General features: G+C 37.0%; 4 protein-coding genes, 1 long non-coding RNA gene and 5 pseudogenes across 7 annotated transcripts; 4 read left to right on the top strand and 6 right to left on the bottom strand.

Moving 5' to 3' along the window:
* Window positions 1-3,377: 3,377 nt before the first annotated feature.
* LOC143577173 (putative WRKY transcription factor 29) lies at window positions 3,378-4,945 on the top strand. Its single transcript, XM_077061084.1, has 3 exons — window positions 3,378-3,939; window positions 4,092-4,214; window positions 4,586-4,945. Exons 1-3 carry the CDS (start codon window positions 3,494-3,496, stop codon window positions 4,923-4,925), a joined length of 909 nt encoding a protein of 302 aa, XP_076917199.1. The 5' UTR covers window positions 3,378-3,493; the 3' UTR covers window positions 4,926-4,945.
* Window positions 4,946-13,045: 8,100 nt separating this feature from the next.
* On the top strand, window positions 13,046-16,229 carry LOC143577171 (cytochrome P450 736A117-like; annotated as a pseudogene). Its single transcript, XR_013143072.1, has 3 exons — window positions 13,046-13,534; window positions 14,335-14,727; window positions 15,605-16,229. The product of XR_013143072.1 is annotated as a cytochrome P450 736A117-like (transcript).
* A 1,777-nt stretch (window positions 16,230-18,006) lies between these two features.
* LOC143577170 (uncharacterized) lies at window positions 18,007-21,080 on the top strand. Its single transcript, XM_077061083.1, has 6 exons — window positions 18,007-18,284; window positions 19,962-20,027; window positions 20,135-20,209; window positions 20,287-20,416; window positions 20,512-20,634; window positions 20,726-21,080. Exons 1-6 carry the CDS (start codon window positions 18,124-18,126, stop codon window positions 20,864-20,866), a joined length of 696 nt encoding a protein of 231 aa, XP_076917198.1. The 5' UTR covers window positions 18,007-18,123; the 3' UTR covers window positions 20,867-21,080.
* A 3,387-nt stretch (window positions 21,081-24,467) lies between these two features.
* LOC143577163 (spermidine hydroxycinnamoyl transferase pseudogene) lies at window positions 24,468-25,334 on the bottom strand (annotated as a pseudogene).
* Window positions 25,335-25,346: 12 nt separating this feature from the next.
* LOC143577162 (hydroxycinnamoyl-CoA:piscidic acid hydroxycinnamoyltransferase pseudogene) lies at window positions 25,347-25,832 on the bottom strand (annotated as a pseudogene).
* A 1,356-nt stretch (window positions 25,833-27,188) lies between these two features.
* On the bottom strand, window positions 27,189-27,996 carry LOC143577169 (uncharacterized). Its single transcript, XR_013143071.1, has 4 exons — window positions 27,850-27,996; window positions 27,484-27,752; window positions 27,324-27,411; window positions 27,189-27,246 (listed from the first exon to the last, which is right to left on the bottom strand). It is a non-coding gene; the product is annotated as an uncharacterized LOC143577169 (long non-coding RNA).
* Window positions 27,997-32,629: 4,633 nt separating this feature from the next.
* Window positions 32,630-34,827, top strand: LOC143577168 (uncharacterized). Its single transcript, XM_077061082.1, has 3 exons — window positions 32,630-32,814; window positions 33,877-34,009; window positions 34,470-34,827. The coding sequence occupies exons 1-3, from the start codon at window positions 32,654-32,656 to the stop codon at window positions 34,524-34,526; spliced, it is 351 nt and encodes a 116-aa protein (XP_076917197.1). The 5' UTR covers window positions 32,630-32,653; the 3' UTR covers window positions 34,527-34,827.
* A 346-nt stretch (window positions 34,828-35,173) lies between these two features.
* Window positions 35,174-36,678, bottom strand: LOC143577155 (hydroquinone glucosyltransferase pseudogene; annotated as a pseudogene).
* Window positions 36,212-36,652, bottom strand: LOC143577160 (hydroquinone glucosyltransferase pseudogene; annotated as a pseudogene).
* Window positions 36,679-44,743: 8,065 nt separating the features above from the next.
* Window positions 44,744-63,976, bottom strand: LOC143577154 (jasmonoyl--L-amino acid synthetase JAR6-like). 2 transcript variants are annotated; one of them, XM_077061074.1, is made up of 5 exons: window positions 63,909-63,976; window positions 47,031-47,338; window positions 46,822-46,923; window positions 45,443-46,269; window positions 44,744-45,350 (listed from the first exon to the last, which is right to left on the bottom strand). In XM_077061074.1, the coding sequence occupies exons 4-5, from the start codon at window positions 45,885-45,887 to the stop codon at window positions 44,809-44,811; spliced, it is 987 nt and encodes a 328-aa protein (XP_076917189.1). In that variant the 5' UTR covers window positions 45,888-46,269; window positions 46,822-46,923; window positions 47,031-47,338; window positions 63,909-63,976; the 3' UTR covers window positions 44,744-44,808. The 2 variants fall into 2 exon arrangements, with proteins under 2 accessions (XP_076917189.1, XP_076917191.1); XM_077061076.1 differs by lacking the exon at window positions 44,744-45,350 and having other exon boundaries at window positions 45,886-46,269.
* Between the last annotated feature and the right edge of the window lie 8,113 nt (window positions 63,977-72,089).

Below are 72,089 nucleotides of genomic sequence, written 5' to 3'. Positions count from 1 at the left end.
ACCCACGACGGCGATGATAGGGAGTGGCGGTGGTGATGGTTGAATGTAGAAGAAAGAGTGTGAGAGAGAAAGGGAGTATTATATATATATAATTATTAATTAAAATACTTTTTAAATTAAATTGATGAAATGACTAATTTGCCCTCATGTGCGAATCACATGACCTAACTTAACGAGAAAAACTAACTGTGTTAGGCCAAAAGGACAAACGGTGTAAAAAACTGAAATGTAAAATACAAATTATGTTACTTTTGAAAAATGACAACCATTGAAATTCAGTGCAAACATAAAGGACAATTTCTGTAATTCTGTCTTATATTCGGGCAAGACTGATATAATTGACCAACTTGGTGCAAGATCTTGTAACAGTGTAATCGTAAGATTGTTTTATCTAACATTGCGTTGTAAGGGTGATAGACTTTAGAACGAAAATGATTGGATGAAAAATGACTAGTTTAGGAGTCGATAACCATACATTTCCATGTGAAAAGTATTTGGAGTGTCATTCCAAAAAAAAAGGAAAGAAGTTGACTAGTAGATAAGAAAAGGCCCTTCATGAATGACTGGAGATATTTTCTAGTATGAAAATGACCACAAGATGATTAATGGATGGGAAAATTCTGAAAACAGTCCAAAATAAGAGAGATAAACTGAAAATAGTTCAAAGTAGGTTTCATTATGAAAATAGTCCTCCCAAATCTATTTCCCACGTGAGATTGGGATTCGTGACGTGAGATTTGGGTATCTTATCACAAACTGACACGTGTCCTTTCACAGATAAAGTTTCATAGAAATTTCACTTGGCCGATAGTTTTCAAGTGAAAATAGTTTTCTGAAAAACCATAGGTTTGGAATAAAAGTTGTCCGTCACGTGAGGTTTCAAAGTCATCGTTATCCGCGTTTTTTTGAAATGCATCTCCTCGGACGCATTCCAAATGAATTATCTCTCTTATTTTGGACTATTTTCAGAATTTTCCCTTAATGGATTTGTCATTGATGCATATTCATACATAAGTAAATATTTTTTAGCATTTGAACATGAAACAAATAAAAGAACTCAGTTGAAATCGGATTAAAACTTGAGAACTTACACTCTTATAGCCTCATCTCAAATCTCCACTTCCCCTCAAAAGCTACCAATCGAGCTAAAACTCTTCATGTTTTTAGATTTCTTAAACATTTTAGTCTCCTGACTTTTAGTTGTTTCAAATATGGCTTAAAACTTTGCAATCCATTTTTGTTCTGCGAAATAAGAATGTTGCATTTTTAGTGAGACACCGAGACAATTCAAAGAGATTGATAACGAGTGAAAAGTTAATAATGGAAAGTTTTTGAAAATAAAAATGCTGCATTTTTAATTGAACAAGTCCAAATGAAGAGTGTGACATTTATCGATAGAGAGTGATGAATGGTTAAAAAAGAAACCTCTCTACGATTGTTATTCTTCATGATTAGCAGTTTTATGCTTTATCGTCTAATTATAACATATTTTGTTAAGTTGTAAACTTTTATCAAACTTTTTGGTATCGTCGGGACAAAGGCTCTTTGGTAACTGACCTACCCTCTAGTTTCACACATAGTTTTATTTTCCTATATAAGAAAAATAAGAAATCAAGCTTACATATCGAATTAACTTCAAGCAATCAATGTTATGAAAATTATCAAAAGATATATTACCAAAAATAATTTATGTTTATCTATGGTGGCATTCTTACAAAAAGATTCATACTCTTTTATGATCGAAGAAAACAATTAATATTAAATAAAGAGTGAATTACATGTTTTTTTTCTTTATTTTTAACCAATACCAATATTTAGGCTACGTCATTTAACTAAAGTATTTAGAATGATTGTACGTTATGTGTTGACGATAATTGTACCACTTTGAACCAATTTAACTCACACAAGTCGTATGTAGTTTCTAAGTTGATGCTTAACAAGCATTAGATGGTATTTACCTTCAATAGGCAACAAGATCGTAACTATTCAATAGATTCTTTGTGACTTATCATTCATATTTATTTTCTTACATTGTTCAAGAACGACGGTAATAGAATAACACAAAAGGAAAACTTAGCAAGACACTAGCATGAGTACAAGTAACAACATGGAAGATAAATGAGAAAACAAACTATATCTCTTATCTCTATACTGATTTGAACGAATAAAGTTTGATTTCCTCCGTCTTCAAATGGGAGCAAAGCTTCTAGCCTTTTGGTGATATGTCGGCTTGTTATGACTATAGTGAAACCAATGTGACGTTAAGTAAGAGATAAGATCCACAATGTTAACATGGCGTGTGTAAAAGCAGTTCAAAGAACATAACAAAATCCAATAGCGCCCGATAACTCACAACTAAGAAGGTGTGATATACCTCCTCCAAATCACAGGTGCAACAAGTAGAATATGAAACTAAAACGCCTCAAGTCCTAAGATTCACTGAAAGTGAAATCTTTTTTTGCGTCATTGGCACGTAAAGTAATTAATGTTGGACATAACCTAATGAATCCATTTAAAAAAGACAAGACCGACTCGTAGATTGCTTAACGTAATGGTTTTCATCAGTAAATGCATTGAGAATGTTCATACGTCATATCTAATCCTAATCCACGAGTCAATTTGATAAGGTAATGTGATGACGTATTCCAGTCCTTGTTCAAATATCAACCTCTTTAATGACATCCCTTTTCGGCCCATGCGTCCGGCTCCATGATATTCGCAACCCTAATTCCTCATCATCTTTGGTAAAAACCCTTTGAGAAACCAAAAAACTTTTTATCGAGTAATAGCATCTAGTCCGATACGCTTATCCTTAAGTGTCACATTGTACCTATCTACTATGATTGCATATATATTATAAAAATTTGATAAATACAGTTATTTTAGATAAAATTCGTATCAAATTCTCAAAGAACTTACATAAGATTCTATTTTTGAACGACCATCAAAATTTTATTCATAGCACTAGCAAGATACTCCACCAACTCCACCCGTACAATAAGAAATTACAACTACATACCCCCCTCCCCAAGTTCCGCTTAATTACACTCGTAATTATGATTATACATTAAACGCACACCACCTTTCTCACGTTAAATCCGACCATTTAGACCAATTTCCCCCCCACAAATAGCTTAAAGTCTTTACCTCAGTGATCACACTCCTTAAACTAGACGGTTTTCTTTCAAACATCAAATGATACATTAAAACTTACATACGATTCTAAGATAATTATATTATAACAAATATTAAATGTAATGTTTAAAACTTGTAACATTCTTAAAAAAGCATAAAAAAACATTGGGCTGACTTAGCATAAAATATTAAAAAAGATAAAGCCTATGGATATGTTGCCAGCTGTCCTTTTCTAGTTTTCTCTCTCTAAAAATATTATAAAACCATTCCCTTTTCCATTTCAACCCCAAAACATCTTCACCTAAAAAAGTCAACTCCTTGGTTTCTCTCTCTAAAACATACCAACAAGAGTCAACCCATGGATGTTGACTGGGATTTACATGCAGTGGTCAGACCCTTTTGTCCCACCACTTCTTCATCCTCTTCCACCGCCGCCGCCGCCACCACCACCACAACAATCACAGCCACCACCGCCGCCGGAGCATCTTTTTCATGGTCAAAAAATGAAAATATTATTGGGGTTGACTTTTTCCCAAATCCATTACCAACAAGAAATTATAATAGTATTGATTCTATTCAACATTGTTTGAATGCTCTAAACAAACCCATAGAGTTTCCAAAGTTACAAAAACCACCTCAATATTCACAAAATTTGCCATTCTCACCCCTTTCTGTTATTGGAGGCTTACAAGATCCACCTCTCATGAACCACCATCATCCAAAACAATTTCTGGGAAAACAACAGTCTTTTGGTGTGTCTAGATGTACAACTTCTAATGCACAAAGTGCAAGGTCCAAAAAAAGGTATAATAAATTAATAAGTAGTAAAAATATCATTTCTATATTCTTTTTTCTTTCTGGGTTTTTGTTATAAACATTTAATTTATTTATTAAAAATGTTTTTAATTAATTAATTAAAGTATTTTAATTAATATATTTGATTTATTATTTTACAGAAAGAATCAAATGAAAATGAAAAAGAAAAAGGTTTGTCAAGTGCCTGCCGATAAACTATCATCTGATGTATGGTCATGGAGAAAATATGGCCAAAAACCCATTAAAGGATCTCCATACCCAAGGTTTGTAATTTCATACATTTTATTTATTTTTAATTGAAAGATTATATTATGTTGTTTAATAAAAGGTCAAAATGTATAGTTTTTTTCATTTATCACACTATGTTATAAATCATTATTATTTTATAATACAGAGACGATAAATTAATATCTAGACTTTAACAGAAGTCAATACATGGTATATAATATTTAATAGGGAGAGAGGTTGGTGAAACCAGTATTAGTTGACATAAAAAACTAAAATTATAACACGTGTCCTATGTTATTATTTATTTACTGGTCTAGTAAATAAAAAAATTAATGATTGTTAAGAATATCTTAAATTTTTTTTCTTCGCTTAATAATATATATATTTTTTTATTGTTGATGAATAGAGGATACTACAAATGTAGCACATTAAAAGAGTGTATGGCCCGAAAACAAGTGGAGCGAAACAGATCCGACCCGAATATGTTCATCGTCACTTACACCGGCGAACACAACCACCAGGCTCCATCTTACCGGAACTCTTCAGCCGGAAGTGCCCGAACCAAAGCCACCTCATCTCCGGCGACCAGTCACCAGTCTCCGGCGGTTTCTCCGGCGACCGAAAAGACCACCGAAGACAACGACACCGAAGACGACACCTTTGATTCCAAAATTGATGATGACTTTTTTGAAGGGTTGGATGAACTTGAAAGTCCGGTGACCGGAGGTGTTTTTCCGGTGGCCTGAGGAAGTTGACTTTTTTATATGACGTAATCATGATGGAAGATGTGCGTCACTTGTTGCTGACTTTTGATAGTTTGTTTTTTTTTACTTTTTTAGGATGAGAGAGAAAATAGAGTAAAAATAGAAAGAAAAAAAAGAATGTTGTCCCTTGTGAATTAAAAGTTGTACATGAAAGACAATTTTTATTTTTTTTTAATAAAGACAACTTTCTTTAAACCGCTAGCGAGATTGATCCAGGAGCATCCAGTTCATTAAGTCAGTCTGGGTCGGCCCTAATGTCTTTTTTTATATATAAATATGATTTTTAGGTCTTTTGTTTAAGGAATTTTTGATTGATTTTAATCGAATAGAACTTTGTTCTTAGAACATTCGGTTCGGTTTATGGTATTTGTTAATCATGAGTCTCTCGAGTCATTGATCACTTCCAAAACTTTTGCAGAGATGTTAGGAAAAAACGCAAACCCTGAAGAAAAAGCTAGATTTAGAAAAAACTGACACTGATCATGTCATATATGAAATGCTAATAAAACGAGAGTGGTTATTATCCAAAGTTACTAAAAAGACTTAATGTTGTTCAAAGTTTTGTTTATGTTCATCGTTTTGTTTTCAAAGATGACTTTATATTTTAATTTCCAAATACACAAACAAGCCATGAGGACCTGTTAAAATGTCTTTTTCTTCCGATGTCCAAGATTGCTAGACTCGTGCACCATAAGAAGGTTCCACGACGAGAAAGCAATGATTGAGAGAACTTGCTTATGAATTGCCAAATCAAAGTGACATGATGACACGAGACTTAGAGATGCTTGCTCGATTCTTCTTCTCCGTGTAACTTACTAACCACTTGGCCTACATTCAATTTTCTTTGGTTAAGCAAACGGGTATCAAACTCCTTTGTGGGATGAGGAATATTGTCCAATAACAATGAACTTGTGTACATAGTAGAAGAGTATAATTCCCCATTATAATAGAAGAGTCTTGAACAAAAAGATTTTGATTGATTCCTTTATTCAAGAAGCATGTATTATAATATTATATAACTTCTTTTATCTATATCATAGTTATTTGTATATAATAGTATTCTAGTGCTTATTTATGTATACTATGATGAGACTGTCCGCATCAATTTGGTGCAATTATTTACACAAACAGCCTAGTTAGCATGTCACGTCAGCTTTTCATTCATTCTTTCTACACACACTTTTTACCTACAACACTAATATATAACTTCTTTTATCTATATCATAGTTATTTGTATATAATAGTATTCTAGTGCTTATTTATGTATGCTATGATGAGACTGTCCGCATCAATTTGGTGCAATTATTTACACAAACAGCTTAGTTAGCATGTCACGTCAGCTTTTCATTCATTCTTTCTACACACGCTTTTTACCTACAACACTAACATATTCATTCATTTCACAAACAACCTCAAATTTTTCACATCACCAACATTGGAGACCCACCAACCACCATTCTTCACCATCCTTGATGAAGGATGCTCAAGGATGGATGGTCTCCACCTCAACCTTCACAATAGTTGTCTTTCTCATCATTCTCACAAATATCCTCCACATAAGCCATGGATGGCCCTGATGTGGAAGGTCTGATTGTATTGCATAAAATAGGCGTAGAAAAGACCTTCTTTGGGGCCTTTGCTATGATCTATTATCTATTCTTGTCATGATGACTTTTATTCGTATTTATTGAATTGAATTTGTATTTCACATAAATATATCTTATTAGTTATTAATTTCACAAGAAAAAAATATACTACTAGACAACGTACTGGTATTTAGGTCATTTCACATAAACTTAACTGATAAAATGAACGGTCATCCATCTTAAGGAGCGTCCATGCTACGGAGCATCATTGACTCATTGTTATAGTTTGCAAACAGTTAGAGACCATATTGAAATTTTAGATATAGGGAGTAGACCGCAATCTATGTAACCACATGGAATCATCCGAGTAATTAACTCATTATTTTATGCATATAAGCTTAGAAAAATGTAATAAGCTTCGTGAAGCTTTAAGGTGTGATATACAAAAGTGAATTTTGTAAGAAATTAAGTGGTTTTCTTTGTATGGTGGATAGATAAACATGCATATTATTTTACTACACCAAAGATTTGCACGTTTAGTCGTTTACCAGTGAGAAATCAGTATATTACCCTGCTACACAAAACATTTCTAGCGTGAAAATACATATTTACACCTTTATAATCAACACTTCAAAAATATTGACACTGACTCGTGTCGAAACCTATAACCATAAATGTAAATACCGATAACAATGTCAATGTTGCTCTGTCTAATCGATTCGGTGTGGTACTTTTACTCAGTACAAAAAATTAGCCATGCTTTACGATACAAAACTCACGTATTCTAAATTACTAAATACAATTCCGTTTTCAATAATCACTTTAGAGTTTTTTTAAATACAAATAAAATTAACAACTTTAAAGTAATTACCTAAAAATATTATTTAGCAAACAAAAGCCTAAGATACAACAAAAATATATTTAGTATTCATCGTCTTTTGAATAGTCGAAGTGTGTAACTATATTCTTGCGAAGTTACCGGTGCAGGCATGTGCCAAAAAAAATATTTACGGCAGAGATCATGTGATTAGGTCGTTACCGAAAATACTGAAACTGATGTTAGAACTATATCCTGCTGCATAAAATAATAACATATCACATGGGCATATCCTTTTATTCCCTATACCCCTTCACATTCAAGTTTCATTTAACACAATTAATTCTTATTCTTTGAGATAGATCATCATGTAACCTTTGTTCACATAATCTCGTTAATCATACCTTTTTAATTTATACAGATTTTATCTGAATTCCATGCCAACATGCCCGCACTATAGCATTTCAGCACGCACAACACTTGATGATCATTATGTATGATCACAAGTAGGGTTGACAAACGAACCTAAACCGACCGAGAAACCAGAAACCCAAAGCCTTTGTGACGTGTAATGGGGTATGTATGGGAGCGAGTATGTATAAGATTAATTTCAAAATTTTTCACAGGCATGAGATAGGTTTGGTAAAAGGTGATACCCGAAACCTATGATGCTTGTTCTTTGCTTGTATTTTAGTGAAGTGCACATGTTTATGGTGTCATATGTGGCTTTGACTAATTCAATTAACTTTAGTATCCAAGGCCAGAGACAGAAGGATCACATACTTTGCAAGAGTCATGTTGGTCAACTTGATACTCCCGTGAAAGACTATTTCATTGTTGCAACTAGACCTAACCCTCAAGGTTCATATGATTATGGTAACCCAAAAGCTTCATTGATTTTTATAACCATTCAGTTTTGATGGTTCAGGCGTTTGGACAATTAGGTAAGCTTCTTTTGTAGTCTTTTTTTTTTCTTCCAAAAAGTTGAACTTGATAACACATTTTAAAGGTGAATTGGTTTTAAATAATCTTAAGTATGTCCTATTGATAAATAGCAGTCTTAACTTTACATTTGGCTATTGACAATCCAAATTAAAGGTATATTTGTTTACAACGGTATGCGACTAACAAAACGCTAATGCCGTTAGTTGCAAGTCAGCAGAAATACATTTTAGGACGGACAAATCATATTTTTCGCCAGAATACTCAATCTTTTGGACCAAAACCTCTTTCTAACCTTAGATCGGACATTTATGAACATTTTTCTAGTAAAGTCTCAGTTATTGAGGTTTGCTGGAACCCTAGAACCACTGTCGGAGTCAATTGGTGGTGGCTATGTTCAAGTTGAGTTTTCCAATGGGAAAATGTGAGTTTTCCAGCCAAAAACCTTTTTCCGACGATATGCAACTAACGTCGTTAGGGTTCTGTTAGTCATGGAGCGTTGTAAACAAATACACCTTTAGTTTGGATCGCCATCAGTCAAGTATAAAGTTGGGCTTGATATTTGCCAATATGACATAGTTGAGATTATGTAAAACCAATTTTCGAATTTTAAATTGTAGGTGTGTGGATGAGTAACCACAATCTAAGTTGTAGAACCCAAAATAATCGTGACGTAAGCACTTGATCTTGTTCTTTTCTGGTTGCTGAATCTTAATGGAAGTTTTTTCGGTATGATAAGAACTCATGGCGATGATAATAATGAATGAGACAGTAAATGAGGAGAATCTTGTAAAGTGTTTTTGTATTCAATGCGATATGCTAAAAACGGTATGCCCTCCGAAATGTTACTCATCATGGCATGTGAAGGTATTTGACTAAGTTTAGGGTTTTTCCTTCGAGATATCCTTTTATTAGTAGGTTCCTCTTTATTTATCCGGTCGCCCTCCTGACGAGAGTTTCTTTAATCATATCCTCACATTAATGACGATATCTTGTCATTAATGCTAAAGAATGTTTCTCTTTCACGGAAGTCTTGATGAAAACATAGTGTGTGCATGTTCCCTTAGTATCAGTCAGAGCATTAAGTGCTCCTTAATTTATCCGGTTTAGTTTGAACCTAATTGTCATCGCAGGTTCATCTTGGTGATCATTTTTATTTGGGGGTGGTGGTTGGGGGGGGGGGGGGTTGTCTCAGTTTTGAATTCAACAAGTGTATATGTCATTAAAAGGGTGAGCAAATCACCGTTAGGCTCGTCACTATGGAGGGGCTTTAAAGCCCCCCATAGGGCTTTAAAGGGGCTTTAAAGCCCCTCCACGTCATCGACACGTAAGAAACGAGGCATCTATAACGCCCTGTTGTGGTTTAAAGCCTCTCTAGCTCTAAGCGCCCATAATATATATACATATATATGTATGTGTGTGTATGACAGAGAGAGAGAGAGAATAACTACATGGCCCCGCCACCACTTTCCCCTTAGGCGCCGGTCGTCATGAGCCCCCCCCCCCCCCCACCTTATTGCCCCTCCAATAGCGCTCCCATGCTGTATTTCCTTCCAATATCGCCCCAAAAAAACCACAATAGCGCCCATAACGTGTAGTCTTATGGATCAAACTTGAGTAGTGAAAAATTGACAAGTGTTATGATTCTTTGGAAGAGACACCGTTGTTCGCTGACACCAAGCTAAAGTCGTTCAAGAAGAAATTCAAACCTAATTGATGCATGGTCTCGTTCTTTGTGGATTATTCAGCCCAGTGTTTTAAAAACCGGTTCAAACCCGCCGGTTGAACCGGATTTCGCACAGCAGACCGTAATTTTGAGCCCGGTATTTTAGTCCGGTTTGCTAGAACATCGTACAGGCGGCTTTCTTCTAAAATACTGGTTTTTTTCCGGAAAACCGGTTTTATGTCGGAGAAATTTTGATATTTGCGGCCCATATTTTGTCAAAATTACTTTTAACCCAACAATTTGCATTCAAACGTGTTAACGTTAGGACTATTGTTTAAAAATTGAGTGCATTTGTATTAGTTTTTTTAATATTGATTAACTTTTGAATTATTTTTTGTTATGAAATCATTTACTTTTACGTTATATTTGGAGTTGAAGTTACATATATAGAAAACTATAAAGTAAACTATTCAATCGTTTGAAACCTCTCGGTGTAACCAGATTCAACCGGTTGTTCATTTTTTAGTCCAATCCGATACGAGTAAAAAACCGGTTTTTAAAACATTGATTCGGCCTCTTTCGACTAGGCTTCCTATATAGAGAATGTATTATTATTATTTATTTATTTTTTTATTTTTAGGTGGTTTCGAGGGTGTAACTGTGTTAACATGGAAAGAACTTGATTTTCATAGTGTTTAAATTTATTTTTATTAATAATAATACCTTATTCTTTTAATTTCACTAACTATAAATGCTTGAAAAGATGTTTTTTTTTCTATGGGTTCATTTATGTAACGTGCAAATATATTTTTTATTGGATCGAGTGATACAGGATGGAGTGAGTTGGACCTTTTATTTAAAAGCAATAAGATAAAACCCATTTTGGTTAGGCCCATAAGAGCCCAACATATATATACCGTTTTATCAGCTTTCATAATACATTTTGTATTTAAATCACAGTTACAAATTATAAAAAGAAGAATGTAACTTATGTTATACCTTTGTTGAATCAAGCCAGGAATGTTTATTTAAAATCTGTTTCAGGGAGAATGGTTGATGAGTTTATACCTAGAAAGTTGAGAGAAAGTCCATTTATCACGGGGGGATAGATTGAATGCTATTCGAGTCTTGAGAGAACTCGATTTGATATCTCCATCCGACAGTCGAAAATTGTGCTTTTATATATAGCACGTCTCTGACTCGAGCTTGCTCGTAGCTTGGCATTTTGGCACATTTATTTTGATAACTTTGTTTGTTTCTTTTTATGAAAGTATCAAATTATACAAAATCAAACTGCCAGTTAGGGATATAAATGGGACAAACACTAGTAATCTCAATTTCATATTTGATTGTAAAAGCGTATACCATACACAAAGGTAATCCGTTAATTATTACCTTTCAGGATCATGTACGCGTATAAATATGTTAAAAGTTACATGTTGAAATTCCCAACATTCCATGTGATTGAAATATTGAATGGGTATTAGATGGACCGACAAAAGAAGTTAAAAGAAACAAAGAGTAAGAACATTCTCATTAGATCCTCTATGAGTGAGTTTTCTATATTATATAGAGTAATTGTAAGTGGTAAATTTTGTTGATGAGTAAATTTAGAGAAACAATGTTCATCATTTATAATTTTTTAATGATTTTTCAAAAGTGACTATAAGTAGAGAAGAACAAAACTGTAATAATAAAAGTATAAGAAAAATATTATTTAATTAAAAATAAGAGAAATATAATGTTTTTTTAATATAATTATAGAGATAGGTATAGAGATAATGACGGTTGATCAAAATAAAAAGACAAAAAGAGAAAATAAAAAAAGAAAATGGACCGGAGTGGACCCCGTGATATTTGTACCGGAGTGGACCCCGTGATACTTTAAAGATGAAATTTTAATTTGTCTTCATAAGTTTCAAGAATAATTCAATTAAGTTACTTATGTTGTAAATTTTGTGTAAATCAAGTTATTAAATTTTCAAATTTAGTCTCACTGGATTTTTTATGCGTTAAGAACCAATAGAGGAGAAAATATGAGAGTTGGATTTGAAATATAAGTATTTATATGTAGAAAGTTTAGAAAAACTTCAATTATATTAAAAATTAAAAATAAAATTCACGTTACCGCCTCATATAAACATAAAAAAAGATAAAGTGATTTCCTCATTTAAACAAAAAAAGAATATAAAACATGTTAAAACCTATAATTTAAATAAAATGTGAATGTTGAGTATATCAATAGGAATACTTTTAGTGACTTAATTGAAACAATTTTAAAACTTAGTTGTTATTTTACAAAGTTACCATTTTACGGTTTATATTATTATTATTATTAATGGTTATTGTTGTTGGTAATTTCAGTGTTATCAACAATATTTTAGTATATTGGATTAACTTGTCGGTCGAAAAAATAAGATTAGGGATTAAACAAGTTATGTGACGCGAGAGTGCGAGCTCGTTTAACACTAATATTATTTGGGCCTTATTATTGGGTTTTATGCTTTGGTTTGAGTAATAGTTTATTTGTGCTTAAATGTTATGTTAATTTGGCTTTAATTGGATCAGAAATGATGTATCCGTTTTATTTTTGTCCGATGCTTCTTATATTTCGGCCAACAGTTCCTTCTCTGGCTCTCTCTCGATCGTAGTACACATACAAATAGATGGTTACGGAAGACCATCAACGAATACTCAAATTCTTCATTATTCAATACCATCTACAAAAATTCGTTTCTTGGTTTTAGACTACAAATATACAACATAGCTTACTTTAAAAATAAATTTGTAAATACAAGTATTCACTTAAAATTATCAATGTAACATTCAAGTTAAATATAGTTGCGTTACATAAACAACCATCGCTTGGTGGACCGTGCTTTTGTTGCACAAATGCTTTAAGGCGTTGGCACATGTATACCTGCCAAATATCAACCATTAAAAAAGTTAACATTTAAAATATATAAGTCGCATTCATAGCTATCTTTTCATCATCAAACATTGCACTAACTTTCACAATGAATCTTATCTTTTATGTTTCACTTGTAACATTATAAGTAACATTAAAACCATAGAAACTAAATAATCAATCATGGTTCCATTAGTGTATGTTCTCTTGTTACTACCCTTATTCTTATTTCTTGTCCACTTTATTATTAATCCAACTCCCACCAACAAAAACCTACCACCTTCGCCACCAAAACTACCGGTGATCGGCAACCTCCACCAGATTGGTCGACTCCTGCACCACTCGCTCCATTCGTTATCCCAAAACCATGGTGGGCCACTCATGCTCATTCACCTGGGCTCTGTCCCAACCTTGATCGTCTCATCAGCCGATGCAGCCCGTGAGATAATGAAAACTAATGATCTCATATTTGCTAATAGACCCGATGTTAAGGTGTGGCACCAACTCCTTTGCGACTTGAAAGTAGTCTCGGTGGCACCTTATGGTGAATATTGGCGGCAAGTCAAGAGTATTATGGTTCTCCATTTGTTAAGCAATAAAAAGATCGAAGCACATCGTGAGATTAGAAGAGAAGAGATCTCCAATGTTGTTGACAAAATCAAGAAATCAGAGGTATAATGATATTTAAATAAAAAACAAACCAACATGTTTTCTATTTATCTTAAGAAAGTATCTTTAATAACATTTTACATATTAGACAAGTCCTGAACTTTATTGTTGTTGGTTTGCCACTTATATTTTAAAAAAAGTTAACAAAATCAATTGTTTGCAATCCAAAGCCACAAACCGTTCGACACATCAACCAACTTTACAATCAGTTCACCTATTAGTTTATTATTAAACAAAACCACATGTTCATATCTCATTTGTTTTTATTATTTTCTTTTTTTATTCTAACATGTATTTACTAATAATTTATTTTTGTTTGGTAATTTGTAATAGTTTAACTTTTTAAAAAAATATAAATATACAATTTCGCTTAACTTTTTATTGTGAACAATCCGATATAAATTTTATAAAAAACATTATTACTTCAAATTTATTTTTTTAATATGGGTTCGTTTGATGAATATATATAATTTTTAAAATATTTCTAAATTAAATATATATTGTTTCTTTTGAAATATAGAAATTATTTTTTATATTTCTATACACTTTTTATAGAAAACAACGATTAGTTTTATTTATTTAATAAAAATAGTGAAGTTTGGGTCGTTAATAAGTGTGGAAAGTTTGGATTGGGTTAGGTAGGCGGAAGATAGAGATATTAGTTTTATAATAAAGATTAGGTTAAGTTGATTTTTTAATATGAATGATCTTAAAGTGATATGACAAAAATTTTGAATCATATTTCTAACTATGAAGAAACAATTATGATAACAATGTAACTAATATATTGCATATGACAACAGGTGGTGGATTTGAGTGATTTGTTTGTAAGGTTTACAAATGACGTGGCATGCCGGGTGACGTTTGTGAAGAAGTATAGCGACGGGGAGAGTGGGAGGAAGTTTAGGAAGATGTTGGACGAGTTTTTTGAGGTACTCGGTGGTTTTAACTTGGAGGATCTTGTTCCTTGGCTTGCATGGGTGGACCGATTAAGAGGGTTTCATGCTAAAGTCGAGAGGGTTGCTAGAGAGATGGATAAGTTCTTGGATGGTGTCGTGGAGGAGCGGCTGACAGGTCAATTGCCATCGAGTGGCGAGGGTGGTGGAGAAGACTTCATTGATACATTGATAAGGATCCAAAAAGAAGACAAGATAGGAGTGGCTCTTGACAAGCTTGCCATCAAAGTACTCCTCTTGGTAACAAATTTTGTCTATAGTAGTAGTGAATAGTGATACATGGTAACAAATTATAATCTGGCTTATAATTTTTAAATGATTTGATATGGTTGGCTACTTGGCTCTCCATTATAGGCTACCAATACCAAGAGGAGTCTTGGATTCTTTTTTTTCCACTCACAAATTTAACTCTTTCACATTTAAAAAATTAAAGTCAAATAAGTATAAATTTTAATGTTTTAAAAAGTCAAATACAACCAATGCAAAAATGTTACAAACTTAAATGACAAAAAAAATTTAACACTCTTTCACATTTAAAAAATCAAAGTCAAATATGTATAAATTCTAATGTTTTTAAAAGTCAAATACAACCAATGAAAAATGTTACAAACTTAAATGACGAAATGTCTAATTTACTCTTTATTTTTTCATAATTCATCCTTAAACTAAGACTATAAAAATGTAAATCCCCCCCCCCCCCCCCCCCCCCAACTCAACGATTTGGATTATACGTGTAACTTGGTAGTTCGAGATTTTTAGAATTATACACTCATATTATTTAAAAATACCTTTAAAAAAATCAAAAGTATGTTAACAAATAAAAAGAATAGTACTCAAATTCGAGGTCTTTTCCAAAAGTTTAATTTTTTCTATGCTTTAGTACTTTTTGAAACGTTTTATAAAACACTATAAAAGAGTACTAAGAAGAAAAACAAATAATAAAAAGTTGTAATATCGTTTTCATTACACATATGGGAATGATTTGTGCCACATGATGTGAAATGGGGTAAATAAAATAACATGGGTAAGGGTGTTGGTTTATTACATGGGCAAATAATGTAAAATTTTAAGTTTTAAAGTAGTTTGACAATATGTATAATATATAATGTTATTGTAGAATGCCTATACTGCTGGAACAGATACAACAACTACCGTATTAGAATGGACATTTAGTGAACTTCTAAAACATCCTATGGCTTTAAAGAAAACACAATGTGAAGTGAGGATGGTTCTCAAGGGTAAGCACCAAATAGACCAAGAAGACATAGATAACATGAAGTACTTAAAAGCCGTGTTCAAAGAAACTCTTCGTCTTCATCCACCCATCCCAACTCTAGTCCCTCGTGTAGCGAGTCAAGATGTCAAGGTCATGGGATATGACGTTATAAAAGGAACTCGGGTTATCATTAATGCATGGACCAATGCAAGAGGCCCTAAAGTGTGGGATGACCCTAATGAATTCAGGCCCGAGAGATTTTTAGATTGCAATATTGATTTCAAAGGGCTTGATTTTGATTTGATTTGATTCCATTTGGTGCCGGGAGGAGGGGATGCCCGGGGATTGCTTTTGCAATGGCGACAAACGAGAATTTGTTGGCGAACCTTTTGCACAAATTCGATTGGGAGCTACCTAATGGTGGGACTGAAGAATATCTTGACATGAGTGAACGGCCTGGTCTTACGATTCGTAAAAAGGTTCCACTTTTGGCTGCTGCGACACCATTTTCTTCTTAAATATTGTATGTTCGTAAGTAAATATGGTTAAAACTGCTCAGTGTTCGTATTTAAGTTTGTCACATTAATAACGTGTCAACACTGCTTATCACTTTCGTATAATTAAATCACTTTGAAGTCTTTTAGCATATATATATTTGGTCGAATAATGCAAAACAATGCTTGTCTTTATTTTATGCTAATTTGTTTATGTAAATTTAGCAAAATGAATTACATATCAATCTTCATGTATGTAAAATTTGGTGTATTTTTAAAGTCTTGGCAAAATTTTTTGCTTCTCAATCACCAAATTTAATAAAGTAACTAGCCCTAATCAAACTGCTTCTATAAAATGAAGCAAATGTTAGATAAAGTTCTATACTTCTATAGCTCTATTACATAAGAAAGGCTTAATTATGCTAAAGATTCAAATATGAACTAGTTGGTGTGTAAGGGGGATTTGGAAGGTCTATGCAATTGTGTAAACAGAAGCTCCCTGATGTTTAGGAAACTTCTCTGTCGTGTTCATGAGTTTCACTTAAGAAAAGAAAGGAAATGAAAAGGATGAAAAGAAGGAACATTTATTAATATTTATCTATGTGATGGACCAAATGTTTTGTGATAATAGTTTTGTGGGTGAAAATGGTCATAGACCAAATGTTTAAAAGAAAGATGTAACACGTTTGCATTCAATCAAAATTGTTTTCATGTCGCTTTTAGATTGTGTGTATCTGCCATTTAGTTATGGCGCACGGGAATAAGTTAAGCAAAGCTGTGTCTTGGACGAAAGTTATTAGGAATTCTTTTAAGCGTTTCTTATTAATGGTTAAAGTTGTTTTTAACCAGGTTGAGAACCCCTAAAAGTTTACGGGAATGGGGCGAGGGCAAGTAAAACAAAACGAGTCCCATAAATTAAAATAGCAATGTCATTTATTAGATTTGAACATAGAAGCCAATGAGCTTGCGATGATGAGAGACTAGGTGAATAGGTGACGTTCACTAGTTATATTCTTGAACTGAACAAGTTTTACCTCACCGCACTGTCGTGTATTCGAGAGAGTGTTCACGAGCATTGGACTTAGGTGAGAATTTCCCCCGATCAAAAGACGAGTGTATTACGATATAATGAATTTAGCTAGTAGCCAATATAGATGTTTCAATAGCCTTTTTTTAAAGGAGAATTTTAATAATGAATATTAGATGTGCACAAAAAAACCCCAAACCCGAAAAAAATATATTTGGAACCGGTTTTTTAATACCCGGGGTTTTAATACCTGAACCCGTAACCGACCCTACCCGTTGAGTATGGATAATGTATGCATTTCAGTACCAAAACCCGTACCCAGAACCGGACCCGATTTATACCTGGTAATACCCGAAAACCGGAATCGGTTCCATACCCGGAACTAGATTTTTCCAATACCCGATCTATACCCGAAATTACCCGAAAAATATCTTAAAAATATCCGAAAATACCCCTTAAAAATACAATCTATACCCGAAAAATACCCTAAAAAAGCCAAAAAAAAACAAGAAGATAGGTTTTTTCAATACCCGAAAATACGGTATTCAAATACCCGGTTCCATACCCGACCCGAACCTGATGCATAGGGTATGGTTTTAAGAAAAATAACAATACCCGAACCCGACCCGCTTATTGTCAATACCCGATTTTCCAATCCCCGGTCATACCCGAACCCGGTTTCATCCCCGGTATTTGAAAAACTCGATTTGTGCACCTCTATTTAGTATAGAAGGCCAAAATTTGTTTAACCCACATAACATAAAGCCCAAACTTGATTTGAATAACGGGCCGAACTTTTCGCCCAAATTCTAAAACCCTCAATACCTTCTTCTTCATCATCTTCTGGATCAAAACTCTGCAATTGATTCGTGAAATCGATCAATTAAACAACCGCAGCTATGCATAGATCATGTACAGCCTTATCACGGCTTCTCGCATCAAACCGAGTGTTTTCCACATCCACAAAAGATGAAAAGATCGTAGCGTCAGTGCTCTTCGAGCGGCTTCCAGTCATTATCCCCCAAGTCGATCCCGTTGTTTACGCGTTTCAAGAGTTCTCGTTAGTCATTTCTATTATTATTATTATTATTATTATTATTATTATTATTATTATTATTATTATGTACAAAATGAGTTAGAAATTAGGGATTTATTTTGGCTTCTAGGGTTTAGCTGAAATGAGCTGTAAGACATGTTTAATAAATGAACGAACATGAACAGAGCACCCGTTAGTTCAATTAGGGGTGTGCGTGGTGCGGTTTTCGGCTAAAAATAAACCGAAAACCAAAACTTTGGTTTTGGAGTTTTGAAAACCGTTTGGTTTCGGTTTTCATTTTGGTTTCCATTCGGTTTTGGTTTTTCCGGTTTTTATCATTTGAACTTGAAACGTTTAGGCCGAAAAAAAAAGTTGGCAAAAAATAATGAATTTAGGTATAAATAGTTTTGTTAATTGTAAAATAATAGACTATTATACATTTAACCAAAAATATATGAGTTACATATTTATTAAATTCTTATAAATTACTTAATATAAAATATAAAAAAATAAAAATTTAGGAATTTGGTTGAGTTCGTTTTTTTGGTATTTAATAAATGCAAATGCAAAACCAAAACCGAACCGTTAGTTCGGTTTTTACGAAAATATAAAACCAAACCGTCGGTTTTTGTTTTGGTTCAGTTTTTTTAGGTTTGGATTTTTCGGTTTTTTCGGTTCCGGATTGGTTTTTTCGGTTTCTTGCACACCACTACGTTCAATTGTGTACATGAACATTCGGTAATGTGTTCACGAACGTTCGTTCATGCTCGATTGTATATGTTGTTGATGAAAGTTTTTTGAACATGTATTTATTTCATCTAAATATTTTAAATTCTTTAAGGTATTACTCATAACATAAAATAGGAAACCATATTCTCGTTCGGTAAGTGTTCGTGAACCATTCATGAACACATTATTTCCGTAACAAACGAACATGAACAAAGCCATGTTAGTGTCCGTTCGGCTCGTTTGCCGCCCTGAATTGGCTGGGTATGGGATTAATAGAGAATAAAAGGAGTAAATGCAAATTTGGACCAATTCATAGCTACTTTAATAATATGCTGGTTAGACCAAATGTTGTGGGTTAACGCCCCACATCATCAGTTCATCAAAGAAGGCGCCATACACCATTACACGATTGGGATAGGGGGCGCTCTTTGGGCGCTACTGCTTTAACAGGGTAAGGGGCTCAAATGTGTGGGGCGAGGGTCTTTTCTTAACCAATCAAACCATTTTTCACACTTTTTATTAAGGAAAATATTAAACAGTAATTGTGTTGTTAGTTAAACCATTGCACACTTTTGTTGGAAAAGTTAGTGAGAGCTTACATGGCAGTGACGTGGCGGGGTGTTTTTCACTTTTTAGTTAAACCACTGTACATAGTCTAAGTAATATAATGTGCTTTTGTAGTCTGTTTTGAGGTCAAACTGTCTGATTCTTGAACTTGAATTGCCTGTGTTTTCAACTTGATCATACTTTGCGATCAATGTTGAGCTTGAATTTAGAGGTATAAGCTGTATGCAGAGTTGTCACGTGCAGCTCTGCTTCTTAATAAAATCTAGTTATTATGCTTAGAACACTCGTTTTCTCAAACATTCATTTTTAATTTTGATTATGCCAAACAATAATGTATAATGCTGTATTTACTTTTTTGATTGTGTGTTTCTGGACTAATGAGTATATCATCATGATAATATGTAGCTTTAACTGGAGGCAACAGTTTCGTCGGGCGTATCCTGAAGAATTCCTCAAAAAATCTGATGCTAGGTAGTTTTTTTACAGCACTTGACATTTTTTCTTCACCTCAAGTTATTCTAAGCCTTTAACGTATTTGAGGCTTATTTTTAGTGTTGTTGTTGCACATGCATTTTCAGGGGTAAAGGCGAATACCAAATTGATTTTAAACCAGCTCCTAGGATCACTGAAGCCGACAAAACCAATGATAAAAAGTACGATTTTTAACCAATTTGTGGTATTCTCAAACAGTCTTTTGAGAATTATTAATACTTGCACTCGGTTTTTGTAGGTCATTGCAAAGAGCTCTTGACAGAAGGCTGTATCTTCTTCTTTATGGTGATGCATATGGTTCTCCCAAAGGCCAGCCCGTATGGCACTTTCCTGAAAAAGTTTACAAGTCTGAAGAGACGTTGCGCAAGGTAATTTTGACATTTTGTAATTTTACTTTTGTAATTTTACTTACATATTTTCGTTGATATTGTGTACTGATTGTTGAAATAAACTATTCATTCAGTGTGCAGAATCTGCACTAGAATCTGTTATTGGAGATTTATCGCATACGTACTTTGTTGGAAACGCCCCAATGGGCCATATTGCAATGCCACCTACCGAGAACGACAAAGACAATCAATTCACGGTATGCAAAATTACTTGATTCTTGTAAACGGTTTGAAGTTTTTTCTTTAAACTTGGCGTTGACAATTTTATATTTTGAATTTGTTTCTTAGAGGTTTTTCTTTAAGTCTCAAGTGATTGCAACAAATAAGTTTGATATTAAAAGCAAAGATTTTGTGTGGGTGAAGAAGGACGAGTTGTTGGAATACTTCCCGGAGCACAGCGAGTACTTGACGAAAATGATCATCAGCTGAACCGGTTCATTTTCAACTCAAAATAATTAAACAATCTAATAACTTAGTTGATGTTCACGCGAAGAATTAAATGCATGTGTTCTTGTTTCTGGGTTTGAAAAAGCCCAAAACTTGGATTTTGGTTTTTGATAATGTAACAGTTGTATCCTTTTTTAGACTGTTTTATTAGAGACACATATTTATTTGAATCTTATGAATCCCAAAAAGTTTTTAGTTATCTTGGTAGAGTTTGTTATGACTTTAAAGTTTTAACCTTTAGTATTTGGATTGTATTCTGAAAGCTTTAATAAAGTACATGTGGTATGAAAATAATGATGGGCTAATGTGTATTATGAGTCATGAAAAAACCGGTTATGGTCAAAGGACAAACACTACGTATAATAATGTCTAATTCTGGTTTGGGGTCATCATATAATGACTTTCACAATAAAAATAAGCGGGTTTAAGAGCGGACACACTCAAATCTCACTTTCATCTTTCTCAATGAGCCCTTCTCACTCTTAAGAACAAACAAACCAAAAAACCTCTCATGTTCCAGTAAAACGAGCACCCACGCTTTTTTGAAGTTAGTGCGGTACAGCTGGCATGCTGACGCGGGAATTACGAAATTAAATAAATCGAAATTAAACTATTTGCAAATGATTTTTTGTAATTAATTTGTTCCTAGAGAGTTATTTTGTTTACACATTTAAAGAACAATAGAAAATATTGGTAAAATAAACTGACATTACTTACTATTTGAGGTAAAATAAAAAAATATTACAATAAAATTTAATTAAAAAACTTTATTTAGTTATTTAATTTATTTGGAATAAAAAGAAAATATTTGTTAAATAAAAATATAAAATACAATGAATGTGTGGAAATAATAAAGTTGCATGTGACAAGAATGAGCCTTGGTAGTGTTGAGGGTAAAATGTGTGTTGAAAGAATAAGTGGAAAGATGATGTGACATGCTAAGTAAGCTTGCTTGCTGAAAGTATAATGAAGGTGTGGAACAATAGTCGGCGTTATAAATTTTAACTATCGAATGTACTATACATGTTCCCTTTTTTAAATTACTAAATTAGTCATATCATGTCTCTACTTTGCTCACAATGATACGTGTCAACTCACCCACGCAACAATACACCCACAAACCAGTTGTTATTCCTAATCGTCTAGAGTTAGTAGGTTAGCGGTACTATTAGTTTGTTTTGGCTATTTTAGCATTTACTATGTTTTTTTTATTTTCGTATTATGATCATGAATGAAGAAGATGATTTGGTTCATTCAGATCTGAACGAGCATCTGTCCCATTCAGCAACAACAGTAAGTCTGAATGATTCAGACCTAATTTTAACCATTCAAATGTCTTTCTGTTTGGAACCAAACAGCCTGAAGTCTAAATGAATTAGATGTTTACATCTGAATGGAACCATTCAGATGTAAACAAACAGCCCCTTAGTATGATATCCCTCTATAATTCTATAAAGTTTAATTCAGTTATATTTTCTTTGAACTAACCGGTACATAACACGCAACTGTCACTGGGGTGCATTAAGCATACAAAAGATACAACCAACCCCTTATTTTATAGAACTCAGATTGGCCCTCGGTGGTAAGAAGATGAAAGTCTACTATGAAACACGTGATTTAACTCCTTCATGTCGGTGTCGGCCGTGAGTACTGTCAATTGGGTATGGAAAGTGGTAGCATACAACATTATCAGAATTCAAATACCACGTGCTAATAAATGTTCACTTACCATTTTCTAAACACTACCTTTTATAGTTCGATTTCAGTTATAGTTTGTGTAACAACCCAACTAATCGATATCTTCTATCGACTAATTTATATATATACAATTGTGAGAGTGGTGCGTATAGTTAGTTGTATTTTTGCCTTACATGGTTGTAACCACACAGGCATTTTTTTTAATATATATTTTGTTTTAATTTTTTTAACCCTCATATGTTTACATCTTGTCATCTTCTATAAATTAACCACGATGCTTTTTCACTTTTAACTTTGCCTCCTATACTTTTCATCTTTAACAAATACTTCGTTTTACATTGTGATCGAAATTTTGCGAGTTAACTCGGAGCGACGTGCGTGTGCGGTTCAACTATGTTGCAAAATGCGGGGTTCTAGATTAACTTAATTAGTTACTGTTTCCAATGTTTTGCGTTTCGCGTACGTGGTTTGACGTTTCTACGTCTACTTTTCGTTCGGTTTACTTTTTTTGCTTATTATTTCTTTTTTCTATACGAGCTTTTTCGAGTTTTGGCCTTCGATGGCAGTGGTGTGGCATTGGTGCTACTTGGCTTGGTTCATAAGTATCATAACCCTGCTGCAACGCGTGGGTTTTTTTAATGGTTCACAAAAGTTATTGGCCCCAAGAGAATAGATGGTGACCGAAGGCGATGGTGGTACTGGTGATGACTTCATATTTTCAAGTGAAGCCGGTGTGTAATAAACATCTTTACACCGTCGCCACAGCGCGTGTGTGAACACTGAACACTAGTATGTATCTATTTTCTAAACACTTTAATAAACCGTTCTAGCATACAAATAACAACAAAGGCCGAAATAGAAATTACGACCCAACGTGACTCAACGCTTAAAATATATTATATTTATCCTAGACCGGAATGCGAATCGCAACAAACCAGGATAGCTTGTCTGGTCCCCGGGACCTAATTATTGTCTATGTACGGAGCAAATTGGGTGATGGAATTGAAGTTAATGAGGTTACTATTTTCAGAATATAGGAAGAACACTTTTTCCAGTAGTTGCATGTGAACCAAACAATGTTGTAAAACATAGGCAACGAAAAACAAAGACTCTTGTTACTTTAGGCACCACTAGCCGGCACTTTAGCCTAACGCTGAAACCCATGAAAAATGATTTGACGTCACCATGGGTTGGGTGAAACGATTACACAAGTTTTTAGTGGGTCGTTTGCCACCTATGTGATAGTGACATGACGTGATGTTTTTCATTCTTTTGTGAATCCAAGCAAACCCAATGAAACAAAGACTCATAGTCTAGTTAGCAACAACTAGCCAACACTTTAGCCTAACGCTGAAACCGACGGAAAATGATTTGGCGGCACCATGGGGTGGGTGAAACCACTACACAAGTTTTGAGTGGGTCGTTTGCTACCTACATGATAGTGACATGACGTGATGTGACGTCACATTTTTTTATTCTTTTGTGAAACCAGGCAAACCCAATGAAACAAAGACTCATAGTCCAGTTAACCACAACTAGCCAGCAATTTAGCCTAACGCTGAAAGTCTGAACCCCATGGAAAATGATCTGGTGGAGCCATGGGATGTGATGACATTACGAAAGTTTTTAATGGGCTGTTTTTCATTTCTCGTGATAGTGACATGACGTGATGTTTTTCATTATATGTGAAACAACTATACATATCTAATAAGATATTATTTCTATTTCAATTGGAGGGTTTTCTCTCTCTAAACACATAAATTGAAAAACATACTAGTAATTCATAATCAATGAAATTAAAATGATTATTTACAACACCATAATTTAAAACATTTGAATGAGTATTCAAACGGTATGGCAAGACTTAAAAGAGTTTTGTCTTCCATTATTCTTTGACAAGGAACAACAACCACCTATTCAATTTGATAAAAGCAGTTCTCGTAGTTCTCAATATGCGCAACTTGAAACCACAGTGCAACCGACACCGAACCATCTCCGCCTTCACCGGGAAAACAATGCCCTTACCATCAACATTAATAGTTGCGGGACCCATATAAACACTCTTTCCCCACCCAAAATCTAAACCTTCAAAGGGTATACCCAACCAACTTATAATCTCCATATTCGGGTTCCCATCAAAAGAACCCGTTGTGGACCCAATGCTATGAAATGTCCGAACAGACATTAAATCCACCTGACGTTTCGTATCATCGAGGGCTGACCTAACATAGTCCTCAGTGACTATTTCCACAGCTTCCCTTATCTTACCACACACGTAAGATAAGGGCCGCCTCACCAACTCACCAGCGTGGCTACACACGGCCTGTTTCATAATGGTATTGCCAAAGTACCACTCTGGCAATGCCATCCGGCCTCGAATACTAACTGGAATAAACAATTTCGTTGGTTGCGTAGGATGGTGTTTCTTGGCCTTACTAGCACACCTCCACATGTGCCCGGCCACCGCTTCGAATCGGCTAAACGGACGTGAAATATACCCCGGACAAGTTTCGTTCGCGGTATCTTTTAGCTTTTGCACTTGTTTTTTGCTTAAATGTAACATGACAATTTTTGTTTCCTTATTACGCTCCTCTTGGTCATCAGTCTGACCAAGTAGTAACGAGTTTGGTTCAAGCCTTTCGTGTTTAAACCTGGGAGGTGTTGCTGGCTCTGCAGCCAACAACACACTCCTATCTAGAAACGGTTGGTTTCCAATTAAACCATCACGCGCTATTCTCGCCCATTCGTCCATGAAATGGGACGCTCACGTCCCATCCACCATAATATTCGACACTCCAATTCCTAGACTAATCCCACCACACCTCAACTCAGTAAGTTGCAGCATGAGAAGTGGTAGTTCATGCAAATCGGACACGTCATAATCGACAATTTGCACAAGTGACCGCAGCTCGGTTGGGAGTGCAAAGTCTTTGAAATCTTCTATTTTGTAACTTGAAATCGCTTCGTGGAACACCGCACCAGCGGCATTGCATTCGAGAGTTACTCGACCACCCGTATGAGGGATGTAACGTAGGCGTCCCGCGAGAGGGTAGAAGTGCACAAGGACTTGACTTAGAGAGTCTCGGAGTATTTGAGAGGCTGCGTCAAAGGAAACCGAGTCAGGGTGGTAAAAGTAGACAGTGAGTGCATGAGTTATAGGTTTTTCTTGGTCTAGTTCAGAGACACACATAGGTGCATTTGGTGTTGGTTTTGATGGTGTTATTATAAAACATTGCCCAACTTTCACCATTTTTAATTGTTTGTAACTAGGTTTTTAACCCGCGCTTTGCGTGGGGTTGTTGTTTGCGTGCTTGTGTGTTTGTAAGCTAGTAGTAGAGTTGATATAAGCCAATAAAGGTTTATGCGGATAGTTTAGTTACACCAATTATTTATGTACTACATGTGTTTTGCATCTACATAGTAAGAGTTTGCCACATGTATGAGGTGATTTTTGCAAGGCTGTTCAGTTGTCCAAAATGGCTGTGTAGCTTCATGCCTATCCGCTTTCAAAATATACTCATTTAGTAGTAAATAGAATATATGTAGTTAAATGGTTTAGAGGCAAAGTTCTGATTTTTAAGTTGTAACTATTTTATTAAACCAAAATTTAAAACCTTTAGTGCACAAATACATCTAAAACTCCAAACACATGAATAACGGTGAGTCGTTTCGAATTCGACTTAATCAAATTGTATGTGGCACCGACATTAAGAGATTATCTTATAATAATAATAATGATAATAATAATAGTAATAATAATAATAAAGAACAGAATAAGATCATTATAATGTACTAAGAGGACAAAATCACACAGAATTTAACATTGTTAACTCCTAAATAGAAAGGTTACCTTGTAAAAGTGACTGTTGGAGCTCGGTACTTGGTGGTTTCTGATGTGGTACTTGCTGGAGTACATTCGGATTTTCAAGTACTTTGTTGCACGTAAATCTTGTGGACCCTTGGTCAATGCGGTTGTTGAACTGGAGTTGAAAACATTTTTGTTTGGCCTATTATTACTTGCAGTGGGTCGGGTATTGTTTCCGGGTCTTCAAATGCTTTTTCGATCACCATTTTCATTGCGTCTGTGCGCACCAATGAGATACAGCTTCATCAAAAAGTGTAACCGTTGCCATCTCTGTTTCATCCTCGATAGTTACATTCAAACAGTACCTAAATTACAAAAATATTTTGTCATTTTTTTGCCATTAAGGAGGTTGTTGTAGTTGATGTTCTTACATGTATCGTTGTTGTTGTTCATTTGGATGGTTACCACACATCCATCCGACACCAAGTTTGTGTAGGTTTTTATTACATTGGACACACCCTCGGTAAAACCATTTTTTCCCATGGATGAGGTTTGTGATCCTAGCAATGCAAGAAAATCTTTGTTCCTATTGTTGTTAACAATTAGTTTTGACGCCACAAACTGAATGTATTGTAATTTACAAATGTTAACGACTTACAAAGTTTTGTGCCGGATCGATCTGCAATAATTGTGCGATTGTGAAACGACCTCTTTGGTTTTGTGGTATGTTGGTGTACCTAATTGTGAACCTGCAGACAATATTTTTTGTAAGTGTACTATGATACGTGAAATTTTATAGTTGTCAACCATATCAACTATATCTCCCCAAAGAGCCACTTCAATGAACTTTTCATTCAAACTGTATCATTATATTTTAAAATGGTTAGTTTAATAGCGGCAGCTGTGAACAATCAATAATATGTGTTAGCTTCTTACTATGCGTCTTCCAAAATAAATTTGAAGAGTTTTCGCCCTGATGAGGTTATTCTGTCCACGGTTATCGAGTCAAAACGCCCAATGTAGTCTGTAAAGTAGACATTTGTTAGTAGCATATATAATGTCTAAGTTGATATGAATGACTTATGTTTCTTTAGACCTGTTAATTGTAAGTTCACATTCAGGCGGCTTCTTATAATGTGAAACGGTGCGAAGTTGAAGTAGTGTAATGGAAAAGCCCGACGGTTCGATTGGAGTGAAGGAGGTTCCTCGGACAAGTTTTACAGTGGCGTCTTGAGGAACAACCTTGTGGCTCTTTCTTGCCTTTTGTGACAGGTAGTTAGAAACTCGATAGCAACCTTGAAGTTCCATTTTTTTTTCAAACTGCATTTGGTCTCGAGTGTTGCCACACGCCTCAATTGCATGCCCCTACATTTTATGTTAATCGTAAAAATTGCAGCTACTATGATAGTAATAAACTGTATCGAAACCACCTGTAAAGTAAGAAAATGTACAGAAAATGTACCTCTTTATCTACGAATAAGAAGCAACACTCATCTTTAAACACAAAGGACTGCCACTTTCTTATCAAACGAATGTCTATAGGTTCCCCTCCGTCTTCGTTTCTGATGAGGGAAACACCTCTTGATGTCATCCTAGTTTTCATATAACACAATAGTAAGAATTGTAACAGTTTATGTACTATGGTAGTACATAGCTACACATACACATATTTCTTTGAAATTAATATTTTTATATAACACCGAGGGACATGTCATACGTATCGAAATACTGATGAAATGACATACTTCTAATGAATCGAAAGACAGATCAGCGTCATAATTACATACTTCTAATGAATCGAAAGACAGATCAGCGTCATAATTACATTTATATTTCAATTACACAAATGAAATAATATAAGGGAAAGAAATAGAGGAAGGTTGGAGATGGTGGACAATAATTGCAATTGCTTTGCTTTGATTGCAAGACAATGATAAAAAAGAAGATATGATATATAGCAAGTTTGTATCGACTGTTGGCCTAATTTGGTTGCTGTTAAGTTGTGTTAATTAGGCAAATAAAAGCTGTTTGTAATGCAAATTAAGGAATCTTATTTTGGATTAGAATCGAATTAGGGTATGGTTTAAGAAGGTTTTTGATTTTGATTTTGATTTTTGGAGTTAAACTTTGATTTAATCTCAATCACTCATAGTCAGATTGTGACTTACCAAACCAACAAATGCAAACACCTTGACTACTGTCATTCAATTACAATTAATAATTAGAAGTCTAAACCCTTTTTTTTAAGTAAAAAAATCCATTTCTATGGAAAACCCAATTAGAAGCCAAATTCAAACACAAAAAACCCAATTAGAACCACAAAACCCTTGACTAACATAAAACAATACCTAGTCGCCAACTTTGCAGCCCTAATTTAGTAAAAAATTCAATTTCAATTACAAGGGTATCTCCCTTAGCTGGTTTGAGGGATAATGGGTTTGTAGCTGGGCAAGCAATGAAAGGGGCTGAAACGAAGAAGGTGGAGAAACATGCTAAAGCCTGCGAAGAGAACCAACATGTTTTTGTCCCTCTGGCTTTTGATACATTTGGCTCCTTGGCACCGGAAGCTATCCGTTTTCTAACCAGGGTCCAACAGGTTGTGCATAGCAATGTGTCGACTCCAAAGGGGCAAGGGTATGTCTTTAGCAGGTTAGGGTTTGCAATTCAGAAAGAGGTGGCGGCGCAGCTTGTTGCCCGCCTACCTACTATATTGACGTAATATCTATGTTTCTACATATTGGAACCCAATTTTTGACACATCTAAATAAAGAAGATGAGTATATCTGAAAAAAAAGGTTCAATAAAAAAAAAATTCAATTACAGCTAATAAAACCTAAACCCATGAAAGTCAAAATTGATCTCAATATTAAAACCCAATGAAGTAAAAAAAACCTAAAAAAGGGTTACATGCGATTGATGAAGAGTAACAGAGCAGAGGTGAAATGTAGAAAATCTGGAGATGAAAGGAACCAGTATTAAGGGAAACATAACTCTATAAGGTTAGCCTTCAGACGTGTAAATAATTGCTGAAGACAACAAACACCTTCGTTGACACACATAAGAGTATTGTCTTGTTCTTAGTTTTTTAACCAAAGAGAGGAGAGGAGAGGAGAGGAGAGGAGAGGAGAGGGAAAGATAAGAAAGGGAAAGGAAACGAATGATTTTTTTTTTGATTAGGTGTGTTCTTGTGTTGGAAAAATTAGAGGAAATGAAAGAATAATTATGTTAAAAAATAGTTATCTTTAGTAATCATCATATTTTTTGGAGGATAACTTATTGAGAAATTACATTAATTTAATCCTTTCTAACTCATCCTAAATACAAAGAAATCTTTGTAATTGTAACCCTAAATGCAAAGAAATCTTTGTAATTGTAATATTATAAATAGTGTGTGTAAGATTAATATTGGAAGGTGGTGAGTGAATGTGGTTTATGGAAGGTGGTGGTGAGTAATATTATAAACATGTGCTAGCTTTATATTGGCACATCGAGTACTGTTTATGAAATTAATATGCAAAATATGCACATGTTTTATTCCACCAACACTGTTACGGACTTTAGTAAATTAAATAAAGGTATGATTTTAAAAACGTTTATATCAACATTCATTGCACCTGAAAGAGGCTAGTTAAGTTGCATCTCTCATGTTTTATAGTTTGATTCATTTATGGTTAGTGTAATAACGATGTTTTAAAAATTGGCACTTATCACTCGGTTGAACCGGTTATACTAGATTTTGGTAAACCAAACGGTATTTAGAGCATAGTATTTTTAGATAGTTTACTAGAACATCGTCTGGCCGGTTTCTAAAAAAACCGGTTTAAACCGGTAAACTAGTTATAAACATAAGAGATTTTTGATATTTTTTTGCGACCAATATTATTTAAAAATGACTTTTGACCTAGCAGATAAAATTAAAATGAGTAAACATAGACGACGATTTGCTAATAAACCAATTTTGTATTATGCAAATCCAAGATTGGTTTATTTATATCTTTTGTAATTTTTAAGTTCGTATGCAGAGTACAAACTTCTTTTTAGACTCAATCATTTGACACGAGATGTTTATTAATGAATTTTTTGGTAATTTTTTAAGTTGAAGTTGTATTTATATAGAATTATAAGGTAAACTATTCAACGCGGTTAAACCTCCTGACTCAAGATGTTATACCATTTTTTAACTAAATCCGATACGTTTAAGTAAAATAACGGATTTTAAAACATTGGTAGTAACTCGACCCAATCCATATGTCACACACTTATAGTTTTGTTTGAATAACTATACCTCAGAAATTCTTTAATTAATAATGACGTTCACAATCCAAACGCAAGTATATGTACAATACCTGTTAAAAGCTTTGAAAAACTCAAGGTCAAATCGATATTAAACCTGAACATATGTTGGGCATATTTCTATTATATTGACTGATATGTTTCTATCTTCCAAACACTTGAAAAACTAGTCTAACAAACAAATAACGTCAAAGACTAAAATAGAAATTATAGTGCATGTACCTTGTTGCCCACTTACCTTCCATTTCGCTGTAACAAAGAAATCAATTATGGCCGAACACAACATCAGTCTTTGTCTTGCCGCGAGTCCTAACCATTGATCATGTGTAATTACTGTCTGTGTATGAAGAAATCGATTGATAGGATTGAAGTTAATGGGGTTCCTATATATGGAGTACAAGAAAACACTTTTCTAGTAGTTACGATAAAAGATAAAACGTGGGAGAATATGTTCGAAAGCAAAGTTGTTGTCTATTGGGGGAGAGCGATGTTAATATCTTCTGTTTTTGGGTTACTCATACTCAGACTAGGAAACAATTAATTACAATATAAATATGAAACTATCTTTCTCTTAAACCTTAAGATGTATAAGATAAATTTAAACTCCAATAATACTAAATTAACTTTGAACTTTAGATCTCCATAAAGTCAGGCCTTGAGATGTTTTGTATCACTCTTATATTTTTCGTATTAGTTACTCACTTATTTGGGTCATTAAAGTTGGTATTGCACCAAGTTTTATACGTGTTTCCCTCTTTTATACAACCCAACGGCTATTAACATACATACCTTCTTAATTGGCATTATATACCAAGTTTTGTACCAACCAAGCCTACAGGTGACATATATCTTCACTAAAAGTCTACCGAGTACCTAGTTCCATCACTTTCGTCCTTCGATTAGATCCACCACCAGGGGATATTAGATAAACTTGTTTATACACTCAAATATTGAGATTTAATGTACTAAAAATACAATATGGGTCGGAATTGGCCAGCCCATACAAACACCACCCAAGAAACAAAAACAAACAACAAAAACACACAAATTACAATCAAAACCTACTCCAATCTTCCCATGTCAACCTGGACCTATTTTTAACTTAAAGGAAGCCAATCGACTTTATCTTTTCAAACAAGCTCGGTATCTGAATCGGAGTCCCATTATGAAGTAACACATTTCGCTTCTTCCAAAGACACCACATCGTAACCAAGCAAACCACATGAAATGATTCAGCTTTATTTTTAGGAAATAACGAGTATGAATGTAAACTAGAGGTGCACAATCTGGTTTTCCATATGCCCGGTTCCAGGTATGGAACCGGGTTCGGGTATGACCAGATATTGAAAATTAGGTATTGGCAATACCCGGGTCGGGTTGGGGTCCGTGTATTGTTACTAAAAACCATACCATATGCATCGGGTTCGGGTCAGGTTTAGAACTGGGTAATTTAAAACCGGGAATTTGAATACCATATTTCCGGATATTGAAAAAAACCCTATTCTCGGGCATTTTATTTCCGGATATTTTTTAGCTAGAGATTGGATTTTTAAGCGATTGAACCTTTTAGTGGTATTTTTTTCGGGTAATTAGAGTATAGTTCGGGTATTTGAAAAACCCGGTTGGAAAAACCTGGTTCCGGGTATGGAACTGGTTCCGGTTTTTGGGTATTACCGGTACAAATCGGGTTCGGTATCGAGTACGGGTTTTGGTACTTTAATGCATACCATATGGGTAGGGTCCGGGTATAAAAAACCTAGGTATAGAACCGTTTTTTTTTTGTCCGGTTTCTGGTTCGGGCTTTTTTTTTGGGCCCTTATCTATTTTTGGACTTAAAAAGAGAAAGGCCCATTTAACGATTAAAGAGTTTAAATAAAGGCCCAATGTTGTCAGTCTAATTTACGGGTGATCGGAGAAGCCACCGGAAAGTAAAACCGGGACATATTAATAATCGATCACCACCGGCGGTAAACATGGCGGCTTCATTCAGATGGATACTGCAATTGCACAAAGACGTACCAAAAGCAGCTAAATTCTACAAAGAAGGACTCGATTTCAGCATTAATGTGTGTACTCTCCGGTGGGCCGAACTCGAATCCGGCCCACTTAAGCTGGCCCTCATGCATTCTTCCAGGTTACTAGTTAATTCAGATCCTGTTTCATTTGATTTCAGTATACCTTTATGATGAATATTATTATGGAATAGATTATTATTAGGGTTTTATATTGGGTTTATGTTTGATTAACCTTTTTTTTTTAATTTAGTTAATGTTATTTAAAATAGGGGTGTGTATGAAACCGAAAAACAAATCCGAAGTGTAATAAAAGCCGAAAACCGAACCGAACTGAATTTATAGATTTTCATTTTTTATTTTAACTTTTAAGCTAAGTAGTTAATGCGGAAAAATATCGGATATCGGTCAAGACCGATATTTGAGATATTGGTTATCGCGGTGAGATATCGGTAATTTTAATATCATGCAAAATTTATATATATAGCACTTTAACACTAACAATTCAGTATACTCTCCTGCTATTAACAAATTATCCTTTTACAACTTGCAAAACACTAACAGTTGTAGCAAGTAGGAACTGATTAAGACTCAAACCACCAACATTAAACACTAAAAGTTGAAAATTAAGACTTAAAACACTGATATCGGGAATATCGGTGGTATATCGGTCAATATCGCCGATATTGCCAATATTCTGACCGATATTTCACATGAGGACGGATAACCGTGATGCCACCGAGATTGACTGCATAGCTTTTAAGTAATTTATCTATTGAAACTGAAAAATGGAACGGAACCAATACGAAAATCGACGGTTTTGTTTTATGTTTTATTTTTTATTTTAAGTAATTTATAAGAATATTATAAATATGTAACATAAGTATATTAGCTGAAATGTATAATAATTAGTTAATTATTAATTAACAAAATGATTTAGATTTTAGGCTCAAATTCATTATTTTGGGCCAAATTTATTTTTCGGTTTCAAGTTTTCAAGCTCAAATGGCAAACCGAAACCGAACTGAACTGAACCGGATACCGGACGATTTTCTAAAGTTCAAAAACGGAAAAACGGAAGTTTCAGTTTTTGGTTCATTTTAGCACAAAACCGACCCAAACTGAACCACGCACACCCCTTAAATAAAGTTTACATTTTCTGATGTAATTTTGACTCTTTACAGCGAGATTGCGATCCCGAAGGGGTATTCGTCACTGTTATCATTCACTGTGACGGACATTAACAGTACAGTGACTAAACTCATGGCTTTAGGTGCAGAGATGGATGGCCCTATCAAATATGAGGTCCATGGAAAGGTAATAATATTAATAATAATAATCACTAGCTCCTTAGATAAGCACTTGTTTGAAACCTTCAAGGGGTTGTTTCATACCAGAGTTGTCAAACGTTTAGTACCAAACGGGTTGGGTTGACCCGCATTCTGGTCCAAATTTTTGAATTTTTTTATGAAGAATGTGTGTTAATATATGATTAGTTCATTTTTATTATTACATTAATATTCTTGATCTGTTTAGTAAAGGTATTTAGTTGGTAGTATGCGTTAAGATTATGCTGCGGGTGACTTTCAACCCATTTGACTACCTTTTTTTTTCCCGGGATTTTATCCATTTGACGAATTAGAGAATAGAGGTAAAACATTAACCAAAATGCTGAATTGACCCTTTTATACGTATACTGGTCGAAACTGGCAGTTCTGCATAATATGCGATAAAAAGATTAACAGAAAGCCTCCAATTTTCTTGCTTTGTTGGACAGGTAGCCGCAATGCGGTGCATTGACGGTCACATGTTGGGTCTTTATGAGCCTGTTTAAAAATAAAAAAGAAGCAATGTTGTTTGGTTACATAAAGCAATAATATTGTAAAGTCGTACTTGGACCAAATTCTGCAACAAGGTGCAACGTTCACTGAGGTACATGTTACTCGACTTATGTTTGGCATGATAACAGTGTTTCATTTTTGGCTTAACACTCCTTAGTAGTTCAACTTTTGGTCGTTTCCGTTGATTATAAATCGTGTTCTGATGACTCATGTGTATGACATGAGTATTGGGTCGTAAGTTGTCGATAGTTTGGTTTGCTTGGGGTTAAGGACTCTTGGAACATTATCAATTCCGTGCTGTACTAACATTTGTTGATTAAAAAGCTATTATTTTTTAGCATACAGCATCTACTTTTACTTACCACATATCATTTTTTAAGTAATGTAAATAAATATTACTTCGTTTTTAACGATTATCACGCATACCCTCTAATCATGTTCCAAAATCCTCCAAAATCTACACATATGTCCACTACGAGACCTTTAAACAAAGTCGCTATAAAAGAACCCTGATAAATTAAAACCGATCTAACAAAACTCGAGCACTAAAAGATCTGCAAATCTTTAGAACTACAGTTCACATATATGAGACAACAATTCACATATATGAGACAGAATAATTGAACAAGTTTTATTTAAATAATTCACACATATGAGACAGAATAATTGAACAAGTTTTATTTAAATGCTTGATAATATAAATGCTTCAAGTATTCTTCGTTTTCAACTTAGAAGCCAACTGATCTAAGCTTTTTGTAGAAGACCCATCTTTACTAAGAACGTTAGCAGCTGCCTCTTTAAGTTTCTGAATTCGACTTCTAATCGGTTTTCCTTCTTCCCCTTTCAATAAACCCTTTACGACCCTCGCAATCTCCACACGACCCACAATGCCATTTTCGTCGGCTTTGGGCCTTAAAGCTACTTTTATATCCTCAGTTAAGGATACCGCATTCATCTTTTGCTCTGCATAAAGTGGCCATGCGATCACTGGCACACCATAGACTACAGTTTCAAGAATCGAGTTCCAACCATAGTGGGTTAAAAACCCACCAGTTGAACTATGACTCAAGATCTGGGCTTGTGGGGCCCAAGAAGGGACAACAAACCCAATACCTTTGGTTCTTTCCAAAAACCCTTCGGGTAAAAACCCCAAAGGATCCTCGTGACCATGTGAGTTAAAGAACGTTGCGTTCGGTTTATCACTCGGACTTCTAACCACCCATACAACCCTTTGCTCACTCAATTCCAAACCCATGGCTAACTCATTGAGCTGATAAGAAGATAAGGTTCCACCACTCCCAAAAGATATGTACAAAACAGAACCACATGGCTGCCCATCTAGCCACTTCAAACACTCTGGCCCATCTGCATCACTACTTGAACCCGAACCCGAACCGGTCTGTATCATTGGTCCAACCGGATAAACCATCGGCTTACCTGGTTCGTCTTCTAGCAGAGCTTTCAAAGCTTCACCCTCCAACTCCTTGAAGCTATTTACCACTATACCCTCAGCCATCTTATACCTCTTTGCATTATTAAGCATCCATTTATAAGCCTCATCTTTTCTATCATGAAACGGGTCAGGTAGGTCTTGGCCCTGAACCGATATGCAGCCTGGGATCTGAACCGGTTCAAGCAAGTCCCGAAACTCACACGAAACCATTTGATCAAGCTTTGGTTAATAAAGAAATAAAGACAAACCCGTGGCGGTTGATGGAAAGAACGTATAAGGCGAAACACCAAATTCGATAGCAACATCAAATGCATCCGTGCCAAAGTGATCAACAAACAAAGCCACCATGTTAGTTTCGGCTACTAATGATTTAAAAGCCTCACGAAGCGAGTCGAGTGACCGTGCGACCATGAGGCTTATTCGGGTTTCCATTCGTGCGTCCGGTAAATCATCAAAATTTACCGGAGGAAGCACGACATGGGCTAACCCGGTCGGGAGGGAGTCGAGAAAAGCCCTTTGGGATATCGAAAGCGGGCCGTCATTCGGAATGATGAAAGTTGAAGAGATGTTGTGATTGTTTTTTAACCTTTTGGCAAATTCGACTAATGGGATCAAGTGTCCCATTCCTGGACTTGGTACAATGGCTATATGTGATGGTCTTTCCATTGTAGCTAGACAATAATAATATGTGTATAGAAAGATGTATGTGTAGAATGTAGTTATATGTGAGGACATGAATGAAGTTAGATGGGGTATATGCAATGCAAGTGGGAGTTGGAACAAATAATTACAAACAATAATTAAATAGTTTAGAAATATAAGAGATATTTGATTTCTCTTTCATTCATGCATTCATTATATTATATTACTAGCTTTTGAACCCAGATTTGACAATTAGGACCTCAAAATGTATCATGTATATTATATTACTAGCTTTTTTTGAACTCGTGTATTACACGAGATTAGTTAATGTCTAAATTATAATTTATAATATGATGCAAATAAAAAAACACAATCAAGGAAAATAATAAGTACATAAAGAAGTTTTGAATTTACAATTTACAAAGTTGAAATTTTTTCTTTTTAAACAACATTTGAAGTTTAAGGACAACTTTTCCATCGCTATCCAGTTATTAACAATTTTAAGTCGCGTCTTCTCGTTAATCTAAATAATGCAACATACACATGTCCATGAGAAAATACTAAAGATCGAATGAACAAACCGACCATAGAAAGTAGAGGTGCACATTTGAAGAGGTAGGTCCCTGCAAAGCCCAGTTGGACCCGCAAGACACACCTTGATGGGGTATGTCTGCGCAAAGACCAACTGGTTCCGCAAGACCCACCATGCTCAGAGAGATGAAGACCTTACACGCAGTAAGCCAATGAACACCGGTTTGTTGGCAACTAAACAATCGGGTGTAAATATCCAACATGACAAGACTAATTAATTGTCATTCGATAATCATGACGTTTGTTGGTATGTTTGAAGAGCTCAAACAAGTCGATCTTTGAAAACAAGTCCATTAGGATCAATAGCCTTCTCGATGATATAAAGATTTTAGGTTTTTTTGTGGATAATAAATAGAGCAAAGTGTGTGGATTTAGATGTTGAACTTAATCGATCAAGTGAATTAAGAATACGAACCGATATTTACATGAATGTTATGCGCCTCTTTTTATTATTAATCAACGAGAACGGAATACAATTAAAACGGAAACTATTGATGGTTTTTATAACACTTACAATTTTAATCATACTCAAATTAGGAAACAATTAATGATAAATACAAAAGTAAATAATCTTTATCTTAAACATTAAAATAAATATGAAATAAACTAAGACTCTAAGAATGGTTAGAGGGGCTGGATATAGCGTTTGGGGGTAATCCTATGGTGGGTTTGGAAGTTTGGGGGATATGAATGATTTCTTGGGTAACGGGTCGAGAAAGATTATTAATGATTATATTCTTCCGACAGGACACACAAGATTATTTGGTTTAACTTGCTTTCTCGGAAAGTTAATATAAATGTTTGACGGGTGTTGATGAATAGGATTCCAACTAGATTAAACTTGGAGGGAAAGCGTGTAGATGTTCCGAATGTTTTATTTTCTTTTATTTCATGACTTCACAAAGACTAACGATCATCTTTTTGGTAATTGCTCGGTTGCTATTTGGATTTGGGCATCTCATTGTGTCTTGGATGGGTTCTGTTGGTAAATTCTTATAGTCAGGGTGATATAATGGAGTGGCTCGAAATTTGAATGTATAAAAACACAAAAAAGACTTTATTGGGTCAATTATTTTTGTCGTTTGGTGGGCTTTATGGAGATTAAGTAACGACTTTGTATTTGAGAAGAATTCAAACAACAAATAAACGTTTGTGACGATATTATGCACTTTTTTTTTCTATGGTTTAGTAGTAGGAACCAACAATGTAAATTTTCTATGATAGAGTGGTTAAAAACCTAATATTGTTGTATCAAGTATCAACTAATCCAAAATCTTTATATTTTAATGTAATGCCACTAATTGAATTGGGTCCCAAATACATGATTGACAAATATGGTCGTGCTTACCACTTACACTTGATTGTTTCAAGCAACGAAACAGACAACACAATTTTTTTATTTCTAAATTAAGAGGCTCATTTTTGGTTTCTACTTACCACTTGCACTTGATTGTTTCAATCAAAGAAAGAGACAACATAATCTTTTTTCCACACTCATTTTTGGTTTGGACTTGCCACTTACACTTGATTGTTTGAAGCAAAAAAAAATCTATAAACAAGAGATTCAATTTAAGATCGATGATGAACAAGCGAGTTTTTGAATCACTAGTCCAATATCAAAATCGGAGGACTCTTCTGACCAAACAAAAAATATATTACTTTCGGTAAAGTTGCTTGTGGGTTTCTCACATAAAGTAATTTAAAAAAGAGGATGGGTTCTGGTGAAGTTAAACAAAAAGACGTTTATCTCTAGCTAAGAAGTGATGGTCCAAGACCGATGTTAGGTTTTATGTTACAACTTACAAGTTTCAATGAACACGATGATGGGAATGGTGATAACCCTCAATGGAAATCACTTACGGTTAGTATATCCCGGGATGGAAATAAATGCTAATAAGCATATGTACGTATCCATTGACTACAAGTGGCTGTTACAACCCAAAGTTTATTCAAAACGACGTATGAGCATTTGTTATGGAGTTTGTCGAACCCACGAGCATCTTAAATGGGTTAGTCATACTCTTGGACAGCCCATGATAAGCCCAATATTCTTTTAGAGAAATAATATATTACTAGTTGTAGAAAATTTTAGTAAAAAAGAAAATCAAATGTAACGAGCCCTATATATATATATGAGACTAGTTTTTATCACTTGTATTACAGGGTTATTATTCATTTATAACATTTATATATTTTTTAGGATTTTAATTTTGTTATTTATTGTAAAAAAGTTAATAATATACTTAGGAATTAATGATGAAAAAGTTTCCCAAATAAATGAGATGTTATAACTCGGTTAAAAGCTATCTGGGTTTGTTGAGGCCCATGACCCACTTTTTATTTACTATAACATTGTTTCTTAATTATAATTATTATATTTAAAAAATCGGATATTAATTTTTAGTTTATCCCTATTAAAGTAGGATTTAATATCAAATATTTGTTGAAATTAAGTTTTATTATAATGAGAGGTTTTAATTCGTTTAAGGGCTATCTGGGTTTGGTGAGACTCATACTCATGAATTCGGTCATATGCATTTGAAACCTTCATTTACAAATATAACAATCTAGTAGCTTTAAAAAAATTTATGGAGGTTTCGTTTATATATATTCAAAATTAAGATTTAAGATTATAACAGAGGACAAGGTGTAAGAATTCGTACGTATAATAAAATTAAATTTAAAAATAAACCCTTTTACTATTAATCTCAATACATTGAAATACAAGAAAAGCAGTAAAGTAATTTAGATAAAACTGAAAAATAATAAAATGCTATAAATAAGATAAAGATCAAAATGTTTTTCCCCTACGATACGTGTTCAACATGGGTCCTGTGAAATATTTACAGGTCTCTCAGGGGAATGTGTATGTTTCTCCTTGACAGCCAAAGCAATGCTACAGTAGTACTGTCGGGGAAGACACATACACCCAAAGGTGTGCGTCGAATATGAAGATCAGGAAAGATGAAGAACGATTGTTGGAAAATAATTTATTTTGTGTGATTTTGGTGTGTTTTGTAATTAAGGCTCTCTTACATGTTTATAATAAAACAAAGTTATAACAAGTGATTCTTTGTAGTTTACTGGTGAAGGACCATGATGTGAGGTTTTAGTTTGTGTCCACAAAATTTTAGTTTTTGCATGTTTTTAACACAAAACTTGATGGGTTTAATTGTGAAGTAGAGGGAGACCCAAAAAAAAAAATTTAATTTTCTTTAGTGGGCCAATGACCCAACTTTAGTTATAAAAAGATTGTAAAATATAAAAGGACAAACTTTATTTAGAAATCGAAAATAAGATTTTTTTTTTATGTTTTATATTTTATTTTTGGAAAAGTACGTCGGCTAACAAACATAGAATTGTCTACGTACTTCGTATTGTATGACCTGATAGCAAAAGGCCATCACCTCACCCAACTCAGCCGTACGGAGCCCTTGAGCAAATGCCCCACTGGTGTAGGGATGACAATGAAACCCGAACCCGATAGGAAAAATCGTAACCCGACATAAATGGGACGGGTAATACCCGACCCATTAGGGTTTGGGACGGGTTTGGGATTAGTTGTAAAATTTTTGCGGGTTTGGGATTTCTAATATACCCGACCCGATTACTCGATAGCATAAACCCATTTACCCGATTATATACCCGATGTACCCGATATAACTTTTTATGTTATATATATAATATATTCCAAATATATTATTTGTCGTAACTTGTTTATGCTAATTATTTGAGATATTTTATCTTTATGGTAACCATCTTTGTAATCGATTAGTTATATTTTGTCAAAACCCGGCGGTTTTTGAGCCAGGTATACCTGAAGGGTATTTTATCAAAACCCGATAAGAAACCCGAAACCCGACGAGTAATTACCCGATTAAAACCCGACGAGTTTGGGATAGACTTTAATAACTGGGTATGGGTTTGGGAATACCTAAACGCGACCCAAACCCGACCCATTGCCATCCCTACACTGGCGGTAAAACCTGGACGTCCTCAAGATCAAACCGAAGATCACGAAGATCCCGTCTTTCTTTATTGAGTCACTCATGTCATCCTAAAGTGTTGTAAGTGGAAATCGATCATGAGTCTCCATTGAGAAACCCAAGTTTCATAACTATATAGATAATTAGTTGTTCCAAATAAAAAAATGACCAATGGAGTTTAGCCGTTAAACGAGACAATATTTAGGATGGTACATTGGTACGTTCGATCTCGTGGGAGGCTGAAGGAGATCAAAATAACAATTAATTTATAACTAGTTTCAAGTAATTTGGAGTTAAATTTGATTTTTTTTTCTAAACTAGAATCAAGCCCCCCGCATTGCGGTGGGGACGTAGAACTGAAAAAGTAATGTTAAATCATTTTATTCAAGTTGTGCTTTGAAATGAGTAGACCCGCGCTTTGCATCGAGACTGTTAAAACTAACGAAAATTAAATGTAAAACGTTCAATCATGCACGTCAGTTATGGCGTGTTTACGCGCCAATATTAAAACTGAAATGTAAATAATAGAAAAAAAAAGCTAAAAGGTTTGTGTTTTATATATGTGAAGTAAAGAGTACTACTCTTTAAGCTAAGGATACAACCCTTAATGCTCAAGATAGTTGAAAATTAGTATATAAACCCTTAATGCTCAAGATAGTTGAAAATTAATATATATAATAATTGTTTTGGTCAATCCGATTAGACAAGTCTATTGGATTATTTATTTTAATTTGTTTTCAAAGTTGAGTACCAGGACTAGCATTCCAGTTCGTTTGTTTTAAAGATATATCCTTGAGTTCTTGAAATAGATTTCTTGTTCTCTGTTGATCACAATTCGTTTGAGATTGTCAGTCGACTCGATCCATTATGTTATATTCAACATTAACGAGTTTGGTGTTTGAGAAATTTTTCAAGACATGACATCCTTCCTGACACGTTGAAATTTTAATTGAAATAAAACTACCTTACAACAGTCCTTTCGTTTATGTTCTTATTATTTTCTAAAATGAAGTACGAAGGTTACAAATAAAGTTCAATTACTTATACAAATACCAAACATTACGTGAAATGTTGGTGATTTTAGTGTGATAAGTCTTTTCAAAAACTGTACAATTACGTTCAAAAATTTATGTTCTCTAGTTCAGTACAAGTGTTGTATAAATTTATGAAAAAATGCCATTTGTTAACATGCATGATGAACTTTTGATTACAATTGCAAATTGAACAATTTAGTGCAATTGTGCAAGGAGTCCGAAAAAAGCAGGGCTCAAAAGGCGTCGTTCACGCCCATTGTTGGGTCAAGGGACAACACCCCTTAAGCCGATCTCGTTATCTATAATGGGGTACGTTCTTGAGACTTTATTAAGTGTTGTAATAAGTTTTGACACGTATGTGTATAAATCTGAGCACAACTAGCTACAACGGTGCATCTAAATCGTTGCAATGGTAATTTTAACTTATGTTTGAATCAGTGTTGTGATTGGCTTTTAATGAGCATATATAATAACAGTGTACGTAACTAAATATATTTGTAGTATGGATCTTTTAAATTATTAAACTAATTGTAAATTTACAAAACTATCTCATGTGCAAGGCACATGACCAAATTTAACAAGAAAAATTAATAGGAATTTTGTCAAAAGACGTAACGTGATAGGAATTTAAAACATAAAGTATACATCCGGTCATAGTGTCATTGAATTTGCTAAAAGACAACTATTGAACAAATGCGTAAACATAAAAGACTAGTTTTGCTATTATAAAAACTTAAAAGGTGGTTTTGTAGCACCTTGTACATAAAGTATGTTTTCTTAGTTTTGTTATAATTTTTTGTATTGTTAATCATGTCTCATCTAACATCTGTCTTTAAGTTAAATGTTGTATATTTATTACACTCTATAATTTTCTTTTGTTAATTATTAAAATTAATTAAAATCTATGATGTCATTTGTTTTTAAACCGGTCGTTCTGATGTTAGGGATTTCGGGAATAACAACTTGCATGGATTTTTTTAGAATTGTTTACACTTTCAGATCGAAAGTATTTAGTAATTCTTCAAATATATCAAACGGATAAATTTAGAAAAATATCAAGAACTTCGTATGTGTTTTTGATAGTGAATTCTATGTGAACCAGAATGAGAGTGTTCGACCAAATGAACGAGATATCCAAATAAGAATTTGATAATTGCCTGTCTTTGGCATCTCGACCCTAGCCAGGGGTGCTACACCTTGGACCTTACTACCAGGGCGCTGCTCCTAGACTCCCGTTCGTTTGGGGCTTCACCCTAACATCATAACATACTAACACAAATGTGCACTCTGCATCTCTTGACCTGTTTACGGTATATTATGATTACACTCGTTGACAAGTCAATCTAGCTACACTAAAATATCTAACATCCGATCAATGAACCAATAAAGCATACCAACAATTATATTCAGATTTCAAAACATTGTCGGTAACCTTAGCTAAATCATATATACCTAATTTCATTAACTGGATCCAATATGTATACTTGATTGCATAATCTACTACTTGTGGTGGCTAATCGACTATCTCAATAAATGGTGGAACCAACAATTTCAACATCATACATCATAAACCATTACTACACAATTAAATGTGTGGTCCAAATTGTTTTTTTTATTGTGTTACATAATGGCCATCAATATCAAGCAAACTACAATACAAGAGTGTCATGTACATGCACATTCCATTTATCTATTTGCTAGGTTGCTATTATAAATATCACCTATATGAAAGAGATGTAGGCTACTTATATCTTGTCTATTAAGAGTTGTAACATATGTTTAATCTTGTATACTTGTATTAAAGTAAGATTATGATAGAGATTACTAGTACGTGTGCGCCTTATTAGTTGAAGCGACACAGGAGTCATATTAAAGATCATCAAAACTTCTTGCTTGTTTTGTTACTTTCACAATTTCGACCATATAAACTTGCAACTCTAAAAGAGGTTTGTTGCACGCATGTAACATAACATAGCATGTGGCTTGTTGGACAATGATGTGACTTATTGCCCTTTATTCGAAACCTATGATGATATTGTGTGTGGGTGGGTGTATCTTGTATGATATATAAGACAAAATTCAGGAAAAATAGGAACTCATTGAATTTTACAAATTATGGTTTTAAACCAGACCATTCGACAAAACTACCTAGGTCCACAAGGTTGTTGGGCCACTTTTTTAACGGCAGATTTTATAAAGAGGCTAGCGGGGAACCTAGCAAAAAACCCAAAGAGAAAAACAAACGAACAAACAAGACAAATTAAACATTACTTCTTGTATTTTAAGTTTTTAACCCCTTGTGTTGTTATGAATAATAAATATTTAAAGCGATAATAATAATAATAATAATAATAATAATAATAATAATAATAAAAGTTAAAGAACTTATAAACAAATTTCAACTAATATACATTTTAAACTTTAATATATTACACGGTAACTTTGTGTATGAAATTCTACACACTTGTGATAGAACTCAAAGCAACAATATGAAAGTACATAACTTAAAGTCCTTAACATATATGCAACACACACACAAAGACACCCCTTATTCGCAAACCCGACACCCCTAACCAAAAGCGCTACTAACATAACTCTTTACGACATTGTCATACAAAATCTGCAGCACGGGCCTGTTAACCAGGCCCACACATCTGGGTGTCTTGAACTGGTTCAAGGTGCACCCTAGCCCGACATAGTGGTCCAGTATCTTTTGAAAAGTCCCTCTTTTCAAAATTCTGAGCTCCAGTGGTCCAATTGCTTGGACTTTCCTGGAGCTCACATAACCAGCGTCAATAAATGTTAAGTCTAAACAATTGCAACATTCTTGAAATACTTCGTCGGTTGCGTTCCCGCTTACCTCCCAAAATATTACATAATGTCCCGGGTCCGGCGAGAGGTCAACTTGACTTGTGAAGTCAACTACTTCGAGTTTTTCAGCCGCCAACAACTTGGAGGCGGCTTCAACTGATAACTGTAAATCTTTCTCGGTGTTCTTGTCTATGTTGATTGGCGGCATTATGTTTCTTCTACAAATAAATTGGAGCTCTGGGGTCGAGTTGTGGAATCCGACTACCTTGACAACGTCACCGAGCCTGTATCGATACAAACCTGCATCGGGAAAGTCAAATAGTCAACACTCAAATAAACAACACCATGAACTAAAAACAGTAAATAAACAAAAGAAATGACATATTTGGTACCTGCAAAATTGGTGACAACCACCTCATACTCTTCGCCCACCTCGACATCGGGCAAACCCACGGGTCTAGGCTCGACCCGAACCAGTTGAGATTCGGGTCCACCGTGATCCGGGCTACCCGCACCAGTATCTCTCAAGGGTATAAACTCAAAATAACCAATATGTGGAAGCACTGCAAATGTAGCCATTTCGGGCGGTCGGGTCGGGTTCACATTTGCGCCAATCCACCCTTCAGAAGACCCGTAATCTGCGCTCAGTAACGGTATTCCACCCGCATAATGCCTTAACTTTTTTAAATAAGATTCCATCGATCCCGTCATGATCCCATAAATATATTTCGCATTTGGGAACAACTCCTCGATTAATCCATACCAGTTACTCAAACTTAAGCATTTTTCATGAATCTTGCCGGCTAACTCGGGGTTCGGTCTCAGTATCCGGGCCATTGCGGTTCTGATAGTTGGAACAGTGATTCGGGTCGATAAAGTTCCGGTTTTTATGTCGAAACATAATTCTTCCCATACTGACTCAAAGGTCCTAAATGAGTGAACAATGCTATGTGCAAAAGTTGAAGATATAACTTGAATTTAGTCACGAAAAATGATCCCGCAAAGAAGATGACAGTATAAAGACTGGTGAAAATCGGGCCCAAAAATGACTTCATCCGGGCTGCAACATGGGGTTTGCATCTCCTTCATTGTTTTCTTGAATTGTTCACTTCGGTATACGTTAGTTGTAGCAGTGCCTGCTAGTAAACCGCCTTTTGTCTTGAACTGTTTACTCCCGTAAATAAAGCTCAAAGCTTTCCCATTTCCAATCGGAAATTCCCTACGCATAATAATATATATAGTTACATAAACATAAATTTTTGGTATATTTACACACGAGATAACCAAAATAGTTATTTTTTTAAACAGGTCAGGTCTGTACATTTCAAGACGTGTCTAATAATATCGGAATATAAAAGCGGATACACGGAATAATTTCCTGCAAAGCCTAGAAGCTTTAAATACGCACTTTTGATGACTACAGTCTATCAACAGTCTTTTTAAGAAAAAACATAAGGAAAAGACAGTGTGTACACTTTTCTACCAAACCTTAAAATGCCATTTTAATAAGGAGGTAAAAAACAATTCTAGTAAAAAAATGGTCCAAACAATCAATAAATTTTACCAGGAATCATATGGAATATGGATAAATTCATAACATGTCAGAATGTATTTACTTTTTAACTTAAGCTTTTGAGTCCTTTTATTTTATTAAAAATAAATAAAATCACAAGTTCGAATCTAGTTTTCACCGACTTTCCGCCTTTTAAGTTTTAACTAACGGTATTAAAATAAAAACATTGATCTTTCGGCTTTCGCCCTAAAAGTTTACCTTTTTCTATAGGCGAACGAAGTACGGTAAATCTGCATAGTTGTTTCGGTCAATTCATCATTAAAAGGTTCAAACTTTCGCTTCCCTTCAGTAGTCCCGGAACTATAAATTATCAAGAAAACAATTATGTATGAAATTAAACTAGTTCACCAAACAGCTATAAATGCACAAAATAGTGAAATACAAACCATTAAAGCCCAAAGTAGTACCTTAATGTAATGGTGGTGATTGGTTTGCCAGTGAGGATAGGGTAAGGTGCACCATCAGCAATTTGTTGAATTAAAGGCTCAAAATCTTTATGAGTTGCAAGAGGCACACAAGAGCTGTAACTTTCAGGGTCAGTTTTACCATCAAGACACCATTTTTTTAAATATTCTGTTTCACCATTATCTTTCAAGATTTTCTTCAAAGTTTCAACTTGAACCCTCTTAGCATCTTTGGTTAAAGCCTCAAATTCTTCAATCACTTGTTCAGGGTCAAACCCTTTTTCCATCTTCTCCAACATAGTTTCTTGATCCTGCAAATAACACAAAAAAACTCAATTTCTTGATAAAGCTTGCAACTTTTCACCAAGATTCATCAAGATAAACAAGACCCATGTCATGAAATTGTATTTAGACCACACCCATGTGAAAAAAGATGATGAAACAGTGTGGTTGTGTAGTCAGATCAAATAAAGTAATAAAAAAGATTGAATTTTAAAAAAAAAATTAAAAATTTCTAGTAACAAAAAGAATATCAAAAGGTAGAATCTAGTCATGTACAATCAAGAAAACAATTTATAAGTATCTAAAAATAAAGAAATAAGTAATACCAAATAATATGATGATGGTGATGATGATCAAGAAACACTTAGAAACACTATGAGTGGAGGATAGATTGATAAACAATGATAATGATAACAATAATAATAAGGCTGAGGGGTGTGGAGCGCGAGAAAGGGCGCGTGAGGGGCGCGAGAGGGGCGCGAGCGCGGAAAAAGAGGCAGGCGCAAGAGGGGTAGCGCTCGTGAACGGCATGGGAATGCGTAAATAGAGCCGTTGGGCTCTTTGTTTATTAAAAAAAAAAAATTTTTATGATGTTGGCAATACTGTCCGGAAAAGTGACTGACCTGGCTGACCGGTGATCAGAGAACTGGGTATTGTAGCCGGAGATCTATGATTCAGTGGGTAGCAGTCGGTGAGAGATAATATCATAATAATAATAAAGGGGTTGGAGTGAGAGAGAAGTTAAAATTATGATTTATGAGGTTGCTTTATTATTATTATTATTATTCATGGCTGCATGTGTTTTGTGATCGTTCGAAACAGAATGGGTTCGCGGGAAACAAACTGTTTCGAATTAAATGTTTTATTGTGTTTTTTTAAATAATTTATGAGTTTTTATAATAATTCGTTTTTTTAATACATTTATAAAAAAATAAAAAAAAAAACCGCTCGCGCCCCCTCTCGCGCCCCTCCACACCATGGCCCGGGGCGCGAGCACCACAACCAACACCCATCTTATCAAGTTTCTCTCTCTGCCACACGTCACAATATTATTGGCTGGAGCCCCCACTCGCGCCCCCTCTCACACCCCCTCTCACGCCCCCCACACCCCTCAGCCTAATGGTTAAAATCTTGTGGGACTATTAAGTATTGACTAAAGGAATCTTCTTGAACTGGAAAACAGGTTACTTGTAGGGAGAGAAACACTTAATAATATCCAGAGAGAGTGAATAAGACAAGTTGCATTTTTTGGTGAATTTGATTCTTTATACTATATACTAATTGAAGAGGTAGGTCCCAGCAGAGCCCAGTTGGACCCGCAAGACTCACCTTAAAACAGGGACGTCTGCGCAGAGACCAACTGGATCCGCAGGACCAACCATGCTCAGAGACGTGACGTCCTTACGCGCAGTACGCAAGCTGGTCCCGCAGGAAATGCCTCCCAATGGTGAAGGACTCCGCCTGTCCCCGCAGCCTCGGATACAAGCCATTAGGGAAGGCCACCCGCGCAGCATGGCTACACGCACAAGGCACTTAGCTCTCGATCATTCAGTGTCACCTGAAGGAATGAGCCAAGCCGGGAGCAATCCCGCACAGAGGCGGGAGGGGGAATACTCCCGCCCAAATAAGCCAGTCCGTATACTGAAGGATCTTTTACTGTACCTGACGAGGTATGGGCGAAAGATCTGATCAGAGATACGACAGCTCACTGATACAGTATGGCGAGCAGCATGCTCCTGTACTGTATCACTATTAGCCGCTGCCTACTCACCAACTACTGCCATACCACGTGCGTAGCCGTCAGTTGGTGGAACAGGAATAGTGTACAGCAGGCCTGGTCGCTATCAGCCGCTACCTACCCACCAACTACCAGCAGGGCACGTGCGTAGGCTACTGTTGGTGGAACAGGAACACTGTTGCAGCCGGCCATACCTCTTTGGAAACCTACCTTCGGCTATAAATACCACAAATGGTATGACCATCTCATCTTATCATACCTTACTACATTATCATCATATTATACCTGATATCTGCTCTAGCAATCTCTTAATATACTTTTATATTTAAAGAGCAATCTAGTCTGATTCTCACGCCGGAGGGTGGTCACAAGGAGGAACCCCCCCCCCTTCTCAGTGACGAGCTCACGGTGTCTGTTTTGCAGGTTATCAGAAGAACCATCTTCCAAGGGTCTAACCCCTCGTGGGAAACAGCTATCCAACCCCCAGGTTACCAGTAATCTGTCTGGGGTACGGTTAGTGTTTCTTCATTGGCGCCATCCGTGCATAAAGCTAGAACTTTATTTTTCTCCAGTTTTTTCAAACTTCTACAAAGATGGTTAGAGAGATGCCGGTAACCACAACCCCAGCTACTGCGGGGAATACCGGCAACACAGTTTTTACAAACACTACCCCGGTTACCCAAGCAGGGGCAAGTGAAGTAAATTTTACGAACACTACCCCACTTACCAAAGCTGGGGCAAGTGCAGTAAATGATCGCCTACTGGGATCCACCGATACCCAGTTTGAGAAACGAAGACTCCCCCGCCAGACTCTCGATGAAGTTAAGGCATGGGCGGAGGCACGACAAAAGGAATTCCAGGCTGAGTTGGACGAACGCTTGCGTTCCGTGCAACAGGCCGACGAATTCGAGTACTGGGAGGATGACTCGGAGGAATCCGACTCCGACGCGAACCCTCGCCATAGGGCAAAAGGGAAGCGTAAGGAAACGGAATCCCAACCGAAAAGGCATTTTGGACAAGCCTTCAAACCAAAAAGCACAGGTGGAAGTCCACGAGACTTCTCTAAAACGTTCAGACCAAACGTTGCAAATGCAGGAACGTCCAAATTTGCAAGGGACATTGCTGAGGCAATCGCCCCAAAGAGTGCCAAACAAATGCCCAACATAGGCACATATGACGGTATATCTGATCCAGACGATCATTTGAACAGGTTCATAGCGGGGGCAACCGTCAGCAATTGGACGGAACCCACGTGGTGTTACATGTTCCAAATGACGCTGGTGGGGGCTGCTAGAGCTTGGTTTGATCGTCTACCGGTCAACCACATCTACGACTGGGCAGACTTCCAACAGAAGTTTAGCCAACACTTCAGCCAGCAACGGAAGTATACCGAGGAGCAATGGACAATCCTCAAATGCATACGAGAGGAAGATGAATCTCTGCCAAACTTCATCACTCGCTTCAACTCAAAGAAGCTAAGTTTGGGCAATATCAGCGAAGATCTTGTTCGCGCTGCCTTCATCCAGGGCGCACATGACCCAGAGCTCATCCGCACCCTAACGGGTAAAGATGGCATGCCATCCACATGGGATGGCATCATGACAGCAGCAAAACGCTATGCGGAAACGGAGAAGCAACTGGGTAGAGATCTCCCACAGAGCACAAACCTCTACACTCAGAAGACGAGAGAAGACAACGTCCTCACCGCCAGACTAAATAAAAAGCGAAAGCTAGGCATTTGGCAGTCAAGGGTAAACTTTGACACATCATCCAGCTTGCAACATCGAGTGGGCGGAAGGGATAATGTACAGCCGCACCGAAACTCCAGATGGACGCCACTCACCAAAAGCGTCACTGAGATATTCGCCACTGAAGAGCTCCCGTGGCCAAAACCTCCGATAATCCGACATCGTCACGATGCTGATCGGAGCAAATACTGTGACTTTCACAAGACAAAGGGCCACAACACTGAAGAATGCATAGATGTAAAAGACATGGTCGAAGCATTTGTCAGAGATGGGACGCTCGCGCACCTCGTGGCGCAATAAAGGCTGAGCAGGCGGATGCGTGTAGAACCCCAGCTGGGGAAAACGAATAAAAATTCCAGCTTCAACATTGAGACTACATGCTGCGTAAAGAACGAGATCCCGAACCAGGTGCGTATCGGCTCGATGGCGCTCCCATCCCAACATGGAATGGAGCTCATTTACACAGTTTGCATGTAAATCAATTCCAATTTGTAAAGAAAAGGCCAAGAGCCACTTCTAATGGAAATGATTCTCTTTTAAGAACATCGAAGCTGATGATTTTACATTTATACTTTTCTGAACACAAATATGCCGGTTTTCACCGCATAATTACGTGAGGACATTGCATGGGAAGGCGGTCCTACCCGCACGAACCCAAAAAACGTGACAAACCTTCACGCAACCGCGCGTCGAACGGTTAAACTATGCAACACTGGTGACGGCATTCACATTACGTGAAGTCGTTGCGTGGGAAGGCGGTCCTACCCGCACGAACCCAATAACGTGGCAAACCTTCACGCAGGTCAGTTGAAGGAAAAGTTCAATTCTCCCATTAAATGAAAGTGCCGGTCTATCCGCATGAATCATGAAAGGAAACTGAACACTAACCTATCGACAACCGCGCGTCGAATGATCAAAAACAAAATTCTTAAAAGGATAAGGAAAACCTACACGCAGGTCAGATAAGGGTAAAGTTTTGCCATCCTACTAAGTGCAAGTGACGGTTCTACCCGCACAATCACGAAAGAGGAAGCAAAACTTCACACCTATTATCAACCACGTTCAAAGGTTAACTTATCCTCAAAAGATGAGGAAAACCTACACGCAGGTCAGATAAGGGTAAAGTTTTGCCATCCTACCAAGTGCAAGTGACGGTTCTACCCGCACAATCACGAAAGAGGAAGCGAAACTTCACACCTATTATCAACCACGTTCAAAGGTTAACTTATCTTAATGCCTTAAGAAATTTCGAAAAGGAAAACCTACACGCAGGTCAGATGAAGGCTAAAGTTTAGCCATCCTACCAAGTGCAAGTGACGGTTCTACCCGCACAATCACGAAGGAGGAAGCGAAACTTTAACCCATTATCAACCACGTTCAAAGGTTCTTATTCTAAACACTTGGAAAATTGCTAATTTAAACTAAGTATGCAAGTCATAAGTTTATAAAGCAAGGAACCCAAAGAGGGAAATAACAATCTTATACGCAAAAAGATTAATATTTCAAGAATATATTACAAGAATGGCCGGGTAACTACCCGCCTAAAAGAATAAAACTATACAAGTCTATCTTAGCAATGGAAAGGGATCTTCAGGATCAAGCTTCAGGGCCGCTTCCACTTGGACCCGCTCCGTCAGAAGAACGGGGTGGTTCGAGGAACGCTTTGAGGACAGCTAACCCATCATCAGCAGCAGCTACTTCGTCCACCTTCTCCACCACTGGATGCGGGAAGGCGGCGTATTGGTTCAATGCTTGGTCATAAATGGCTTCGGTATCCACATCGAACAAAGGGAAGTTGGAAGGCGGGACGCCATTCTCAACAAACCCTAGACCAAGCAGGAAGCCGGCCTTTTCCCCATCCTCATGAGAAGCGTTGAGGGCTGCGGTCATAGCATCATCGTAAGAGGTCTCTGAAAAGACCCGACGCACAACCTACAAAGAAAACACAAGTATTAGAACCTTTTCTTACAAAAGAAAAGCGTGAAGATAAAACTAAACATACCTGAGGCAACGCTTCTCGAAGAAGCCATTGGAGGGCAGCTTGAGCTTCTTTATGGGCGCGTTCGGCTTCGCTCTTGTTAAGGTTGGCAAGTAAAACTTCCTTTGCGGCAGCCTCTTCGACGCCCTTAAGCTTCCGCTCGGTGTGGTCAAGCACCCCCCTCTGGTCCAGGATTTCCTGGAGTTTCTTGGCATCTTCCATTGCCAAGGCATCATGAGTGTAACACCCCGACCAAAGGCGGATTATACATCGGGGCGCCACATATTGCTTCATTACTCGCGACACTATTGGTGTCAATATTTATTAATACACATTTTATCGCGCACGCGCAGCGGGGTAAATAAAGAACATAAATCAAACATAAATCAATATATTATAACATTCAAACAACATTAACTTGTCTTGATACATTTTAATTCTAGGTCCAAAAGTAAAAACTTCCTACGTGTCCACAAGCTCCAAAACAGCTACTGCAAACCTGAACATGTGTTAAAATAAACGTCAAACACTTGCGTGTTGGTGAGAAATCAAGTTTAATACAATACATAGATAACAATAAATCTGCGCGCAACATGTGTATGTCTGGTTTTCAACAAGGGTGTAATCTGATCGGGACCAACTCTAAGAGACAAGACTGCCAGTGCTCACAATTGAGCTTACAAACAAGACTAACTGTGCAAGTGTATACAAAAGAGAAAATCATAAACGATAGTTCTCCCGTGTTCATCTAATGGTACCATGAAAACTGCGGAATAGACCGTCCATACGGTTAATGATCCACACATACAAATAAACAGCCAAGTCTACGTCCTCAACACATGGGATACTGCGCGACTAAAGTTCATAAATAGTTTAAGACTCAAGTTTTGTATGAACACATGAACATCCCAAAGCATTTAAAATAAAAAAGGATTAGATACGAGATAACTCACTTGATAAACGATGCGGTGAAAGATATGCAAGAACCAACTCTTAAACAAGCAAAGTTAACCTATAATTAAAGATTATGTTTCAACGATCGGTTTTAGGTCTAGATAATAAGTTAGCATAATTAAATAAGTAAATTATTATATATAATATATATATATTACCGGAAAAGCAGGGCAGAACAGGGAGGAAGACGGAGGCAGAGAGGAAGACGGTCAGAGAGAGCAAGGAGCAAGAGAACAGGAGAGATTAAGTGTTTTGTGTGTGTAGTGTTAGGAAAAATAATGTTATTATTTATAGAGAAACCCTAGGGAACACAATCCCTAGGAAAAGGGGAAAAGATCTCAAAAAGCAAAAGATTCCAAAAGCAAAAGATATCAAAAGATATGGCAGCTGCAGGGGGCAAGATAAAGCTGTCAGGGAAACAGTAACAGGCATGGGCGGGTCAGATAAAGGTACTGGTCAAGCATGGCAAAAGCAGATCTCAAAAGATAATGTCAGTCACTTTTTCTACCAACCAATGGGGGTTGGTACGCATGCTGCGCCGAAGGTAACTATTCAGACATTAGATAGGTTAGGTCAACAGCACAGAAGATAAGACAACACAAGCATACAGGCTGGAATAAACAGAAGATACAAGGGTTAAGCGCGAGAAGGCTGAGTGCGCGAGCGCGAAGGCTGGCACAACAATCCTTAGCGCACTGCGGGAAGAATCACATCCTTAGCGTGCTGTGTGAACTAGAATTTTAAGCGCATCGCGGGAAGAACATACATTCTTAGCGCGCTGCGAGAAGAGTTCTCTTCACGCATCGCAGGAACAAGATGTCTTCACGCAGGCTTCCATGTAAGGAGTCTGGCGCGTGGAGCTGCAGACATCCTTAGGCGGAAAGAACCAAAGGACAAGCAAAGAGTTAGAAGAAAAGAGGGAAAAGAAGGCGGAAAGAAAGAGAGAGAGAGGCGGGAAGGAAAATATATATTATTATTTAAAAGTAAAATATAAGTATAAATAAATATTAAATTATAAAAGAAAGAGATCGGGTCAGAGAAACGGGTACCTGGGTCGGGTCGGATCAGGGCAGATGTCACAGTCTCCCCTACTTTAAGAAATTTCGTCCCGAAATTTATCTCGAAGTAGGTTGCGCAGAGAACAGGTGCGGGTACTTGATCTTCATTTGATCTTCCCTTTCCCATGTAAACTCGGCTCCGCGCTTGGACTCCCAACGAACTTTCACGATAGGGATACGACTGCGCTTGGTTTGCTTAACCTCGCGATCCATAATCTCAACAGGCTTCTCAACGAAATGCATAGATTCATCAACTTGAACTTCATCGAGTGAAATGTGAAGGTTCTCGTCAGCTAAACACTTCTTGAGATTGGATACATGGAACGTTGGATGCACATTACTGAGCGCGGGCGGCAGGTCAAGTCTATAGGCAACTTTTCCCACACGCGCGAGAATCTTGAATGGACCAACATAACGAGGAGCAAGCTTACCCTTCTTCCCAAAGCGGACAACACCTTTCCAAGGCGACACTTTGAGGAGAACAAGATCACCAACTTGAAATTCGAGAGGCTTCCGCCTACGATCTGCGTAACTCTTCTGTCGGCTTCTGGCAGTCAGCAGATGATCACGGATCTTGGCGATTTTATCGGTTGTCTCTTGAACAAGTTCGGGTCCTGTGATTTGAGTTTCACCCACATCGCTCCAACAGATCGGGGAGCGGCATTTACGACCGTAAAGTGCTTCAAATGGGGCCATACCGATACTGGAATGATAGCTGTTATTATAAGAGAACTCAATCAAAGGCAGGTGCGAATCCCAATTACCTCCAAAATCAAGAACACAAGATCGGAGCATATCCTCAAGAGTTTGGATAGTTCGCTCAGACTGACCGTCAGTCTGAGGATGATATGCCGTACTCATGTCCAAGCGAGTTCCTAGAGCAGATTGGAGAGATTTCCAAAAGCGAGATATAAAACGGCCATCGCGATCGGATATGATGCTCAAAGGAGTACCATGGCGGCAGACAATTTCCTTGACATAAAGCTGCGCGAGATGCTCAACACGGTAGTTTTCACGAATGGGCAGAAAGTGAGCAGATTTAGTCAATCGATCCACTATTACCCAGATGCTATCATGTTTGCTTGCTGTCAAAGGTAACTTGGTAATAAAGTCCATCGCTACACATTCCCATTTCCACGTAGGAATTTCCGGTTGTTCGAGCAAACCAGACGGGCGTTGGTGTTCAGCTTTTACTTTAGAACAAGTCAGACATTTAGCTACGAACACAGCAATATCCTTTTTCATACCGGGCCACCAATAAGTAATGCGCAAATCCTTGTACATCTTATCAGCGCCGGGATGAATAGAATACCGAGATTTGTGCGCTTCACTCAGGATATCAGCGCGAAGATTCTCATCAAAGGGGATCCAGATGCGATTAAGATAACAGAGAATTCCACTCAGATTAGGGACAAAGTGCGCTTCCGCGCCACACGCTAACTCGGCGCGAAGGTTACCATTACTGATGGATGCGCGCTGCGCGTCACGAATACGCGATTCAAGGTTGCTTTGAATCGGTGCGAAGTGAAGCTGGGTGCGCGGCAAGATACAGTTAAGTTGGCAGGGTTTTCGGCTGAGCGCATCGGCTACCACATTAGCCTTACCAGGATGATACCGGATCTCACAATCGTAATCGCTGATGAGTTCGTTCCATCGGCGTTGCCTCATGTTAAGTTCCTTTTGATCAAAGATATGCTGAAGGCTTTTATGGTCAGTGTAGAGGATACACTTAGTACCATAAAGGTAGTGTCTCCAGATCTTCAAGGCAAAAACAACTGCACCAAGTTCGAGATCGTGAGTTGTATAATTCTTTTCATGAACCTTAAGTTGCCTTGATGCGTAAGCGATAACCTTGCCTCGTTGCATAAGAACACAACCGAGACCTTGGTTGGATGCATCGCAATACACGACAAAATCATCATTACCCTCAGGTAGCGCAAGAACAGGAGCTTCACACAACAAACGCTTGAGCGTTAGAAAGGCTTCTTCTTGCTTCGAGCCCCAAATATATGGTTTACCTTTGTGCGTCAGAGCTGTTAAAGGCAAAGCGATCTTTGAGAAGTTTGAAATGAAACGCCGGTAATAACCAGCTAAGCCCAGAAAGGAACGGATCTCAGAAGGAGAGGATGGCGTAATCAAGTTCTTGATTGCTTCAATTTTGGATGGGTCGACATGAATACCCATCTTATTTACAACATGACCAAGAAACTGTACTTCATCAGACCAGAATTCACACTTGGAAAGCTTAGCATAGAGCTGCTCGGTTCGAAGCTTCTGCAACACCAACCGAAGATGTTGCTCATGCTCGGCCTTGGTCTTAGAATACACCAGAACATCATCAATAAACACGATCACGAATTTATCCAAGAAAGGCCTACACACCCGATTCATTAGATCCATGAAAACGGCGGGTGCGTTGGTTAGACCGAAGGACATGACCAAGAATTCAAAATGGCCATAACGAGTTCGAAAAGCAGTCTTCGGAACATCTTCATCGCGGATGCGCAACTGGTGATAGCCAGAGCGGAGATCAATCTTCGAGAAACAAGAGGCACCTTGGAGTTGATCAAAGAGGTCGTCAATACGCGGTAAGGGATACCGGTTTTTAATGGTGAGTTTGTTCAACTCGCGGTAATCAATACACATGCGAAACGATCCATCTTTCTTTTTAACGAACAACACCGGAGCACCCCAGGGCGAAGAGCTAGGGCGAATGAATCCTTTAGCAGTCAACTCTTGAAGTTGGCTTGCCAATTCTTGCATCTCAGCGGGCGCAAGACGGTAAGGAGATTTAGCTATGGGGGAAGCACCAGGGACAAGATCAATACGGAACTCGACTTCACGAGCGGGAGGGATACCAGGAAGATCATCAGGAAAAACTTCAGGAAAATCACGCACAACAGGGATATCGCGAAGCTTCTTTCCTTCATCGGGTTTAACCACATGGGCTAGAAATGCAATACACTTCTTCCGCATGAGTCTTTGGGCTTCGGCGCAAGACATAAGTTTAAGACCACTGGAGGGTTTTTCGCCGTAGATGTGAAGATCACCATTTTCTCGAGGTATGCGAATCATCTTCTTGGCGCAAATAACTTCGGCGCGATTATGCGTAAGCCAGTCCATACCAATAATAACATCAAAGCTTCCAAGAGGCATAGGGATGAGGTCAATCAGAAAATCGTTTTCGTTAAGATTAAGCGTACAATCTTTAATCACCGAGTTAATTAAAACAGTTTCACCGTTAGCCAATTCAACTGAAAAATCTTCTTTTAAATCGTTGCGCGGTCGCGCAAGCTTCTGCTCGAAGGCGCGAGAGATAAAGCTTCGATCGGCGCCAGTATCAAAAAGTACAGAAGCATAAAATCCGTTAAGTAAAAATGTACCATTAACTACGTCATTATTCGCTTGCGCTTGGTGCGCGGTTATGTTAAAAGCTCGTCCACGCGTCACTTGGTTCGAAATCTGGTTCACCGGATTCGCTTGTGTGATTTGCACTTGCAGTCTCGGGCACGCGTTCCGGAAATGACTGGGATCACCGCAGTTAAAGCACGATCTGGGTCGTGGGTTTTGGTAGGTTGATTGTGGGTTCTGCGGGTAGACTGGTGGTGTTGGCGCAATTGGATTGGCGGGAAGGACTCTACAGTTTTCAGCAGTGTGACCAGTACGGCCACATCGGTTACAAAGTCGACACGGGGTTTGGGTTGGGTGGTGAAATCTACAGGTTGGGCAAAAGGGATGGTTTCCTGTGTAAGGTTTCTTAGGGGGCGGGGCAGGGAGTGCGGGATTGGTTATGGCATAGTTGTGGCCTATAGGAGGTGTTGGGTAGGTTGACAGAGGTTGAGGGGCGTATGCTAGAGGCTGGTAAGCGGGTTGCTGGACTATGGGCGGGTTGGTAAGCGCGTAAGCTTGTCTGCGCCTACGTTTCTGGTTATGGTTTGAGGGTTCAGGTTTGGTTTCTGCGGGTTCAGGGGCAGTTTTGGTGGGTTTGGTCTTCTCAGATCCCCGCAGGAACAGGGTTCCTGCTCTGACATGGTTGTCGCTGAGCACAGCGGCCAACTCGATGGCGTCAGAGAGGGTAACTGGGTTTCTGGCCCATACAGAATCTTGAATTTCCATGGGGAGACCCCCAAGGAATTTCTCGATTGCTCGGCGTGAAGGGGTAACAAGGTGAGGGACCAGTAAGCTTAGCTCGTGGAAGCGCGTCGCGTACTCGCGCGCTTCACCGCTGTACTGCTTCAAGTTCCAAAATTCTTCCTCCAGGCGCTTAACTTCGTTGGGAGGGCAGAATTCTCGCGTAAGAATTTCCTTGAATTCCTCCCATGTCATGCTAGAAGCAGCCTCTGCGCCACGCGCATGGGCTACTCCATTCCACCATGTAAGCGCTCTGGATTCCAGGACACTGGAAGCATATAGGGTTCGTCTGTCTGAGGGGCATTGGGTGTGAAGGAAAGTGTTTTCTATTTTCTCAAGCCACTGGAGCATCACGGTGGCTCCTTCAAGACCTGTGAACTTTGGAGGGTTACCCGCGTTAAAGGATTTAATGTTATAACTCGAGGTGTTGGTATTGTTTTGGCTCAAAGCTTGGGCTATTGCGGCGGCCATTTCCTGGGAACGTTGCTGTCTACGCATGCGCGAGGCTTCTCTTCTCTGAAATCGGCGAGATAGCGGAGGCATTCTATAAAAGTTTTAATTTTAGTTAATATCTTGGTTTTATCGCAAAGTATAACTTTATAAAGCTTGGTTTCACGGAGTTAGATGCTATCAAAAGTTAAAGTAAAATAAATGACCCTAAATGCAGACTTAATAAAGGTAACAAATTCGAATCAGAAATCGACAATTCATGTATCACCATGACTTTCCGAATTCCCAATTTAAAATATACGAGTAAACGAGTATTGGAGATTGACGATTCATGTATCACCATGACTTTCCAATCTTCAATATAAAATATACAAGAAAATGAGTATTGGAGGTTGACAATTCATGTATCACCATGACTTTTCAAGTCTCCAACCTCAGAACATAATCGTAAATGGAAATTGAAATTCAACTATTCATGTATCACCATGACTTTTCGGATTTTCAAATCCCACAAACGAATATGTAAGTAAAATCAATAAAAATCGAAATTCAACCAAAATCGAAATATCGCGAAATAAAACATAAAATCATATACTGCGCGAGTGCGAGCATATTCATAAATAACGAGTAATTAACAATAAGCGCGCAAACATGAGATTTCTCTCATGCGCGAGAAGGGACTCTTAGGTATTCTAGGCCGTTACGTCTAACCACCTATCCTAAAGTCAACGAGCTCTGATACCAATCTGTAACACCCCGACCAAAGGCGGATTATACATCGGGGCGCCACATATTGCTTCATTACTCGCGACACTATTGGTGTCAATATTTATTAATACACATTTTATCGCGCACGCGCAGCGGGGTAAATAAAGAACATAAATCAAACATAAATCAATATATTATAACATTCAAACAACATTAACTTGTCTTGATACATTTTAATTCTAGGTCCAAAAGTAAAAACTTCCTACGTGTCCACAAGCTCCAAAACAGCTACTGCAAACCTGAACATGTGTTAAAATAAACGTCAAACACTTGCGTGTTGGTGAGAAATCAAGTTTAATACAATACATAGATAACAATAAATCTGCGCGCAACATGTGTATGTCTGGTTTTCAACAAGGGTGTAATCTGATCGGGACCAACTCTAAGAGACAAGACTGCCAGTGCTCACAATTGAGCTTACAAACAAGACTAACTGTGCAAGTGTATACAAAAGAGAAAATCATAAACGATAGTTCTCCCGTGTTCATCTAATGGTACCATGAAAACTGCGGAATAGACCGTCCATACGGTTAATGATCCACACATACAAATAAACAGCCAAGTCTACGTCCTCAACACATGGGATACTGCGCGACTAAAGTTCATAAATAGTTTAAGACTCAAGTTTTGTATGAACACATGAACATCCCAAAGCATTTAAAATAAAAAAGGATTAGATACGAGATAACTCACTTGATAAACGATGCGGTGAAAGATATGCAAGAACCAACTCTTAAACAAGCAAAGTTAACCTATAATTAAAGATTATGTTTCAACGATCGGTTTTAGGTCTAGATAATAAGTTAGCATAATTAAATAAGTAAATTATTATATATAATATATATATATTACCGGAAAAGCAGGGCAGAACAGGGAGGAAGACGGAGGCAGAGAGGAAGACGGTCAGAGAGAGCAAGGAGCAAGAGAACAGGAGAGATTAAGTGTTTTGTGTGTGTAGTGTTAGGAAAAATAATGTTATTATTTATAGAGAAACCCTAGGGAACACAATCCCTAGGAAAAGGGGAAAAGATCTCAAAAAGCAAAAGATTCCAAAAGCAAAAGATATCAAAAGATATGGCAGCTGCAGGGGGCAAGATAAAGCTGTCAGGGAAACAGTAACAGGCATGGGCGGGTCAGATAAAGGTACTGGTCAAGCATGGCAAAAGCAGATCTCAAAAGATAATGTCAGTCACTTTTTCTACCAACCAATGGGGGTTGGTACGCATGCTGCGCCGAAGGTAACTATTCAGACATTAGATAGGTTAGGTCAACAGCACAGAAGATAAGACAACACAAGCATACAGGCTGGAATAAACAGAAGATACAAGGGTTAAGCGCGAGAAGGCTGAGTGCGCGAGCGCGAAGGCTGGCACAACAATCCTTAGCGCACTGCGGGAAGAATCACATCCTTAGCGTGCTGTGTGAACTAGAATTTTAAGCGCATCGCGGGAAGAACATACATTCTTAGCGCGCTGCGAGAAGAGTTCTCTTCACGCATCGCAGGAACAAGATGTCTTCACGCAGGCTTCCATGTAAGGAGTCTGGCGCGTGGAGCTGCAGACATCCTTAGGCGGAAAGAACCAAAGGACAAGCAAAGAGTTAGAAGAAAAGAGGGAAAAGAAGGCGGAAAGAAAGAGAGAGAGAGGCGGGAAGGAAAATATATATTATTATTTAAAAGTAAAATATAAGTATAAATAAATATTAAATTATAAAAGAAAGAGATCGGGTCAGAGAAACGGGTACCTGGGTCGGGTCGGATCAGGGCAGATGTCACAATGAGCGCGTTGGAGAGCCTCTAATTTGGCCTTGAGCTCCTCATTCTCCACACGCAAAGGCTCAGCAACGGCTTCAGCCTTGGCAGCCCTCTCGGTTGCGTTTCGCGCAGTCTCCCTGGCCAGCCGAAGCTGTTCATTCACAGCTTGGGCAGCCTTGGAGCGGGCCTCGAGTCGCGCCTGAACTTCAACCTCGAGGGCCTTGAAGGCCTTCTCCTTGTCGGCGGCAGTTGCCGCCAGTTGTTGGTTCTCCTCCCGAAGAGCACGCGCCTCAGATATGTCCTTGGCGCGAGCTGCTTTCAACTTGTCGTTTTCACGACAAAGCAGCTCGACGCGCGGCTGCATCCGGGCCTGGAGAACCCGAAGCTCATTAGTTAGCCTACCCTCCTGGTAGCTAACCATGGCTTCCCCCAACGCACCCGGAGGAGCAGCGTGGCGAGCCCAGTCCACGCACTCCACAGGTGTGCGAAGGGTTGTTCCTCGGCGTATGTTCCATCGCGGAACATACACTTCATTGGAATCCGACACTGCAAAAGAAACAAAGGCAGTAAGGAAAAGATGATAAAAAACAAGAGAAAAGAAAGGAACCCTACGCACCTGTAGGGTCAATGACAGGCCGATAGCCGCCAAACCCATCACCTGAACCTAAAGGAAATCCATCCAACAGGTCAGGCAGACGGGAAGGTGGCAAAGATCGGCGGGAAGCCCTGCGCGTACCTGATGGTCCGGCCATCGGTGCCGGTGGCGCGGGCATGGTGGCAGCCGCCGAGGCCGCCGTTGTGGTCGCCGCCGCGGTCGCCGCCTCGTAGGCAGCAGCAGTAACCGCCGGCTCTGTGAAGGATGCTGTAAAAATCGCACTCACAGCCGGCGGTGACGTCATCTCAGCTGGAACAGTCTGCTCAGAGGGAGCAACTGAACCAGCGGTAGCAGGCGCAGGCACCTGGGTCGACGCCTCAGGTAGGCTGACCAAGCCTACCGTCATTGGCGGAAGGGTACTCCTCTGCGCTTCACCCCGGAATGCGTCAACATCCACGCCTGCACAAAGAAGAAAGTGTTAAGATAAATTTATGAAGTAATAAATCTACAAAGACAAACTATGATTGTACTTACGGGTTTTCTTGACCCTGAACGTACGGACGGGCGGGGAGGAACCCGATGGAGCCGGCCTCTTGGTACCGGTCACCGTCGTCTTCGTTGGTTCTCCGGAGGTAACGATCGTAGCCTCCGGAGCAGTGGTCTTCTCACCACCAGGCTCCCCCGCCACCTCTTCACTATCTGACTCCGAGTCAGATAGAACAACTGGATCAGCTGTGGAGGCCTTCTCCTTCCCCTTCACGCCGGCAGCAGCCTTCTTTTTCCGCACAAGGGGAGGACCATCTGCGGATTCCTCAGAAGAAGATAGGATGTAAGGATTTCCAGCAACGGGTACAGCATTGAGGGGTTCAGGATAGAATATCTCCTTACCTGGCCGCCGGTGGCTCAGGATCTCTTGGCCCGGCGGATAGACCTCCACAAACCTATCCGCCGTTTGCTCCAGGATGGGCAACTCATTGTCGTCCAGAGCACGAGTGCCCACCCGCACGGGACTGTCAGCTTCCCTCGGGAACAGGAGCGACTCCAAATTATTCCCCTCTGAATGAAAAAGAAACAGTTAGAAAATTAACTAATATCAGCAAGAAAGACAAGACATACCATAAGGAATAGAGTTCAAACCGTATTCAAGAAGGATGGGAAACCGGGAAGCATCCTTCCATACCCGGCTCATCCCCAGCAGCACCATCCCGGACTCCGCAAACCGGTAAACCGGAGATTGGACCCGGGATATCTTCGCGAACCATTCCGCCTCCTGGTAGCTGGAAGCGTGAAGGCTCGGACAACAGAGTTAGGTTTTATTTTATTAATAAAGATACAAAAAACACACACCAATGAAGAACACAATGATGGCAGATACGATATAGACACATTGAATATATAAATTTGTATAAGAGTTATAGAGATATACCTTGTTGTGTGTGTTTGTTACCCCTTAATCTTGTTTTTTTCGGTTTGGAATAATGGAATAAATCATGGAGTTAAAGATTCTAGGATGTTGGTACAATATATATAGGGGTGAAGTTGGATACTTGTAGGGGTAGTTTCGTAATAACCAAAGTATATAAGAGAAATATGAGGCTATTGTGATTTGTGTAAATTCTTTTTTTATTTTTATTTTTTAAAGACGACAAACATTATTAAAGAAAAACAGTTTTAACAATAAGCTAGAAATTACAAGATACGATCTATCGTCGAGACTTGCTACAAGAGTTTGAATTCCCTGTTTTAATCCTTTGGTTAAGGGTGGTCGGTGTCATCCTGCTTTTTTCACATTGTGTAGTTTGGATTGATAGTGAGAGGCTAAGAGTTGCGGTGGAGTATGATGCAATGGCTGTAGTTTGGCCTAGACACGGGTAGAGCCATCAACTAAGACAAAGAGATTGTTTGTGATTTGGAAATGCTCAACATACTCTTCTAGTACCCGTAATATGTTGGTGATAAGGTAAATGCAAATTTGTATGGATTGTGGGATGCCCTTCGAGTGTGTGAAAGAGGTAATAGTTGTCATTTGCGAAAACTTTAGTCTGTGTGTAAACTTTTGTCTACGGATATTTTGTCCATACGGGAACTTTTGCCTATCTGAGAACTTTTCAGTGCGAATACTTTAATTTTTGTGATAACTAATCATAGGTGAAAACTAGGGAAAGCAAGAACTAGTGAATGTGGAAACTTGAAATATGTAATCCCTAGCAATGACGGCACGTTGTAATGGACACGGTAGTTGTGACTCCTGGATCTGGTGATTCGTGATTGTTTTCGGTCCATGCGGTGGAGAAGGGTCGAGTACGATTCAATCGATTGAACAAACTAAAAGATACAAATGATAAGAACAACACAGTTATAATTTTGATAAACGACATTCATTCTAACGAAGATTGCATAACTTTGTCCCACCATGGGAAGGGGGGGTCCCAAAGTGGTGGCTCACGTACAAAATAGACCGGCACTAACAAATGAGGCCTAGTTTCTTATTTATAGACCCTTCAATTGGTTTGGTTCAACGAGCCATCACTCATAACGTACATGTGCACTTTCGTAGAGATCCATGAAAATTCGCATACACCATCGTCTAGTTTTGCATAATGGAATTAGACCATATTCACATATACCCCATCGTGAAGATTCACATGCTTCCATTAAGACTTTTGCATATTAGAATGTTAGTAGTTTCGCAGAGGAGTTTTGTGAAACTAGCGAAATCTTGTGAAGCTTCATTGTTTCTTCAAATCTTTATCTTTACAATCTTCAATCCGTTGCAAACTTTATTGATTGACTAATTGAGAATATCATCCTCAAATCCTAGAACCAACTGTGGCGAACTAAGAAGCTATATATTAGAGCAAAAGACGCATGAATCTTCGGTTCCATCAGGTGCATGTTTCATTGTCATCCTTAGTTTATACATGAGTTGGTACCAGTTATGTGTTTCCTTATACTTGAGGACCAAACGTAAACTTTAAACACAACCCTTCGACCATTCATGTATATCTTTGTTACGATTATTTCAACACATTCAAGTTTGTTTTATTGAAATTATTGGCAGTGGACCTATGATTTATTTACCGATGGGGCCACTTTTTTTTATGGTGAGATTTTCAGACGTTTTGGGTTAGCCCGGTTCGAGTCACAGGAAATATGAAGTGAGTAGCTGTTAAGGTGGCAAAACGAGTAATTTTATAATTTTGGTTATTATATATTTATATACGCCCAATATATTTTCAAAATCTAGTGGGGTCATGTGATTTCGATCGCTATTAGACGGGTCGGCCTATGAAAATTACTTGTATGAAGTCTCAAATAACTTATTTGTACATTTTACCTCTTTATTATATATAGTTTTTGAGAAACACGAAATAAAGAAAATGGCTTATAGTTTTTATAATACGCTATGACGCATAAGATGTTGTCAACAATCAAGAACCTAATAACCCTATAAACAATATAAAAGTTATACTGTTTTTATATCAATACAAACAATCAACTTGTAGTTTCTAAGACTAAGACGTATTATTATTTTAAAAAAACAACTACTAATAGAATATATTAATTATTTTCTTTTACGTGACAATAAAAACAGAAGCTAATTTTAGTAATAAAATATACATTTTCTTTTTGCTATACGTAATTGCTTCACTCTTTTTCTAAATTTCGTTACATCTATCAAGCACTACGTGTTATACAAATCTAAAACAACTTAGGTACCATCTACACTACAATTTATAAAGTCTAAGGTTGGTTTTCAGTAATACTTTACATTTTATGATTTTTATTTTTAGTTTATACGTGTTTATAACTTGGTAATATGTAGGTGACGTTTGTGTGCAATAAAACAATACGCTGGTTTCACGTCTCGTCACGCCAGGGAAACCTTCTACTTACATACAAGTATGATCAGTGGCGGATGTTTCTTTGGGTCAAAGTGGGCCACGGCCCCATCATGTTTTTCGCTCGGTAGTGTATTTTTTCTGGAAAAATAAAAATATATATATAAATGTATTGAGTTCGGCTCATCCAATTTATTTGAATTCGGCCCAACCATAGTATTTGAATCCGGGCCAGCCTTGAATTTTTCAAAAAAGAAAGTTCATTTAAAGCCAAAACTGAGAAATCATTTACGAAATAAACATATAGATAAAGAAATGCTAAGAAATAAAACTACGCAAGACCAAGCTCAAGCCCAAATAAATTTCAAACAAAAAAATAGTAAACCCAAAACCCAACCATACCATATGGTTGATGTTCGAACACAACAACAAATGGAGTTTTCATTGTGCGCTGGCTGCTGTGTGACTTACTGACTTGTGAGGTTTGGCACAAAAGTCGGAACAAAAATTGTTTGTTCATTGTCGCTGTCTGTTGAGGCATGAGGATCGGAACTGACTCGTGTTGGAGTGAAATCGAGTAATCTAAATAGTCAATAGAAAGACCGGGTTTGGCAATTCGCATTTCACCATTTTGTATTTCTTTCAATTTGGTAGGTTAGGGCTTGGAATTATTGTTTGACCCGGCCCGAACCGGATTGCCGACTAAAACTTAGAAGCACGAAAAAAAATTTGGGCTTTGTGACTTTCGGCCCATGCATGCTAGATGCTCAAGATCCGCCACTGGATATGATGTTTGTGTAACATAAATAAGTCATTCCTGTTAGTCCTTTATATATTGCCATGTGTATATTACATAGTTTAACGAGCCTTCTCTTAGTAGAATAACTACCTTCTAAAAATATAATTCACTGTTAACAAAAGTTTTCTAGACCAATGTCATAATCAAGTTAATATTCTTAACGTAAACAGTGAACAAAAAAGAAATAACAACTTATTAACGGTTTAAAGTTATAATAAAAATATTTCTAGGCGGTCTGTTTTAGTAAATTATTATAGTCTGTTGATTTAATCATCATGTGTGTGGTTAAATAATTTGTGACCCTGACTCGCTTAACATTAAATTGGACACGTATTAATCTCTTGTTTGAAACAATGTTTTTTTGGGTACATGTTAAAAAACTAGTTTGGAGCATTAAACTCGAAAAGAAATAATAATAAAATAACTCGGCTCATCGTATCACAAGGTGGCTTGAATACGAGATTAAGCTCAAATTTCTGCTTGATAGAGAGATTTCTAACCGAAACAAGTTAATGCGATCGTTGAGGCTTAAATTAGATCGCTTGTTGAACAACTTTATATCTAACCTCGTAACTGATAGAGGGAGAAGGAGTATATATTTTTCTTCCTTAACCATCCATAATTTTTTTTCTCATTCATATCAGTAACATATCATATTTGCCCAATTTCTTTCTTAACCTTCCCTTCTAGGTCCGGTACGGTTCTCCATTAAACAAGTTGATCATGAAAAAGACCAAGGTTCATAGCTTTAGATGCTTATAGGACCATCATATAATAATTAGAAAGCTAGAAACAAAACGATTGAATTCATAAATGAAAAACGTTTTGGCGGGCTGGTCAAGCACACTACAACTCTACACGTAGCTATTTTTCACTTGGTTAGGTTGCAACTTGCAACCCATCCCACAGGAAGTTGAGATAAAATAATCAACTAATTACGTATAGATTTAAATTTACAAATGCATAAAGGCAATCTCCTCAAATAATGAAGTTTTTGACTAATCGTAAAATAACAAAATGTTATTTAACCTTTTAGAATGAGAGTTTAAGCTCGTGATTATATAACTGAACCCACCTCATCCCTTCTCTCTTTTTTTTTACAAAGTATGTGCTAAGGATTAGAAGAGGTGTGGTTAACTCTATGATAAATATTTTATTTGAATAATAAAACAATGAGAAGTTAGATTGAAAAAATATAATTGTGGAGTCCTCAGTTTTAAGATCATTCTTCAATTGTTAGCCTTTATCTTACAAAGAGTTTAAATAAATTTGAAACCAATCAATAGATAAAGAATTAAAGAGTATAAGATCAAATCCCCAATGGTTGAGAACTATACATAATTGTCCAACAACTTAATGAAAAGAAAAGACATAATGAAAGTCAAAAACAACATTATAAAGTACCATCGTCTCAATTAAAAATAACAAAAATATAATGATAATACAATTATTGTCTTATTTCAATAATATTATAAATTCATATAATATTATAAATTCATATAATATTAAATACTATATACAGCAATATAGCAATACATGTGTTCTTATCAAACAAAACATATATCATTATCAAAATATTTACAAATACTAAATAAAATCTTAGAAATAAAATAATAATAATAATAATAAACCATTATAATAAATAAAATGATAATTACACCTAAAGTCTTATTTTGACAAACAATCATTTATATCTTATTGTTGTATAAATAATAACAATAAAAAGGTTATTGAATTTTCGCAACTTAAACTTTAAAAACTATGAATTAACTAGCATAAGTGCCCGCGTGTTGCGGCAGGATCGTATTAAGGTGTTGGCGATAACGTGTTTGTTGGTATATCCGTAGGACCAATTGGATTAGTTGAACCAGAGTCAAGAACCAGATAAGTATACATATTTTTATATAATTTAGTATATAAATTAATATTGATGAACCGTTAAATTGAATAATAACATAAACTTCGTTTAGAGTAAAACTAACTTAAGTATTATCCTTGACTTCCTTGATCATGAACTAACTTGATAACATTATGTAACATTGTTGGACGCATGGACGTCTTACCCAAATATTTTTAGTTACATGAATTAATAATCAATTAACTATAACTTAACAAAATGACTAAGCATATTTAATATTTTGGTTCAATATTTTTCAACCAAATGATAAACCAAAGAAAATGTTTTCAAAAGCTTAAAAAGCAATAGAAAACCTGGACTTTTGTAATTCTCTCTTCTTTATTTTGAGCAAGCGTGGCATAAAACGGTTTATTTCCATTATGAATTTCAATGTTACTTGGTTTGATAACAGCCATTTTCCTATCCATACTCGTAAATTATATATTAAGTCTAATGTATAGTCAAATTATATTAATTACTTTGCACGGTTAAAATGTATATTAACATTACACATTTTAGTTTAAAATGCCACTTAGAGTTTGAGAAGCTATTTAAGAAGTTAAATGCAACAAAGATCAAAGACTCTCTGCTATTTTCATTGTTGTCCGATATTACCTATAAAATTATCTCAACTCATATAAATATAAAATTTAACAAAAACAAAAAAATAATTGAGCAACAAAGCGGCAAACATTGCATGAGGCAATTGTACCAAACAAAAAACAATTTGTTACATAATCCAGCCTGCCTTATGTGACATATTGTTGTAGAGATAATTTTCAACCGGCGTGCGAAAGACATCGTACACCTAATGGGTTTATGCTAATTCAAGTCACATTGTGTAACACCCCGGCTAAAACGGAATACGCCCGAGTGTGACGTACAGATTGCCCAAAGCACATGTGACACTATTAAGTGACAATATTATCATTAATTAATTTAAACATCAAGTACACAAGTTTGTAACAATAAATACAAAGAAAATACAAGAACAATTAACAACGTGTCCATTTATTAATATAACCTAAGTTCTAGTGTCTTCTCCATTTCATCCTCTAATAATTGTACCTGTAACATATATATATAAAATAAAGTCAACTAAATGAATAGTTTGTGAGTTCGCACAAGTTTTGATATAAGTATATAAAAATCTACAATTCCATGAACACGTGTAAATGAGCAAGTAATGTCCTTTCCAACTGGGATTGTGCACCAGCGTACTCAGATAAGCGCAAGTAAGGTCCTTTCCAATTGGGATTGTGCACCAACGTACTCGGATAATGAGGCCCCTTTCCACTCATAACAACAAATGTATTGAGCGCAAAGGGGGGCGTATGATCATACTATATTGAAGTAATCCATGAGCAAGTAATTTGTAGCAAGTAACAAGTAAACACACAAGTCCATGTAGCAAATTGTAGTTTGTAAACAATGAATAAACGAAATTGTAATTTGGATAGGATATATATGCTACCTGTAAGGCCCCGTTACCGGTAGCCCTACTTTCGTGTTGGATTTACTCATAAACGCAGTTCTAAATATCAGAGTTAATTAAAACATTCGCGGAACATTAAAAACATTCAAACCATTACATTCCATAACCATAATTCTTGTCTTATCGAGCATTCATAGTCATTTAAAAACAAAACATAGTCTTTTAAAATAAAACATCATAGCAAAATCTTCAGATGCCAGCTTCGTCCAACTCTGCCATGTGTCCTCCTCAAGCTACCTGCCTCATTCTACTCACCTGTGTGCATACTAAAAGTCAGCTACGCTGAGTGAGTTCTAGTTAATCACATACTCATACAATACCTTCTTACATTTCATACTTAACATCTTAACTTTCTTTCATACACACATAAGTGCATATACTTTCATTCTTACCTGCATACTTTCTTTACATACATAATCATACGTTTTAAAGAGCCTTTCGCCTTATAACCTCACAGATTTATACGGGTCTGGTCCCTGACATCACGGATATTATTAGGGTCTGGTCCCTAACATCACAGATATTATTAGGGTCTGGTCCCTTTGTTTCGGGTAACTGTACCGTACCTGTTCATACATACTTTCCTTGACAATACGTGCAATCTCCGAAGAGCGTTCACGTACCATCATCATAACGTACATACATTATGCATACATCATATATTCATACATACATCATATATTTCATCATACTTATCAATCATATCTTAACTACCACCTGACGGTACATGCAATATCCGAAGATCGATCACGCACCGTCAAACAATCATCATACATAAATCATACAAGGCATACACTACCACTTAAGATAAGTGTATTAACTATCACATCGAGTATGCACACAGCCCCGAAAACATAACAAGGAAGTGGGGCTAGAAACTCACTTGAATCCTGTTACGCTCTCCGTTAATCGTTATTCCCTTCTTGAGTTGTTCACGGCTAACTGTATAATATTTACATGTATCAATTAACTACTACTACTCATGTTGTATTTATATCTTTATATAACCCACAACGAACGGGGTCCGGGGGCAGCGCCCCTAGCAACGGGGTCTAGGGGCGGCAACCCCTAGCAGGGTCCAAGGGGCAGAGCCCCTGGCTGGGGTCGAGCTGCCAGGTCAGCTTGGAAAATTTTATTTCCATTAACTGTCTTAACACATTTTTCATTAGGTTTTTAATTTATTTCCTAATTTGCTAACTCCAGCGAACTTAACAATAAGCGAACTTATCAAGCGAACTTATACAAGCGAGCTTATACAAGCGAACTTATACAAGCGAACTTATCGTTCAGCGAAGTTAAGCATTCAGCGAACTTAACTCAGGCGAAGTTAGCATTTGAACGAACTTATCACCAGGCGAAGTTAAGGCTTGGCGAACATAGCTTGCAGGCGAGGTTAAGCTTGCAGACGAAGTTGTTCAGCAGTGGTTACTGTTCGCTCCAAAACCTCTTAATCATAATCGTTTAACACGAAATCCAGGAATATGGTATTTAACTAACCCGCGACTATTCCTATAGTCGTTTTTGGTTAAGAATTGACCCGAAAATACGTAAAGTTTGGACCTTTAATTTCAGGA

The sequence above is a fragment of the Bidens hawaiensis genome, unplaced genomic scaffold (assembly GCF_021521415.1).
Source record: "Bidens hawaiensis isolate Kalapana, Puna unplaced genomic scaffold, B.hawaiensis_p1.1 tig00028477_1, whole genome shotgun sequence".
NCBI lineage: Eukaryota > Viridiplantae > Streptophyta > Magnoliopsida > Asterales > Asteraceae > Bidens > Bidens hawaiensis.
This window is presented reverse-complemented; position numbering and strand designations above follow the sequence as displayed.

Coding starts and splice junctions, on each gene's coding strand:
- LOC143577168 (XM_077061082.1), top strand. CDS start 32,654: ATGGCGGCTTCATTCAGATGGATACTGCAATTGCACAAAGACGTACCA. Junction 32,815..33,876: donor GCCCTCATGCATTCTTCCAG/GTTACTAGTTAA, acceptor GACTCTTTACAG/CGAGATTGCGATCCCGAAGG. Junction 34,010..34,469: donor AATATGAGGTCCATGGAAAG/GTAATAATATTA, acceptor TTTGTTGGACAG/GTAGCCGCAATGCGGTGCAT.
- LOC143577154 (XM_077061074.1), bottom strand. CDS start 45,887: ATGGCCCGGATACTGAGACCGAACCCCGAGTTAGCCGGCAAGATTCAT. Junction 45,351..45,442: donor GGTTGTCACCAATTTTGCAG/GTACCAAATATG, acceptor TTCCCGATGCAG/GTTTGTATCGATACAGGCTC.
- LOC143577170 (XM_077061083.1), top strand. CDS start 18,124: ATGCATAGATCATGTACAGCCTTATCACGGCTTCTCGCATCAAACCGA. Junction 20,210..20,286: donor GACAAAACCAATGATAAAAA/GTACGATTTTTA, acceptor CGGTTTTTGTAG/GTCATTGCAAAGAGCTCTTG. Junction 20,417..20,511: donor CTGAAGAGACGTTGCGCAAG/GTAATTTTGACA, acceptor CTATTCATTCAG/TGTGCAGAATCTGCACTAGA.
- LOC143577173 (XM_077061084.1), top strand. CDS start 3,494: ATGGATGTTGACTGGGATTTACATGCAGTGGTCAGACCCTTTTGTCCC. Junction 3,940..4,091: donor AGTGCAAGGTCCAAAAAAAG/GTATAATAAATT, acceptor ATTATTTTACAG/AAAGAATCAAATGAAAATGA. Junction 4,215..4,585: donor AAAGGATCTCCATACCCAAG/GTTTGTAATTTC, acceptor GTTGATGAATAG/AGGATACTACAAATGTAGCA.